Here is a 72,089-nt window from a genome sequence, read left to right on the forward strand (position 1 = left end):
CTAAGATATTATAAACATTCCATATAGAATAGTCAACATATTGTTAACATGGTTCTGTATTTAAATAAAAGTGGAAATGGGTGACATTTTGTCAATTTTAGAAATGTAGGGCCCATTTTAATACAGTAACCTCCCTTCTCTGATGTGCTGTTCTGGTCATCATGCATGTTAATGTATTAAAGAGGAAGGAAAGGACAGTTCTGTATCCGCTACTTGGGTCCTAACTATGTAACAACCACAGAACTGACACTTACTGTCTGTCTCCACACACTATCCTTCACTTCACTCTGTAAGTACTCTTGACAATATCTTGAAATACATTTTCTGGTTATTTGTTTTTAGTCATTTGTCATATACTTGAGGGTAATGTATCATTTAGTTGTCGTTGTGTTTTGGTTGTTACATCAGGGCCAGTATTCATAAAGTGTCTCAGTGTAGGAGTGTTGATCTACATAGGGATGAGATTATTAACCAGGGTAAAAAAGACAAGCAAACAAACATTTGAATCCCTGCTCAGTGTGTGGACTCCTGTGTGTGTGTGTGTGTGCGTGTGTGTGTGTGTGTGTGTGAATGACACAGTGGATTTATCTGAGGGCCCTTTAGGACCAGACTGACAGGGAGTAGGGTTGACATCTATACTGTGTAGGATGTGTGTTTGACCTTTTCTACATCCACATCAAACAGCTCTCTAGACTTTAATACAGACCCCATAGGCCTTATGAGCCTTCCCTGCAGATGCTTGTTGTATATTTGTAAGTGTGTGTGTACGTGCGTGCGTGTGTGTGTCTGTCTGTGTGCATACGTGTGTTTGTGTGCGAGTGTGTGTGTGCATGTGTGAGTTTGTGTGTGTGTGTGTGTGTGTGTGCATGTGTGAGTTTGTGTGTGTGTGTGTGTGTGTGTGTGTGTGTGTGTGTGTGTGTGTGTGTGTGTGTGTGTGTGTGTGTGTGAGTCACTTGCTATTCATTCTCACAGCTTGGGGATAGGAGCTGTTGAACCTGGACTGAAGTAAATAGTATTAACATGAGACACAGTGATGGTGGGTTGTGTTTAGGAGTAGTATTAACATGAGACACAGTGATGGTAGGTTGTGTTTAGGAGTAGTATTAACATGAGACACAGTGATGGTGGGTTGTGTTTAGGAGTAGTATAAACCTGAGACACAGTGATGGTGGGTTGTGTTTAGGAGTAGTATTAGCCTAAGACACAGTGATGGTGGGTTGTGTTTAGGAGTAGTATTAACATGAGCCACAGTGATGGTGGGTTGTGTTTAGGAGTAGTATTAACATGAGACACAATGTTGTTGGTTTAGATAAAATGCACATTCGACTTTATAGAATATGGTCCTCTGTACCTCAGTTGGCACGTAAAGGGATGCACATATAACTAACTGTAAGTCACTTTGGATAAAAGCATCTGCTAAAGGACATTATTTATGGACTGCAGACTACAACACACTACACAGTCCAATACAGCCGGCTATGGTGATGTTCATGGATGCCTCTGATAGATTAAGATACTACTAGTACTGTACATAGAGGAGGCTGGTGGGCAGCGCTATAGAGGAATGGCTGGAATTAATGGAACAGTATCCATTCATTCTATTCATATTACTGCACAAATGAATAAGGACATCAGGACTGGAGGCTGCAGTAATGTTGAGATGCCAGTAGGAGGAGCTCTAGTCTAGAACACTGGAACCTTCAGTACCACTTTGATGCAGCTGATGAGGAGTGTAAATTGAATGTGCTTGTTGAATCGAATGAATGACATCATTGAACTGACCAAATGTGAATGGAACTTTGACCTGTTCCATGTAGAACTCAGAGGGTCAAGGCAACACATTCTAAGATATTATAAACATTCCATAGAGAATAGTCAACATATTAAGATGGTTCTGTACTTTTAATGAAAAGTGGGAAATGGGGGACATTTTGTCCATTATAGAAATGTAGGGCCCACTCTAATACAGTAACTCCCTTTTCTGACACTCTGTTCTGGTCCCTCATGCATGTTAATGTCTTAAAGAGGAAGGAGAGGACAGTTCTGTATCACATACATGTGTCCTGACAACTTACATATTAGTCAATCACTGAACTGCCACTCACTACCAGTCAGTTAACGCACTGTACAAGACCTCTCCTCCTCTTCTCCCCTTCACTTCACTCTGTAAGTACTGTAATTACAATAAAATATATAGTTTTGGGTTATTTGTTGAATATATCTTGAAATACAGTTTTAGGTTATTTGTTTTTAGTAATAAGTCATATACTTGAGGGTAATGTATCATTTTACTTGTTGTTATGTTTTGAGCTGCGTTTTTGGTTGTTACATCAGGGCCGTATTCATAAAGTGTCTCAGTGTAGGAGTGTTGATCTACATAGAGATGAGATGATTAACCAGGGTAAAAAAGACATGTAAACAAACATTTGAATGCCTGCTCAGTGTAACACTGCACTGTTTGCGTGTGTGTGTGTGTGTGTGTGTGTGTGTGTGTGTGTGTGTGTGTGTGTGCGTGTGTGAGTCACTGGCTGTTTAGCCTCACAGCTTGAGGATAGGTGCTGTCATTGAACCTGGTGGTCAGTCTTTAGGCTGCTGTACAGCTTGACGGACTGTAGAGGATTGAACATTTATCCTTCTATAAATGGGGTTCTGAGAATAAAACAGCTTCAGAACAATCAATGTAGAAATATGTGTTTACAGTACTACAGATCTGTTTAAAAAGTGATTGGTGATGATGATGACTTTAATGTATCCATTAGGAAATTATTTTTGCATCATACTTCATGTCATCTTAAGTAGACAGACGTAGACAGACATGCAACACGTCACACACATTACATACATAGTGCAATAGACTTACAGACAGACAGTATTCACATAGACAACCATATAGCACAATACAACACAACACAATATGAGCCTGGTTCATTTTCAGTAATGAGGCCCTGTACCCCATTTACAGTTTCTACTTCAATGTATCAGGTGGAGTTATTCACCAGCTATAGAGTGAGTTGTTGTTTATGTTCTAAGACTGCAGGGTGGGAGATGCAACAATGTCCTTGAGAACAGCAGGAAGTGTGTTGGTGGTATTTCTCTGGTCTGTGGACAGGTATGGTCTCATTCATTACTTGATATGTTTGTCAATCTACAGACATTTGTAAATATTAAAATTACATTTGTGTTTTATTATTCTGTTGTGTTCTGTTAGGAGTCTCCAGTTCACTTCAGTAGTTATCTTTCACACCTCTCTTACCTTACTGATTGATGCTTATGTGTTTTCTCATCACACTCGACTCAACTCAGCAACTATGGCAACAAAGTATGGACAAACCCTACAGTCAGTGTGAGCCAATTGGCAATGGCTTAATGTAATACCCTTGTGTTCTGTGACTGTTCAGCGGTCCTGGGGCAGAATGGCTGGAGTGTGACTTACACCACTCAGAGAATCTGTGCCTTGAAGGGGTCAACAGTGGAAGCTGACCTGCTCTTTCAGATATCCCAGAGGTCATAAAGTCACATCAACCTTCTGGTTCACTAAAATGGAGGCTGGTATAGAACCTGAAGATATAGGTCAGAACCAAGAGTATGCAGGTCGTCTGGAGTATCATGGGGATAAGAAGAAAGACTGTACCCTGAAAATCACAGACCTGAGAGAGAGAGACTCAGCTACGTACACGTTCAGATTTATAACAGATCAGACAAGAGGGAGATATTATGGCGATCCTGGAGTCACTCTGACTGTCACAGGTACAGTTACATTCAATATAGTTAAACTGTTGATTTCCATTTAGATCGTGAAATTGTCTTGGTTTGTGTTTATGTCTGTGTAACATAGGATTTATTCCATCTTTGTATTAGAGTGATAAGTCAGTGATAAAGGGATTTACAGTGATATTGTTTTTTTCTCCAGGTCTTCAGGTGAAGGTGACTGGTGGACATCAGGATAAGACACTGACCTGTAGCACCACCTGTACTCTGACTGACAACCCCACCTACATCTGGTACAAGAACGGACACAAAGTAAAGGAGGACACCTCCAGCCTGGACTCAGACTCCTTTAGTGATACAGACAGTTACTCCTGTGCTGTAAAAGGCCACGAGGATCTCCACTCTCCTGCAGTGTGTAAGTGTGGACTTTTTTATACACATTTCATATAAATACAATTTGGTTCAGGTCGAGACTTTTGTCAATAAATCAATGAATATTGATCATTATTTAAAAACGATGGTTTTTCACTACTGTAAACTGGTTAACTAGTTGTATTCTACTTCATAAACAACATCAGTGTGTACTGGAAGGTATTGCAATAAAATATTTAGGAGATGTTATATTGTATTTTTGTATTTAAGGTCAGAACTGTTGGAGTGTGACTTACACCCATCAGAGTATCTGTACCTTGAAGGGGTCAAAAGGGAACATATCCTGCTCCTACACATATCCCAGTTATCATGAGATCAAACATGCTTTCTGGTTTACTAAATGGTCTGGTCTGAAGGCTGAAGATCTGAGCTCAGTGCCAGGTTATGAGGGTCATATAGAGTACCTTGGGGATAGTTTGGTATATTAACATTGGAGTGACAGATATTGGCTCCACATGATACTTGAATGGATCATCTTCAATAAGAGGTTGGTTCTAAAAGTCATTGTGTGGAAAATTACATTTGTGGAAAGTTTGTGTAATATTTTTACCTGATTTAATATGTACGATTTTTAAATCCACTGTCTTTTACATCAGATGGACCAAGGAACACCTCAGTGTCAGTCAGTCCTTCTGGTGAAATAGTGGAGGGCAGTTCAGTGACTCTGACCTGCAGCAGTGATGCCAACCCACCTGTGCAGAGTTACACCTGGTGGTACAAGAAGAATGGAGGTGAACATCAGAGTATGACAGGACCACAGCATGTCTTCAATCAAATCCAGTCATCTGACACTGGAGAGTACTACTGTGAGTCCCAGAATGAGATGGGGACAGACAGGTCTAGGACCATGAACATGGATGTGAAGTGTGAGTAAAGTACAGCTCAGTGTTTGAATGAGAAGGTAGCAAAACAATTATAACTAAATGAAGTAGTCCTGAAGTACAACATCTCCAAATGTGTATTTATTAATTTTATTAACGTTTTGTGTAAGTTAGAGTTTTAGATAGTTCTCTGACTTAACAGATCATTTATTTTTGACATGACATATCATTTGTAAATATACTACTGTCCTATCCGTCGGACAAATTCTCCTTTACTAGATAACCCAAAGAACACCTCAGTGTCAGTCAGTCCCTCTGGTGAAATAGTGGAGGGCAGTTCAGTGACTCTGACCTGCAGCAGTGATGCCAACCCACCTGTGGACAAATACACCTGGTACAAGAAGAACGTAACCTCACCAAAAGCATCAGGACAGAGTTACAGCATCACTAACATCATCTCTGAGGACAGAGGAGAATATTACTGTGAGGCCCAGAATAAATATGGACGTCTCAACTCTTCTTCTGTGTTTGTGGACGTTCAGTGTAAGTTCACCTCATCTTTTAATCAGAGGATCACATTTAAATGTATATTTCAATAACAAGTAAAACACTATTTAATACACTGTTGTTACATATTGTCCACCAGATGGCCCAAAGAACACTTCAGTGTCAGTCAGTCCCTCTGGTGAAATAGTGGAGGGCAGTTCAGTGACTCTGACCTGCAGCAGTGATGCCAACCCACCTGTGGACAAATACACCTGGTACTTTCAAAACGAGACTTTTCTAAATGGATGTGGACAGATCTACAACATAAGTAACTTCAAGTCTAAGGACAGTGGACATTACCACTGTGAGGCCTGGAATAGAAAAGGATCTAGGAACTCTACAGCTCTGATGATCATTATACCAGGTGAAGTTTCATCTTATATATTTCAATACAAATTACATTTCAAGCTATTATTAATAGTTATACATTGGCCTATTGTACTTTGTTTTATAATTATATATCGTTGAGATTAGATCAGTTAACAAATATTGTATTATTGTCCTGGACTATGTTTATGTTCAGTTTATTATATGCCAGGGCTCATATCATCCATATTTTAATTTAGGTAAACAAACAGTTCTGACTGCAGCTGTAGGAATCATAGTGGTTGTTCTGGTTCTCATCCTCTGTCTCTCTGGACTCATGTGGTTCAGGTGAGAGATTCTTTAAAGATTATTTCACTCCAACTCTTTTTTATGAAATTACTTTGTTCATTGATTGATTGATTCAGGTGAGTGAAGAAGGGAACATTGATGTTTGTATTATTATTTTATCATATCACTGATTTGTTATTAACTTCATTCATTCATTCATTCATTTATTTATTGTCCCAACGCCCTTAACTGAAGGTTAGAGCGTTGGACTAGTAACCGGAAGGTTGCAAGTTCAAACCCCCGAGCTGACAAGGTACAAATCTGTCGTTCTGCCCCTGAACAGGCAGTTAACCCACTGTTCCTAGGCCGTCATTGAAAATAAGAATTTGTTCTTAACTGACTTGCTTAGTAAAAAGAAACTGTTAAACTGTATTAGTAACAAATCAACTTCCAGTAGAGAGCAGAACTCACTCTGTTCCTCATTACAGGAGATCCACAGGAGGAAGTGATGCCACAGCAGACACACAGGTAAATCAGTTACACCAGGACCCCCACCCACAACTCATCAGGCTTTGATTCAGCTGTGTAGTGCTAGGGCAAATAACAAAACGTGCACCCAGGGGGGTCCAGCTCTGAGTTTAGGAAACCCTGAGTTACAACCAATTCACTGTGTCACTACAGTCTCTTTCATACTATTTTCATTGTTCTCTCCCTCCCTCTATCTCCCCCCCCCCCCCCCCTCTCTCTCTCTCTCCCCCCCCCCCTCTCTCTCTCTCTACAGAGTGTCCGTCCTGACTGTAACAGTGACACGTACACAGCTCTGAACATGAGGACCATGTCCTCTGACTATGACACTTTGGCAGTAAGTCTCTTATCATTCATTTAGATTTTTGTTAGTGTGTTTGTGTTTTATACAGTACTTAAATGGGTATAGAGAAAATTATGGAAAGACTAGTGTCTCAATGAACTCATGCCTCTCTGTCTCTCTCTCCAGAGTGTCCATGCTGACCCTACCAGGGACCCCAACAGTGACACATACACAGCTCTGAACATGAAGACCAGGTCACCAGAGTATGACACCCTGGCAGTGAGTTTGCGTGTGTGTGTGTGTGGCTGGTATGTGTGTGGCTGGGTGTCCATAAAAATGATGTAAAGTGCTCAATCAGTGTGTCTTCTTTCAGAATGTGAGACTCTCCCAGTGACACATCCCCTCAGATAGATGCTGAGCCCTCCGATTATGAGAACGTAAGAGAACTACCATGGACCCTGGACTGAAGAGAACCACCACAGAACCTGGACTGAAGAGAACCACCACAGAACCTGAATTGAAGAGAACCACCACAAAACCTGGACTAAAGACAGCCCCCGCAGAACCTGGACTGAAGAGAGCCCCTGCAAAACCTGGACTGAAGAGAGCCCCCGCAGAACCTGGACTGAAGAGAGCCCACCGCAGAACCTGGACTGAGGAGAGCCACTGCAGAGCCTGGACTAAAGAGAGCCACTGCAGAACATAGAGTGAAGAGAGCCACCACAGAACCTGGACTAAAGAGAACCACCACAGAACCTAGACTGAAGAGAGCCACCACAGAACCTGGACTGTAGATCTTCGGCACTAAACCAAAGAAAGGCCTTACATCTCTATTATCCTGCTGTCATATCTAGAAGTGTGAGGACAGACACCGAGAGATGAGAAGAAAGTACAGGGAGTGAACATTTAATAAATAACAGACATGAAACAAAACACGGACAGTGTCTGGACAAGGGAAACAAAACACGGACAGTGTCTGGACAAGGGAAACAAAACACGGACAGTGTCTGGACAAGGGAAACAAAACACGGACAGTGTCTGGACAAGGGAAACAAAACATGGACAGTGTCTGGACAAGGGAAACAAAACAACATCAATGCTGACAGGGGCATCAAACTGAGGAATAGACAGATTTAAGGGAGGCAATCAATAAAGTGATGGAGTCCAGGTGAGTCCAATGAAGCGCTGATGCGCATAACGATGGTGACAGCTGTGTGTAATGATGGGCAGCCAGGGAGGGGGAACGGGAGCAGGCATGACAAGTAGGTTTTCCAGACCATTAGTAATTATGTAAATGCTGGAGTTGATTTCTCAGTCCTTGACATTATAATGATGTAGATTGATAATTAATGGGATAGATTATGCTTCTGCTATTTTCTATGGGATTTTGCCTTTTCCAGATTTTTTATAACATAAATATCTGTCTTTCTCGTGTACATATTTGTTTACTATCTATAGTTTAGACTTTTCGATGTTTTTATTACCTAATGTTCTTTTCTCAGTGTCTAATACGGATAATATTGATAACAGTTTTTGTAATGTGTATCTCTCTTGGACCAAGGTGCTCTTGAAATGTACAAATGATCTACTTTGTATTGTTGTCAGACATTATTGTGCAACAGCATTCATGAACGTGAATATTAATAACATAATCACACTTGTTTTCTTGTGACATTATTCATTATTACCTCCTTTAGATAAAGTGTGATTCAGTGTAATGTATGCATCATGTTGTAAATTAGCTCACAATAAATACAAAATATTGTGTGAAATATTACAGTGGTCTTTATTGTCTGTTGAAAATCTTAAAGATGAATTTATTCATGTTTTCCACAGTACAGTAGACAGTTATTATAATATTGAATGACATCATTGGTTTTCAAGCTTTGAAGGCGAGTCGAGATTGACTCATCTTCAAATCACCTTGTATGATAAATAACTACTCAAGATTAATTGCAGATCAGTCAGTCACAATTTACCCAGGATACATCAGGGTTTTGAAGCTCTCGAACGCGGCCTGTGATAGCGAGATGTGAGAGCAAAATTGCAAGATTATGTTATAATACTTTTATTGCATCAAATGGTTGTTTTCTGCAACATAATAGAGGAGTGTGTTTTCTACTGAGGATGGGCCTCTGGGAGAAAACACTGACAGGAGATGTATGATGTCTTTTGGGTGATTAAACCTAAAGAGACCTCATTCCAGAGCATGAGTTAATGTTTCTGTTCTACAGTTGAGAATGGAAGTTTACATACACCTTAGCCAAATACATTTAAACTCAGTTTTTCACAATTCCTGACGTTTAATCCTCCTAAAAATTCCCAGCTGTAGGTCAGTTAAGATCACCACTTTATTTTTAGAATGTGAAATGTCAGAATAATAGTAGAGACATTATTTAAGCTTTTATCTCATTCACCGTTGGTCAGAAGTTCACATACATTCAATTAGTATTTTTTTATGTAACTAGACAAGTCGGTTAAGAACAAATTCTTATTTTCAATGACTGCCTATGGACAGTGGGTTAACTGCCTTGTTCTGGGGCAGAACGGCAGATTTTTACCTTGTCAGCTCAGCGATTCGATCTTGCAACCTTTCGGTTACTACTCCAACGCTCTAACCTGCCGCCTTCCACAAGCTTCCCACAATAAGTTGGGTGAATTTTGGCCCATTCCTCCTGACAGAGCTGGTGTAACTGAGTCAAGTTTGTAAGCCTCCTTGCTCGCACACACTTTCAGTTCTGCCCACAAATTTTCTATAGGATTGAGGTCAGGGCTTTGTGATGGCCACTCCAATACCTTCACTTTGTTGTCCTTAAGCCATTTTGCCACAACTTTGGAAGTATGCTTGGGGTCATGGTCCATTTGGAAGACTAATTTGCGACCAAGCTTTAACTTCCTGACTGAGATGTCTTGAGATGTTGCTTCAATATGTCCACATAATTTTCCTCCTAATGATGCCATCTATTTTGTGAAGTGCACCAGTTCCTCCTGCAGCAAAGCACCCCAACAACATGATGCTGCCACCCCCGTGCTTCACGGTTGGGATGGTGTTCTTCGGCTTGCAAGCCTCCCACTTTTTCCTACTCATCTCACATATATTACTGTAAATACCTTATTAAGGGCAGTGATACAGACACAGTAGTGGTATGTGATGGAAAAATTTAAAATCTAGTTTTTCACATCAGAGGACATACACTACGACAAAAAGTATGTGGACACCTGTTCGTTGATTATCTTATTCCAAAATCATGGCCATTAATATGGAGTGGGAGTTGTCTCCCCTTTTGCTGCTATAACAGCATCCATTATTCTGGGAAGGCTTTGCACTCGATGTTGGAACATTGCTCCCATTCAGCCACAACAGCATTAGTGAGGTCGGGCACTGTTGTTGGGCGATTAGGCCTGGCTCGCAGTCTGCGTTCCAATTCATCCCAAAGTTGTTAGATGGGGTTGAGGTCAGGGCTCTGTGCAATCCAGTCAAATTCTTCCACACCGATCTCAACAAACCATTTCTGTATGACCTTACTTTGTGCTGAGGAGCATTGTCAGGCGGAAACAGGAAAGGGCCTTCCCCAAACTGTTGCCAAAGTTGGAAGCATAGAATCATCTAGAATGTCATTGTGCGCTGAGGCATTAAGATTTCCCTTCACCCGAACCATGAAAAATCGATCAAGACCATTATTCCTCCTCCACCAAACTTTACATTCGGGCAGGTAGTGTTCACCTAGCATCCTCCAAACCCAGATTCATCCTTCGGACTGCCAGATGATGACGCATGATTCATCACTTCAGAGACCGCGTTTCCACTGCTCCGGTCCAATGGCAGCGAGCTTTACACCACTCCAGCCAACGCTTGGCATTGCACATGGTGAATCTTAGGCTTGTGTGCGGCTGATCTGCCATTGGAACCCATCCACTCTTCCCATCAGGGAGACTCTAGTCCAGTGTATGATAACGTCGCAATCATGGCCATGAGCCCTACAGACAACCCCACAGACAACCAGGATGACATTCACTACGCCAGCGTCCACTTCTCTCATTCCAAAAACCAGGAAGTGCCTCTGTACTCCACCGTCCAACTGCCTCAATCCCAGAAACAGGAAGAAGATGTCCAGTACTCTGCTCTGAAGATCAACAGCTCCACTGCTGACACCTGGTGAGCATATTCTGCATTAATGTCATTCATATGCTGCTGCTTATTGTAGGAGATGTCATCAATATGCAAAACAGTTGACCCCTAGTGACCACTAGTGATATCCTTTCCTAAAACTACCAACCCAACAATGGACATCTCAATACAATTACTATGACATGTCTATAACAAGGTAGTGATGTGATGATGATTTTCTGTCTGTGTTCCAAATGGCACCTTATTCCCTATTTAGTGAGCCCTATAGGCCCTGGTCAAAGCTAGTGCACTATAAAGGGTATAGGGTGCCACCATTTGGGACGCAATTATTATTACATTTCTGTTTCTCTCTCCTCATACCCACAGCAGCACAATCAGCTGAGGAGGACTCCTCTGTTCTCTACAGTACAGTCAACAAACCCAGAACCAAGAAGACCTGAACACAACAAACCCAGAAACAAGAAGACCTGAACACAACAAACCCAGAACCAAGAAGACCTGAACACAACAAGTTAAACCAAAACATTGTACACTATATATTAAAATGTATGTGGACACTCCTTCAAAGTAGTGGATTTGGCTATTTCAGCCACACCGGTTGCTGACTGGTGTATGAAATCGAACACACAGCCATTCAATCTCCATAGGGAAAAACATTGGCAGTAGAATGGCCTTAATTAAGAGCTCAGTGACTGCACGTCAACTGTAAGTGCTGTTATTGTGAAGTCTAAACGACTACGAGCAACAACGGCTCAGCCGCGATCTGTCCTCGGTTGCTACACTCAGCACAATAACTGTTCTTCGGGAGCTTCATGAAGTGGGTTTCAATGGCAGGGCAGCCCCACACAAACCTAAAATCACCATGCGTAACGCCAAGCGTCAGCTGGAGTGGCTTAAAGCTAGTTGCCATTGGACTCTGGAGCAGTGGAAACGCATTCTCTGTAGTGATGAATCACTCTTCACCATCTGACAGTCCCACGGACAAATCTGGATTTGGTGGATGCCAGGAGAACGCTACCTGCCCCAACGCATAGTGCCAATTCTAAATTATGGTGTGGGTATGTTTTTCATGGTTCGGGCTAGGCCCTTTCATTCCAGTGAAGGGAAATCTTTACAACGACATCTTTACAATGACAATTCTGTGCTTCCAACTTTGTGGCAACAGTTTGGAGAAGGCCCTTTCCTGTTTCAGCATGACAACGCCCCTGTGCACAAAGCGAGGTCCATACAGAAATGGTGTGTCGAGATCGATGTGGAAGAACTTGACTGGCCTGCACAGAGCCCAAAACGCTCACACCATTTTGTAGTTGGGGTACGCCCACACCATTCTATAGTTGGGGTACGCCCACACCATTCTTTTGTTTGGGTACACACACACCATTCTGTAGTTGGGGTACGCCCACACCATTCTTTTGTTTGGGTACGCCCACACCATTCTGTAGTTGGGGTACGCCCACACCATTCTGTAGTTGGGGTACGCCCACACCATTCTGTAGTTGGGGTACGCCCACACCATTCTGTAGTTGGGGTACGCCCACACCATTCTGTAGTTGGGGTACGCCCACACCATTCTGTAGTTGGGGTACGCCCACACCATTCTGTAGTTGGGGTACGCCCACACCATTCTGTAGTTGGGGTACGCCCACACCATTCTGTAGTTGGGGTACGCCCACACCATTCTGTAGTTGGGGTACTCCCACACCATTCTGTAGTTGGGGTACTCCCACACCATTCTGTAGTTGGGGTACTCCCACACCATTCTGTAGTTGGGGTACGCCCACACCATTCTGTAGTTGGGGTACTCCCACACCATTCTGTAGTTGGGGGACTCCCACACCATTCTGTAGTTGGGGGACTCCCACACCATTCTGTAGTTGGGGTACGCCCACACCATTCTGTAGTTGGGGTACTCCCACACCATTCTGTAGTTGGGGTACTCCCACACCATTCTGTAGTTGGGGTACTCCCACACCATTCTGTAGTTGGGGTACGCCCACACCATTCTGTAGTTGGGGTACGCCCACACCATTCTGTAGTTGGGGTACGCCCACACCATTCTGTAGTTGGGGTACTCCCACACCATTCTGTAGTTGGGGTACGCCCACACCATTCTGTAGTTGGGGTACTCCCACACCATTCTGTAGTTGGGGTACGCCCACACCATTCTGTAGTTGGGGTACGCCCACACCATTCTGTAGTTGGGGTACGCCCACACCATTCTGTAGTTGGGGTACTCCCACACCATTCTGTAGTTGGGGTACTCCCACACCATTCTGTAGTTGGGGTACGCCCACACCATTCTGTAGTTGGGGTACGCCCACACCATTCTGTAGTTGGGGTACTCCCACACCATTCTGTAGTTGGGGTACTCCCACACCCTTCTGTAGTTGGGGTACTCCCACACCATTCTGTAGTTGGGGTACGCCCACACCATTCTGTAGTTGGGGTACTCCCACACCATTCTGTAGTTGGGGTACTCCCACACCATTCTGTAGTTGGGGTACGCCCACACCATTCTGTAGTTGGGGTACGCCCACACCATTCTGTAGTTGGGGTACTCCCACACCATTCTGTAGTTGGGGTACTCCCACACCATTCTGTAGTTGGGGTACTCCCACACCATTCTGTAGTTGGGGTACTCCCACACCATTCTGTAGTTGGGGTACTCCCACACCATTCTGTAGTTGGGGTACTCCCACACCATTCTGTAGTTGGGGTACGCCCACACCATTCTGTAGTTGGGGTACTCCCACACCATTCTGTAGTTGGGGTACGCCCACACCATTCTGTAGTTGGGGTACTCCCACACCATTCTGTAGTTGGGGTACTCCCACACCATTCTGTAGTTGGGGTACGCCCACACCATTCTGTAGTTGGGGTACTCCCACACCATTCTGTAGTTGGGGTACGCCCACACCATTCTGTAGTTGGGGTACGCCCACACCATTCTGTAGTTGGGGTACTCCCACACCATTCTGTAGTTGGGGTACTCCCACACCATTCTGTAGTTGGGGTACTCCCACACCATTCTGTAGTTGGGGTACTCCCACACCATTCTGTAGTTGGGGTACTCCCACACCATTCTGTAGTTGGGGTACTCCCACACCATTCTGTAGTTGGGGTACTCCCACACCATTCTGTAGTTGGGGTACGCCCACACCATTCTGTAGTTGGGGTACGCCCACACCATTCTGTAGTTGGGGTACTCCCACACCATTCTGTAGTTGGGGTACTCCCACACCATTCTGTAGTTGGGGTACTCCCACACCATTCTGTAGTTGGGGTACTCCCACACCATTCTGTAGTTGGGGTACTCCCACACCATTCTGTAGTTGGGGTACGCCCACACCATTCTGTAGTTGGGGTACGCCCACACCATTCTGTAGTTGGGGTACTCCCACACCATTCTGTAGTTGGGGTATTCCCACACCATTCTGTAGTTGGGGTACTCCCACACCATTCTGTAGTTGGGGTACGCCCACACCATTCTGTAGTTGGGGTACTCCCACACCATTCTGTAGTTGGGGTACTCCCACACCATTCTGTAGTTGGGGTACGCCCACACCATTCTGTAGTTGGGGTACTCCCACACCATTCTGTAGTTGGGGTACTCCCACACCATTCTGTAGTTGGGGTACGCCCACACCATTCTGTAGTTGGGGTACTCCCACACCATTCTGTAGTTGGGGTACGCCCACACCATTCTGTAGTTGGGGTACTCCCACACCATTCTGTAGTTGGGGTACTCCCACACCATTCTGTAGTTGGGGTACGCCCACACCATTCTGTAGTTGGGGTACGCCCACACCATTCTGTAGTTGGGGTACTCCCACACCATTCTGTAGTTGGGGTACTCCCACACCATTCTGTAGTTGGGGTACGCCCACACCATTCTGTAGTTGGGGTACGCCCACACCATTCTGTAGTTGGGGTACGCCCACACCATTCTGTAGTTGGGGTACTCCCACACCATTCTGTAGTTGGGGTACTCCCACACCATTCTGTAGTTGGGGTACTCCCACACCATTCTGTAGTTGGGGTACTCCCACACCATTCTGTAGTTGGGGTACTCCCACACCATTCTGTAGTTGGGGTACTCCCACACCATTCTGTAGTTGGGGTACTCCCACACCATTCTGTAGTTGGGGTACTCCCACACCATTCTGTAGTTGGGGTACTCCCACACCATTCTGTAGTTGGGGTACTCCCACACCATTCTGTAGTTGGGGTACTCCCACACCATTCTGTAGTTGGGGTACTCCCACACCATTCTGTAGTTGGGGTACTCCCACACCATTCTGTAGTTGGGGTACTCCCACACCATTCTGTAGTTGGGGTACTCCCACACCATTCTGTAGTTGGGGTACTCCCACACCATTCTGTAGTTGGGGTACTCCCACACCATTCTGTAGTTGGGGTACGCCCACACCATTCTGTAGTTGGGGTACGCCCACACCATTCTGTAGTTGGGGTACGCCCACACCATTCTGTAGTTGGGGTACTCCCACACCATTCTGTAGTTGGGGTACGCCCACACCATTCTGTAGTTGGGGTACGCCCACACCATTCTGTAGTTGGGGTACGCCCACACCATTCTGTAGTTGGGGTACTCCCACACCATTCTGTAGTTGGGGTACTCCCACACCATTCTGTAGTTGGGGTACTCCCACACCATTCTGTAGTTGGGGTACTCCCACACCATTCTGTAGTTGGGGTACGCCCACACCATTCTGTAGTTGGGGTACGCCCACACCATTCTGTAGTTGGGGTGCTCCCACACCATTCTGTAGTTGGGGTGCTCCCACACCATTCTGTAGTTGGGGTACTCCCACACCATTCTGTAGTTGGGGTACTCCCACACCATTCTGTAGTTGGGGTACTCCCACACCATTCTGTAGTTGGGGTACTCCCACACCATTCTGTAGTTGGGGTACGCCCACACCATTCTGTAGTTGGGGTACGCCCACACCATTCTGTAGTTGGGGTACGCCCACACCATTCTGTAGTTGGGGTACTCCCACACCATTCTGTAGTTGGGGTACGCCCACACCATTCTGTAGTTGGGGTACGCCCACACCATTCTGTAGTTGGGGTACGCCCACACCATTCTGTAGTTGGGGTACTCCCACACCATTCTGTAGTTGGGGTACTCCCACACCATTCTGTAGTTGGGGTACTCCCACACCATTCTGTAGTTGGGGTACTCCCACACCATTCTGTAGTTGGGGTACGCCCACACCATTCTGTAGTTGGGGTACGCCCACACCATTCTGTAGTTGGGGTGCTCCCACACCATTCTGTAGTTGGGGTGCTCCCACACCATTCTGTAGTTGGGGTACTCCCACACCATTCTGTAGTTGGGGTACTCCCACACCATTCTGTAGTTGGGGTACTCCCACACCATTCTGTAGTTGGGGTACTCCCACACCATTCTGTAGTTGGGGTACTCCCACACCATTCTGTAGTTGGGGTACTCCCACACCATTCTGTAGTTGGGGTACTCCCACACCATTCTGTAGTTGGGGTACTCCCACACCATTCTGTAGTTGGGGTACTCCCACACCATTCTGTAGTTGGGGTACTCCCACACCATTCTGTAGTTGGGGTACTCCCACACCATTCTGTAGTTGGGGTACTCCCACACCATTCTGTAGTTGGGGTACGCCCACACCATTCTCTAGTTGGGGTACGCCCACACCATTCTGTAGTTGGGGTACGCCCACACCATTCTGTAGTTGGGGTACGCCCACACCATTCTGTAGTTGGGGTACGCCCACACCATTCTGTAGTTGGGGTACGCCCACACCATTCTGTAGTTGGGGTACGCCCACACCATTCTGTAGTTGGGGTACGCCCACACCATTCTGTAGTTGGGGTACGCCCACACCATTCTGTAGTTGGGGTACGCCCACACCATTCTGTAGTTGGGGTACTCCCACACCATTCTGTAGTTGGGGTACTCCCACACCATTCTGTAGTTGGGGTACTCCCACACCATTCTGTAGTTGGGGTACTCCCACACCATTCTGTAGTTGGGGTACTCCCACACCATTCTGTAGTTGGGGTACTCCCACACCATTCTGTAGTTGGGGTACTCCCACACCATTCTGTAGTTGGGGTACTCCCACACCATTCTGTAGTTGGGGTACTCCCACACCATTCTGTAGTTGGGGTACTCCCACACCATTCTGTAGTTGGGGTACTCCCACACCATTCTGTAGTTGGGGTACTCCCACACCATTCTGTAGTTGGGGTACGCCCACACCATTCTGTAGTTGGGGTACTCCCACACCATTCTGTAGTTGGGGTACTCCCACACCATTCTGTAGTTGGGGTACTCCCACACCATTCTGTAGTTGGGGTACTCCCACACCATTCTGTAGTTGGGGTACTCCCACACCATTCTGTAGTTGGGGTACTCCCACACCATTCTGTAGTTGGGGTACTCCCACACCATTCCTGTAGTTGGGGTACTCCCACACCATTCTGTAGTTGGGGTACTCCCACACCATTCTGTAGTTGGGGTACTCCCACACCATTCTGTAGTTGGGGTACTCCCACACCATTCTGTAGTTGGGGTACTCCCACACCATTCTGTAGTTGGGGTACTCCCACACCATTCTGTAGTTGGGGTACGCCCACACCATTCTGTAGTTGGGGTACTCCCACACCATTCTGTAGTTGGGGTACGCCCACACCATTCTGTAGTTGGGGTACGCCCACACCATTCTGTAGTTGGGGTACGCCCACACCATTCTGTAGTTGGGGTACTCCCACACCATTCTGTAGTTGGGGTACTCCCACACCATTCTGTAGTTGGGGTACTCCCACACCATTCTGTAGTTGGGGTACTCCCACACCATTCTGTAGTTGGGGTACTCCCACACCATTCTGTAGTTGGGGTACGCCCACACCATTCTGTAGTTGGGGTACTCCCACACCATTCTGTAGTTGGGGTACTCCCACACCATTCTGTAGTTGGGGTACGCCCACACCATTCTGTAGTTGGGGTACTCCCACACCATTCTGTAGTTGGGGTACTCCCACACCATTCTGTAGTTGGGGTACTCCCACACCATTCTGTAGTTGGGGTACTCCCACACCATTCTGTAGTTGGGGTACTCCCACACCATTCTGTAGTTGGGGTACTCCCACACCATTCTGTAGTTGGGGTACTCCCACACCATTCTGTAGTTGGGGTACTCCCACACCATTCTGTAGTTGGGGTACGCCCACACCATTCTGTAGTTGGGGTACTCCCACACCATTCTGTAGTTGGGGTACTCCCACACCATTCTGTAGTTGGGGTACTCCCACACCATTCTGTAGTTGGGGTACTCCCACACCATTCTGTAGTTGGGGTACTCCCACACCATTCTGTAGTTGGGGTACTCCCACACCATTCCAACACAGAAAAGCTGCTTTTTTAACTCGTTTAATTTTCATTTTTTGGAAGGACAACTGTTTTACCTATATTGTAAGTAATTATAGGTCATATTTCATAGAAATCTGGAAATACTGGACAGTTATTTTAAATTGTGATGATTTAGATGTCAGTCAAATCATGTCATACATAATCATATCTTATATGATGAAATATCACACTCACGATTTCACGCTCACACACAAACACACCTTTTGACAGGACTCCAGGACCTCTTCAATGGTGACCACTCCTTAATTGTTCTTGTCCATTTTCTGACAGAGTGAGACACAGAGTAAAGGATTAAAGGTATTGGCACTCTATTGCCTACAAAGTGCATGAATGTGGCACCCTATTCCCTATATAGTGCACTACTTTAGCTATATAATTGTGGAGATAGTCATAGTTAGTTTCTTACCAAATAGCTTAGTGAAGAAATTATTTAGAAATCTGATCCTAGATCTGTGGTTATTTGTTACTTAGAAGAAGTTGTCGACGTGTCGTTCTGCATACAGGGGTACGTACACGTTCCCATCTTATCATGGAGCGCATGATATCAGTCATCTCCTGGAACGCACACACTCACACCTCAGGAAGAACAGGCTTGTGGTACTGACTGGAGCTTAATCAGTGGAATGATATCAAATACATCAAACACATGGTCTCTAGGTGTTTGATGCCATTCTATTTCCTCCGCTCCGGCCATTATGATGAGCATGCACATGAACACACAGCCGTACACATGCACGCACATAGACACGCATGTTGATATGTGCCTTTGCAGATCATTTGTTAGCATGACCTGGCTAGCCTGCTAAATGTTTGTAGCCCACTGCTAATGATAATGCTAAGACATCAATGTTCATTGATATGTGATGCAGGCACTGCAAAATAATATTAAGTTTAGTTTTTTGAATGTTTAGCTTTATAATGTTTAATTGAGAACATTATTTATTGTATTTGTGATGCAGTAGTTTGCAAATATGTATAGGCCTAATAGCATTCTATAGCCTTGTGTGTGTAACTTTACATGGTTAATTCTATTTCCATGTATCTCTTTCCTCCTAGACACCCTGTTGTATAAGAACCCAAAGTGAACCGGAGGGCCTTGTTGTGTCACTATAAAACCCTTTGTCAGACATCCTTTGCCGGACATCCCTGTGGTCCTTGTAGTCCGTCACACATTCCTGAATCAGTACCTAGTGTTTAGTAGAGGTCATCTAGAGGTCTTTCAGATCCTTGCAGCTTTTTACATGTACAAACCGCTAGCTGGAGCTTGTCTGAGCGGTTAGCTGACAATGCCGAGACCCGTTGAGTGGTTTAGGTTCTGTCCACTATAGTGCTGTCTGGTCAGAACATGGTGTTGAGGCCCGTCTCTCTACTCGTGATGGTCACCACCACCACATACATGCAGACACATCTGTTTCCATTTGAAGATGTTTTATACTATTGTGTGGTTATATTCGCTGGACTCACACTGCAGTAAGGAACTGCATGTCAAAAGCAGCGCATTAACTGAAGATGAAGGGAGGCGGTGTGCTGCAGCGCATCCAAGCGCCCTGATTGGTTGGATCAACAGTGGTGCGAAGGGTGATTGACATGGCTGGAGGCCAATCACGTACTCCCTGTTCACTAATGACTGAATGGCCATGCACGACTCAATTAAGTTTGCCGATGACACAACAGTGGTAGGCCTGATCACTGACAACGACAAGACAACCCTGTGTTTGGTCTAATCAAAGTTGATTTGTCACATGTACCGAATACAACAGGTGTAAACCTTAGTGAAACACTTACTTACAAGCCCTTAACCAACAATGCAGTTTTAAGAAAAATACCTCAAAAAGCAATAAATAAAAGTAACAAATAATTTAAGAGCAGCAGTAAAATAACAATTCCCAGGCTATACAGGGGTACCAGTACGGAGGCAAGGTAATATGTACATGTAGGTAGAGTTACTGTGACTGTGCATAGTGACTGTGCATAGATTATAAACAGAGAACAGCAGCAGCGTAAAAGAGGGGTCTGGTGGCCATTTGATTAGCTGTTCAGGAGTCTTATGGCTTGGGGGTAGAAGCTGTTCAGAAGCATCTTGGACCTAAATTTGGTGCTCCGGTACTGCTTGCCACGGTAGCAGAGAGAACAGTCTATGACTGGAGTGGCTGGAGTCTTTGACAATTTTGAGGGCCTTCCTCTGACACCACCTGGTATAGAGGTCCTAAATGGCAGGAGGCTTGGCCCCAGGGATGTACTGGGCCGTACGCACTACCATCTGTAGAACGTTGCGGTCGGAGGCCGAGCGGTTGCCATACCAGGCAGTGATGCAACCAGTCATGCTCTCAATGGTGTAGCTGTAGAACCTTTTGACGATCTGAGGACCCATGCCAAATATTTTAAGTCTCCTGAGGCGGAATAGATTTTGTCGTGTCCATTTCATGACTGTCTTGGTTTACTTGAACCATGTTAGTTTGTTAGTTATGTGGACACCAAGGAACTTGAAGCTCTCAACTTGCTCCACTAACAGCTCCATCATTGAGAATGGGGGCGTGCTCGGTCCTCCTTCTTCTGTAGTCCACAATCATCTCCATTGTCTTGATCACGTTGAGGGAAAGGTTGTCGTCCTTTTACCACATGGTCAGGTCTGAACTGCTCCCTATAGGCTGTCGCGTCGTTGTTGGTGATCAGGCCTACCACTGTTGTCTCATCGGCAAACTTAATGATGGTGTTGGAGTCGTGCCCGGCTGTACAGTCATGAGTGAACAGGGATCACAGGAGGGGACTGAGCACACACCCATGAGGGGCCCCCGTGTTGAGGATCAGCGTGGCGGATGTATTGTTACCTACCCTTACCACCTGGGGGCAGCCCATCAGTAAGTCCAGGATCCCGTTACAGAAGGAGGTGTTTAGCCCCAGGGTCCTTAGCTTAGTGATGAGCTTCGTGGGCATTATGGTGTTGAACGCTGAGCTGTAGTCAATGAATAGCATTCTCACATAGGTGTTGCTTTTGTTCCGGTGTAAAAGGGTAGTGTGGAGTGCAATCGAGATTGCATCATCTGTGGATCTGTTGTGGCGGTATGCAAATTGGAGTGGTCTAGGGTTTCTGTGACAATTGTGTTGATGTGAACCATGACCAGACTTTAGGGTTATTCGGCACAGGAACTATGGTGGTCTGCTTGAAACATATTGGTATTACAGACTCAGACATGGAGAGGTTGAAAATGTCAGTGAAGACACTTGCCAGTTGGTCATTGCATGCTCGGTGTACACGTTCTGGTAATCCATCTGGCACTGCGACCTTGTGAATGTTGACCTATTTAAACGTCTTACCCATCGGCTACGGAGAGCGTGATCACACAATCGTCCGGATCAGCTGATGCTCTCATGCATGTTTCAGTATTACTTGCCTCGAAGCGAGCATAGAAGTTATTTAGCTCTCTGGTAGGCTCGTGTCACTGGGCAGCTCTCGGCTATGCTTCCCTTTGTAGTCTGTAATAGTTTGCATGCCCTGCCACATCCGGCGAGTATCGGAGCCGGTGTAGTATGATTCAATCTTAGTCCTGTATTGATGCTTTGCCTGTTTGATGGTCCATTGGAGGGCATAGCAGGATTTCTTATAAGCTTTGGAGTTAGAGTCCCGCTCCTCGAAAGTGGCAGCCCTACCCTTTAGCTCAGTTTGAATGTTGCCTGTAATCAAAGGCTTCTGGTTGGGGTGTGTACGTACAGTCACTGTGTTGACGACGTCCTCTATGCACTTATTGATAAAGTCAGTGGCTGATGTGGTGTACTCGTCAATGCCATCGGAATCATTCCGGGAACATATTCCAGTCTGTGCGAGCAAAACAGCCCTGTAGCATGAAGCATCTGAAGCATCTGCTTCATCTGACCACTTTTTTATAGACCGAGTCACTGGTGTTTCCTTCTTAAAGTTTTGCTTGTAAATAGGAATCAGGTGGACAGAATTATCGTCAAATTTTCCAAATGGAGTGAGAGTTAGGGCTTTGCGCGTTGTCGTGGAAATATTGGTTCAATAATATCTCTCAGATACCAGAGCCTGTGAATTCAAATATACTTTATTACAACGTAACAAGCCAAGTTGGTTATTTGAGTAACTGCCGGACTCAGTCTCAGTCCACTCCTTTTATACAGTTTCATGTTTATACAAGTTTCATAGTCCCTCCACTTTATGCTAATAACCAGAGCCCCTCAGCTTTACTCCACCATTGTTTCCAAGTCTAAGTTCTTTCCTCTAGGTGTGTTTCCTCTCCCCTCTAGTTCCATGGATCAATTATATTGGTGGCGCACTTACAATTGGAAGTTTACATACACTTAGTTTGGAGTCGTTAACTTGTTTTTCAACCACTCCACAAATTTATTTTGAACAAACTATAGTTTTGGCAAGTCGGTTAGGACATCTACTTTGTGCATGACGAAAGTAATTTTCACAACAATTTTTTACAGACAGATTATTTCACTTATAGTTCACGGTATCACAATTCCAGTGGGTCAGAAGTTTACAAACAATAAGTTGACTGTGCCTTTAAACAGCTTGGAAAATTCCAGAAAATGATGTTGTGGCTTTAGAAGCTTCTGATAGGCTAATTGACATAATTTCAGTCATTTAGAGGTGTACCTGTGGAAGTATTTCAAGGCCTACCTTCAAACTCCCTCTTTGCTTGACATCATGGAAAAATCAAATGAAATCAGCCAAGACCTCAGAAAAAAATTGTAGACCTCCACAAGTCTGGTTCATTCTTGGGAGCAATTTCCAAACACCTGAAGGTACCACGTTCATCTGTACAAACAATAGTACGCAAGTAGAAACACCATGGGACCACGCAGCCTTCATACCGCTCAGGAAGGAGACGCGTTCTGCCTCCTAGAGATGAACGTGTTTTGGTGCAAAAAGTGCAAATTAATCCCAGAACAAAAGCAAAAGACCTTGTGAAGATGCTGGAGGAAAAAGGTACAAACGTATCGATATCCACAGTAAAACGAGTCCTATATCAACATAACCTGAAAGGCCATTCAGCAAGGAAGATGCCACTGCTCCAAAACCGCCATAAAAAAGCCAGACTACAGTTTCCAACTGCACATGGGGACAAAGATTGTACTTTTTTGAGAAATGTCCTCTGGACTGATGAAACAAAAATAGAACTGTTTGGCCATAATGACCATCGTTATGTTTGGAGGAAAAATCAAATCAAATCATATTTTATTTGTCACATACACATGGTTAGCAGATGTTAATGCGAGTGTAGCGAAATGCTTGTGCTTCTAGTTTCGACAATGCAGTAATAACGAACAAGTAATCTAACTAACAATTCCCCCCAAAAAACTACTGTCTTATACACAGTGTAAGGGGATAAAGAATATGTACATAAGGATATATGAATGAGTGATGGTACAGAGCAGCATAGGCAAGATACAGTAGATGATATCGAGTACAGTATATACATATGAGATGAGTATGTAAACCAAGTGGCATAGTTAAAGTGGCTAGTGATACATGTATTACATAAGGATGCAGTCGATGATATAGAGTACAGTATCTACGTATGCATATGAGATGAATAATGTAGGGTAAGTAACATTATATAAGGTAGCATTGTTTAAAGTGGCTAGTGATATATTTACATCATTTCCCATCAATTCCCATTATTAAAGTGGCTGGAGTAGAGTCAGTGTCATTGACAGTGTGTTGGCAGTAGCCACTCAATGTTAGTGGTGGCTGTTTAACAGTCTGATGGCCTTGAGATAGAAGCTGTTTTTCAGTCTCTCGGTCCCAGCTTTGATGCACCTGTACTGACCTCGCCTTCTGGATGACAGCGGGGTGAACAGGCAGTGGCTCGGGTGGTTGATGTCCTTGATGATCTTTATGGCCTTCCTGTAGCATCGGGTGGTGTAGGTGTCCTGGAGGGCAGGTAGTTTGCCCCCGGTGATGCGTTGTGCAGACCTCACTACCCTCTGGAGAGCCTTACGGTTGAGGGCGGTGCAGTTGCCATACCAGGCGGTGATATAGCCCACCAGGATGCTCTCGATTGTGCATCTGTAGAAGTTTGTGAGTGCTTTTGGTGACAAGCCGAATTTCTTCAGCCTCCTGAGGTTGAATAGGCGCTGCTGCGCCTTCCTCACGATGCTGTCTGTGTGAGTGGACCAATTCAGTTTGTCTGATGTGTATGCCGAGGAACTTAAAACTTGCTACCCTCTGCACTACTGTTCCATCGATGTGGATGGGGGGGGGGGGGGGGGGTGTTCCCTCTGCTGTTTCCTGAAGTCCACAATCATCTCCTTAGTTTTGTTGACGTTGAGTGTGAGGTTATTTTCCTGACACCCCACTCCGAGGGCCCTCACGTCCTCCCTGTAGGCCGTCTCGTCGTTGTTGGTAATCAAGCCTACCACTGTTGTGTCGTCCGTGTTGTGGGGATGCTTTGCTTCTGGAGGGACTGATACATTTCACAAAATAGATGGCATCATGAGGAGGAAAATTATGTGTATATATTGAAGCAACATCGCAAGACAGGAAGGTCAGGAAGTTAAAGCTTGTTCGCAAATCGGTCTTCCAAATGGACAATGACCCCAAGCATACTTCCAGAGTGTTGGCAAAATGGCTTAAATGTATTTGGCTAAAGTGTATGTAAACTTCCGATTTCAACTGTATACATAATTTCCAAAAGATAACAAGTACAGATTACTGTAGGCAATTATAAGATTCCTACATGCCATTATCGGACTAGAATATTACTGCGGGCCATTATAGGATTAAGTACAGATCACTATAGGCCATTATAGAATTATACCAATTAGTACACTCATTCCCAGGATTACACATACTGCCTTTTGCTTACTCCCTTTAGTGTTATTCTGCCTTTTAACAAGAAACTGTCACGCCTTGGTCTTAGTATTTTGTGTTTTCTTTAATTATTTGGTCAGGCCAGGGTGTGAAATGGGTTTATTTTGTGGTGTGTTTTTGTATTGGGGTTTTAGTAGGTATTGGGATTGTGGTTGAGTAGGGTTGTCTAGCATAGTCTATGGCTGCCTGAGGCGGTTCTCAATCAGAGTCAGGTGATTCTCGTTGTCTCTGATTGGGAACCATATTTAGGTAGCCTGGGTTTCACTGTGTGTTTGTGGGTGATTGTTCCTGTCTCTGTGTTAGTTGACACAAGATAGTCACTTTGGTTTTTCTTTTTTCATTGTTTTGGAAGAGAAGAGAACGAGCGCCATTCTCCTTGCGGAGATGGTGCTAAATCCATCAACACGGTCGGTCCCTGGGATTGGGCTGGCCAACACGATTCGGTTTGCATGGAAGGAAAAGGAGTTGGAGCCTTTAGGACGGGAAACTTTTGGAAGGATAATATTGATGGGGATTCTAAAGCTGACGGTGAAGGACGTGTTTTGTTTCCAAGGCAACTCGTTGGAGGGAGCATACGACGTGGCACTATATACAGAGGAGAAACACGATGATATCCTGAGAAGGGCAAGAGCAGTGGGAGGTGAGAGGCCGATGAGCCACTATGAAATAACAAGCCTGGCGAAGAACAACTTTAGGGTTGTAACTGTCAACATTTACAACCCATACGTTAAGGACGAAGAGGTGAGGGCCTTTCTGGGGAGATACATGGATAACGTCTCCTCAGCAAGGCACCTCAAAGACTCCCTTGGGTTTTGGAATGGGAGGAGAGGCTTCCAGGCCCTCCTCAGGGAGGACCCAAAGGGACATGGTGGCTACCTCCATCCTCCTGCTATGTTCTCCCTAGGGGCTGACAGGGGGACGTTGTTTTATGCACGTCAGCCCCCATTTTGCAGGCGCTGTATGGCCTACGGCCACACATTCGCCTCGTGCAGCACAAGAAAATGCAGATTTTGTGGATCTGAGGAACACGAGGCGAGGGATTGTGACAAGCCTAAGGCGTGCCACGGGTGTGGATCGTCAGCACACCTGTGGTGGGGGTGCCCGGCTCGTCAGAGGTCATACGCGTCTGCGGCTGGGGGGGGGGGGAGCAGGAGCGGGGGATGGGGGAGGAAGAGGAGGGGAAGGAAGCACGCCTCATGACCAGAGTACAGGTCCAGAGGGGAAGGCCGCAAGGAAGGAGGAGGAGCAAGAAGAGGCGGATGGAAGAGAGAAGGAAACGGAAGGGAGGAGCATGAGAGAGAAGAAAGCGAGGGACGAGTGGTGGAGAAGGAGACAGTGGAAGAGCAAGTGGAGTGGGGGGGAAAGTGCCCTGGTGGAAGAGATGAGAGGTATGGTGGAGGAGCTGGAGGGGGGGAAGGGGGGTCTCTCTCCACTGCCGCCATCACCAAAGAAGAGAATGAAGAGGAGGGTGCGATTGGCCGACAGTGAGAGGGAGGGGATGGTCAAGAGAGTGATGGGGGTGGGAGAAACCTCTGGGTTGCTGCTGGTTTCCCCAGGCCTTCAACTTCTGTTGGGTGGGGACATACCTAACAAGACTCAGGACTGGGTACAGGAGGAGGTGGGGAGTTTTTTGTTTGGGGACTTTTTTCCAAACCAGCTGCAGCACTGGGGAGGGGGAGGAGTGTGGGGGTAGACCCAGGGTGCAGGGCACCCCGGAGCCAAACACTATTCCTGCATCCTGGGTTGGTGAGATGGAGGAAGAGGGGGGGATGTCGGGAGTACGGATGGTGTTTTCACCGGTAGATATGGAGCAGGGGAGCATCGGGTGAGTCTCCTGTTTTTTTTTCTGTCTGGGTTTAGAATTTGAGTGTATTACATGTTTTTATTTTATTCTTTCATGGGGTCTAATTTTAAGGGGTTTAAGGGATTTTGTGAAGAGGAGGGCGGTTTTTAATTATTTGGAAGGTGTGGGGTTTGATTTTAGTTTTTTTTACAGGAGGTTCACCTGAGGGATGGAGGGGATGTTAGTAGGTTTAAGAGGGAGTGGGACAAGGGGGAGTCGGTTTGGGGTATTGGGGGGGTGCACTCATCGGGGGTAGGGATTTTGTGTGGGCACAGGGAGGTAAAAGTGGAGGATTCTTTTGTGGTAATGCAGGGGAGGGTTATAGGGGTGGATGTCACGATAAGGGATTGTAAATTTAGATTAGTAGTGGTGTTTGGGCCACAGGTCGTGGCAGACAGGAGGGAGATGGTGGACTGTCTGACGCCCCTGTGTGTCACAAATAGGAAATTAGTGATAGGGGGGGATTTTAATACAGATTTAGGAATAGGGGGGGATAGCAGTGCAGGCGCCATTACCGGGCTAATGGCTTGCCATGGTCTGGTTGATGGTGGTCTGCACACTACTCGGAAAATGGCCGGTCCTACATGGCGCAACTCCAGGGGGGTTGAGCGGAGGCTCGACTATATTTTTGTACCCAGGTGTTTGGGTAAGTTGTCTGGGCGGCTGTTGCCTGTTTTCTTTTCGGATCACGACGGGGTGCTCCTGCAGGTGGGGTCGCCAGTCTGCCTCTTTGGTAGGGGGTACTGGAAGTTAGATCGGGATGTGCTGGAGGAGCAGGCTTTTGTTGACGGGTTTTATGGTTTCTTTTGGAGGCTTGAAGGCCTCCGGTCCATGTGCGAGGGGGTGTTAGAGTGGTGGGAATTAGTTAAGGTGAGGATTAGGGCTTTTATAATAGGGTATTGCAAGAGGAAAAAAAGGGAGGAGAGGAGGGAGGTGGATCGTATCCAAAGGTTAATTGAACTCGAGTACGAGGCAGGCAACCTCGGCGGGTCGTTTGACTGGGAGAGATCCGCAACCCTAAAGGCGCAGCTCAGGGAGTTGCAGGAGCGGAAGGCTCGAGCTTTCCTGGAGCGTGCGCATAGTGGCTTTCTAGAACACAATGAGACTTGTTCTGCTATGTTCTTTAAGTCGGTTAGGGCCAGACAGAGTAGGAAGGTAATGCATGGCGTTAGGGAAGAAAATGGTAGTATAGTTAGAGAACCAGAGGATATGGTCAGGGTGACAACTGATCATTTCCAAGGTTTATTTAAGGAAAGGGATATAGATGTAGAGCAGGGAAATGTGTTTTTAGAACACTTGTCCAGGCGGTTGCCGGAGGACATTAGAGAAGTGATGGAGGCCCAGATTTCACTAGCGCTCTTAGGAGGATGGGAAAAGGGAAGGTGCCTGGAATGGATGGGCTGCCGGCTGAGTTTTATCTCAAGTTTTGGGGTATACTTGGACCAGTGGTCCTCGAAGTCTTGAAGGCCATCCTTGAGACGCGGGTCCCGGGGGGATCAATGGCTGTTGGTGTGCTGTCACTTTTATATAAGAAGGGGGAAGTAACAGACCTTGGCAACTGGCGGCCGTTGACCATGCTGTGTGTAGATTACAAGCTACTTGCAAAGGTTTTAGCAGACCGGTTGCGCACAGCCCTTCCCTACGTCGTCTATGAGGATCAGACGTGCGGGGTAGAGGGCCGCTCTATTAGATGGAACCTACAGTTAAATCAGGGACTCCATCGCTTGGGTTGAAGATAGAGGACTGCCTTTAATGGTAGCAGCGCTAGATCAGGCGAAAGCCTTTGATCGCGTGAATAGATCCTTTTTATTCAGAGTGTTAGGATTTGGGGAGAAGTTCATAGGATGGATTCGTACATTAAATGTCGGAGCGGGGTGCCGAGTTAGTGTAAATAGTCACTTGGGTGATGTTTTTGACCTCTCGTCTGGGGTCAGGCAGGGGTGCCCACTCTCGGCTCTCCTCTTCGTTCTGTACATGGAGCCTCTGGGGGCTGCCATTAGGGCAGACACAGGGGTGGAAGGCTTGTTGATCCCTGGAAGTGGTGGGCTGCGTGTTAAGATGACGCAGTACGCCAACGACACTTCCTTGCTGCTGTGCAAGGACTCGTGCCTGACAAGGTCCCTTGCCATCTTTGGGGATTTCACCCGAGCGTCGGGAGCGGTTCTGAACCATGCAAAGTCTTCCGTCAAGTTTTTCGGAAGATGGCGCGGTAGAACAGATGTGCCCGGGGGGGTTCTCTCTCTGTGAGGGGGCCCTGAGGATTCTTGTGGTCCATTTTGAGACCTCCGGCTCAGCGACGCTAAACTGGAACATGCGTATCGCAGTGGTACAGAGGAAGCTAGCAATGTGGAAGGCTAGGTATTTGTCTTTTATGGGCAAAGTCCTGGTCCTAAAGGTGGATGTGTTGCCGTCTTTTTTGTATTTGGCGTACATCTACCCATTGCCGGCTTGTCTGAGGAGGCCTCTAGTGAGGCTTGTGTTTCAGTTCATGTGGAGTGGCAGGTGCGAGTGGGTTGCCAGGGCACGCATGATCTGTCCCATCGGGGAGGGAGGTAGGGGGGTACCACATTTCCCCCTCAAGCTGGACACAATTTGTTTCTTTCTTGTTAACGGAGCTTGCTCATCCAGTGATACACCCGTCCGGTTACCTCCTGCGGGTGTTCTTCTCGTATCAGGCGAGAAGCGTAATGGTGTGGTCTAACACGGGTCCTCGGGCGGAACAGCTGCCGTGGCACTTTGGTCATGCGGCCAAGTGGCTGCGTGCGCACCCTGAGGTTGAAGTTGCCCGATTAGGTTTAGATCACAGGCACCTGTACGAGGAGGTCAGAAAGGCAGGGAGTCCGGCGCCTGTAGTGGGCATCTCAGAAGTGGTCTGGGAGGGAGTGCAGGCGCGGGGTCTGGACAACAGGCTCAAGGACCTGAATTGGTTGAGCCTCCATAAGTGCTTGCCGGTACGTTCCATCATGTACAGGTATAGTTTGGTGCAATCCCCCACCTGTCCAAGATCCTCTTGTGGCAGGGAGGAGACTGTGCGCCATGTCTTTTGGGACTGTGCCTTTGCCGGAGTAGTATGGGCTAGGGCACGGGTGTTGTTAGGTTTGGTAAGGGGGGATTTTATATTGACGTGGGCCAGGTTAGAGAGAGGTGTAGGGAGAGCGAGAGGGACGGATAGGGACAGGTTTCTGCTCTGGCTTCTCATGAGTCTCTTTAAACGGGGGCTGTGGGAAGCCAGGCAGAACATGGTGAAGACAGGGAGAGATTGGGGGGTGGAAGGGATAGTGAGGAGGGTGGAAGGAGATTTGAGGGGGAGGATGAAGAGGGAGGAGAGGAAGTGGGGGCAGCATGCTGCTCGGGAGAGGTGGAAGGGAGCTTTAGGGCTGGGTGTCATTTAGATTTGTAAGGGGATAGATTAGGGACGGGGAGATAAGGAAAGGTATGTTGTAGGGTGACGGGGAGGGAAGATGCTCCCCTGAGGTTTTGTTTGGGGTTTATGTTTAGTTGGCCAATCAGCGGTCTACTTGTGTGAATATTTGTATTTTTATTAACACACTCAGCATTCTGTTGTTGAGGTACACCAACACCATTCCAACACAGAAAAGCTGCTTTTTAACATACATCATTTTTAATATACATACATCCACATCACAGTGAATGTCCTTGTTCAAATTGGTCTGCATTGATGTCGTCGCATGCTTCATCCATGACCAGGAGGAGGGTAGCATGCTCATGGGAATGGTGATCATACACCTTCCACCTCCATGCTGAAAAATTCCAATTTCAACATGGTTGAGGAAAGGAGAGTATGGGGGCAGGTATAGGGTCACGAATCAGGGATTGTCCCGAAACCATGCCTCAACCACGTCTGCTTAATGGAACCTGACATTATCCCGTAAAATGAAATAGTTCACCACTTCACCTTGACAGGCCTGCTCAATTTCAATGAGAAACACAATGAGGTGTGCAGCGATGTAGGATCCAAGTCATGGCTTACGTCCTACCACACCCTCTTCAGAGATAGCTGCGCACATGGAGAAGTTTCCCCCACGTTGTCCAGGCACTTGGGCGGCCACCCGTTGGTCGATGAGATTCCGCCCACGGCGCAGAGTTTTGGCCAGGTTGAAGCCACTTCATCAACAAAGATATAGTTGTGATGGTTCACAGCAGCATCAAGCACCATCACCCTCTAAAATATATATTTTGGTTAGTCATTTTTACAGTATAGTTCAAATATGATATTGAGGTAGCATGTGCATCCTCTGATGGGTAGTGCGTACGGCCCAGTACATCACTGGCGCCAAGCTTCCTGCCATCCAGGACCTGTATACCAGGCGGTGTCAGAGGAAGGCCCTAAGAATTGTCAAAGACTCCAGCTACCCCAGTCATAGACTGTTCTCTCTGCTACCGCATGGCAAAAACCACAGTGTCAGTCAGTCCCTCTGGTGAAATAGTCGAGGGCAGTTCAGTGACTCTGACCTGCAGCAGTGATGCCAACCCACCTGTCCAGAGTTACACCTGGTGGTGCAAGAAGAATGGAGGTGACTATCAGAGTATGACAGGACCACAGCTTGTCTTCAATCAAATCTAGTCATCTGACACTGGAGAGTACTACTGTGTGTCCCAGAATGAGATGGGGACAGACAAGTCTAGGACCATCAACATGGATGTGAAGTGTGAGTAAAGTACAGCTCAGTGTTTGAATGGGAAGATAGCAAAACAATTGTAATGAAGAAGTCCTAAAGTACAACATCTCCAAATGTGTATTTGTTAATACAGATAGTTCTCCGATATTAACAGATAATTCATTTTGAACATGTCATTTGTAAAGTTACATCTTCAATACTTCAAAACAAAATGATGTTCAATAAGAATGAATGTTTTATTAAGGTAATCTTCTAGTTTGCCTCATTACACTTTGGTTTATAACTATACATAGGCTTCTACATACAAGAATTGCATTATTGTCCTGCATTGCTGTATATTCATTTTCACTTCATAATAACATGTTCTCATGTCATCTATATTATCTTTTTGGGAAACAACCCTCACTTATAACTGCAGCTGTAGGAATCACAGTTGTTGTTCTGGTTCTCAGCCTGTCTCTCTGGCTTCATGTGGTTCAGGTGAGTGAAGAAGGAAAACTGATATTTGTATTATTCTTTACCTTAGCACTCTGATTTTTTACGAACTTAATTCATTCATAAATGTATTTACAGTTTTTCTCAATTGCTAAAACACTAAAACCCATTGGCTGAACAAAGTTCTCAGTTGCCTGGACTCATTTAGCTAATTATGCAGCCATTTCACATGGTAAAACACAATTTGCAGATCTCACTTAGACTTTTCAGCAAAACTCTAAACACATTCTCATTCTCAAAACACATTCTGCACATGTCGTCCATACTGGTAAACACAAGTGGCAACAATCAAATACAAATAGAGAACATGTCATTGATTGAACACATCCACTCAAAATTGATTTAACCTGTTTCAAATGATGCAACACAACCAATATAAGCCAGTTCAGAGAGCAAACAGGTTGTTGAAGGTGGGAAGGAGAAAGTCTGAGAATGGATAGAAGAAACAATGTGAGAGGACGAGGACGTATGCGAGGTGGGCGACGAGGAGGAAGAGGAGGGCAAGAAAGAGGAAGACAAAGAGGAAGACAAAGAGTGGAAATATCTGATGTAATTCGAGTAACAGTTAAAGACCATGTTCTTGTCCATGGACTGACAATGAGGGAAGCAGGACTTAGAGTGCAAACCAATTTGAGACGATTTCATGTGTCCACCATAGTAAGGACATTCAGAGAAGAGAACAGGTACAGTATACTACTGTATTTTTGTAATTGCAAATTTACTGTACTACACTATATGCAGTTGTTTCAATAGAAATGTTTAAAGTTAATCACTGTATGTATTGTACTGCATGAATATGTTTTGGAACTGCACAACTACTTTTTGTAGAATTGCAAGGCTGCCACATGCAGGTGGACACAGTTATAGAGAGTAGTTTTCATGGAGACAAAGGAAATCCTTCCACCTCACAGAACTTTAGGTACGAACAAATTTCATGTTCCAGACAAAGTGTAAAAGATTGGTGAAGAATCCAGCTACGAACTGGTGTGTTTGTCACAACTTGGGAAGCTCAAGAGAGACGGTGTGGCCACATTACCATAACGCTGTTTATATAATAGCCTCAGATATGAGGTTTACATCTAATTGTTGTATAAGATGAATGAGTGAGGATGATGCTGTTTGAATAATGGTGTAATATGATTGTGGACTGTTTAATGAATAAAAATACAATTCCCTTTTGATTTGAACTAAATCAGAGGACCGGCCCTGAGCCCTTTTCTGCCATTCCGAATAAAGCCCAACTTTGAGAAATTATCAGTGGACCATGTTTTTCTGCATTAGGAGGGGGACTAAAGGTTGTAGACCATTGCTGAATCTTTTAACCATACCACGTGGTTAAAACTCTTAGACTATCGATACCGACAGAATAAGAACAAGACTTTGATACTAATTACTAGTCTGCCGCTAGGAATTCGACATCATTGAACGTGAAGAACGACAATCGCCGAAACAACCAGTCTATAACGAATGTCACTTTGAACTATCCCCTCTAACCAAGACAGAGAGAGAGGGAGAGAGAGGCTAAATACATTTTTGAAACTTTTGATCGCTGGATCAAGACGACACACTGAGCGTAAATATATATTGATTGTGTTACAAATCCCTTTTGGCCCGACAGTCTAGGTGGATGGTAATGAGACCCGTAACATAACTCATGCAAATTATAATTGTGACAAAGTAAAAGTGTGAACGAAATAACCACGATACCTGAAATTATACCGTCAAACTCAGGGTTTATTGTAAAACACACGGTAATGGGGGGAGCAGGAAAAGGGGCTGAGCTGGACCCAAGGAAAGAAACAATAAGCATCCAAAACACCCCTAAGCTAGACTAGCCTATTTTAACAACAGCTAACTAACTTACCAAAAATACAGTGGGTGGTCCGCCCAGTTCTAACTAGTGTTTTTAACAAAGTCTACTTACGGGTAGTGTATACCCATGGGCGACTTGTCTTGGTTTCCCCTTTTCCCACCAGCAATCAAACACAAACACCATAACCAAAACCAATACTCACAGGAGATGACAAAGTGATTTGGAGGTGCTCAAACAAAAGAGAGGTTAAGACACAGAGAGAGAGTGAAACAGAGATCTACATGCATGGCATTTACAGAGAGATTGAGCTCTAGAGCAAACAACTGATGGGGTTTTTAAACCAAGGGAAAGGAACTGTGATAGGGTAGGAAAGAAGATGTGGTGTGTCTGATTGATGATTGATTGTTGACTGATTGGGGAGTGATGATTTTCACCTGTGAGGGGAGAAGGAGAGGAAAGAAACACACACAGGATATACACACACAGGATACTTGTATCCGTAACAGATTGCAATTGTTCCAGACTGAGTGAGCGTTCATGTGTAAGGATTAGCATTTCAATTGTTATAATTATTAACTCTTTAATGACTTCTCAGTCGAGACAGTATAGCACTGTCTCTGTACGACTTACACAATCCTACATACAGTATATTGTACTTCTACACAGACAATATTTGACTTGGAATCCTTGGACAAAGACCCCATGAGTTAATCTTTGTCGATGAAGCAGGCTTCAATCTAACAAAGAGGAGAAGGAGAGGCCGAAACATGATTGGACAGCTGGCCATTGTTGAAGTCCCTGGTCAACAAGGTGCCAATGTCACAATCTGTGCTGCTATCAGCAACCATGGTGTTCTACATCACCATGTTACACTCGAGCCATGTAACACCGAGCACCTTCTAAGATTTATTGCCAATCTAAGAGATGTTTTATTTGAGCAGCAGGTTCAAGAGCAGCAGGGTCAAGAGCTAAATGAGAATCCCATTCCCACCTATGAGAAGGTGTGGAACAATGTCAGTTTCCACCGAGCTGCTCAGGTAAGGGAATGGTTTAACATCAATGGGCAGTTTATGAACTTGTACCTCCCTCCATACTCGCCTTTCCTGAATCCGATTGAGGAGTTTTTCTCCTCTTGGAGATGGACAGTGTATGATAGACAACCCTACACCAGAGTAAATCTGCTGCAAGCAATGGATTTAGCCTGTGGTGATATAGGTGAGGAATCATGTCAGGGCTGGATACGGCACACAAGAGGCTTCTTCCCCTGTTGCCTCAGGAGGGACAATATTGCTGGTGATGTCGACGAAGTGCTCTGGCCTGACCCAGCCCAAAGACAAGAAGAAGCACATTGATCACATGTTTCCTCCTTTGATTTTTGTCCCTTTTAGTATGGTATACTGTAGTACAGTGCATTGTAGGCTGTATACTGTACAATGGACAAATTGTATGGCCCTGAACACTGTGCTTTCCATTTATTAACAGTACTGACTGCTCAATAGATTTTGACTGGTTGCAGGTTCATATCAACAAAGAACAAGAATTACAGTATCACAGAGACAAAGGACAAGTTTGTGAGATGCAGGGTACAGTACTGTAAAAATAGGGGTACAAGGAGGAGGAAGAACAAAAAACTAAATTGCAAAGAGCAAAGCAAAGTAGTAATTTCTGATCAATTTTGAGTTACTATGATAGAACACGTTTTCGTTCATCAAAAGACAATGACGGAAAAATATGAATATTTTTTTAGATTAAAAATGTACTTCTCCCTGAGGATTGTATGTTTTGAACAATGTGTTTTTCTATTTTTCGGTGTATTGTTCACTGACTGCTTGAGAGTGTATATTATTTTGATCACTTTGTTTATGATTTGAGAGCAGTGTTTGATTTTGAACACAGGTAAAACTGTTTTGAGGCGAATGTTTCATTTTGCGAGAGGAGTCAGAGGTTATGTAAATAGTGCTTGAAGATGAGGTTTTGTGTTTAATGTTTTCAGGAAATGGAGCAAGGTTTCAGAAATTGTGTTTTAGCAATTGAGAAAAACTGTAATACATTGATGCATAACTATTTCCACTCAGCTCTTGTTTCTTGTATTTCTGCCTATTGGACACATGATGGCTGCATTGAATCATTTAACCATGAGTGGCGAGGCCAGCGTTTCCTAAACTCAGTCCTGGGGACCTCAAGGGGTGAACGTTTTGGTTTTCGCTCAAGTGCTACACAGCTGATTCAAATAATCAAATCTTGATCTCGATTTGATTACTCAAACACAGAGGCAGTGTTACTTAGTTGTCTTATTAACCTCAGAAATATGATTTCTAGTCACTGAAATGACCCTAGTTTAACCCTTTGTGTTCCTCCAGTGAAGGGTATTCAGCTGTATAAGCACAGACAGTATTTATTTTCACTAAAACAGCTGTTTTGCAATGAAGGTCTAGAGTAGCCTCAACAGCACTCTGCAGGGTAGCACCATGGTGTAGCCGGTGGACAGCTAATTTTCGTCCTCCTCTGGGTGCAATGACTTCAATACAAAACCTCGGAAGCTCATGGTTCTCAACCCCTTCCATAGACTTATACAGTAATTATGACAACTTCCGGAGGACGTCCTCCAACCTATCAGAGCTCTTGCAGCACTGACATGTTATCCGACTAATCAAAGTATCAGATATTTAATCTAGTTCTGAAAGCATAAGCTACAGCCAGCAAGCACTGCAGTGCATAGAATGTGGTGAATAGTTGACTCAGAGAGAGAGACAATAGTTGAACAGTTTTGAACAATTAATTTCTTTAAAAATGAAGAGCAAGAGAGGGGGAGAGAGCTAGCAAACTATTTAGTTGTATTTTCTTCGCTTTCACTTTCACTTACTTAGCCAGCATCTAATGCAGCTAGCTAGTTTAGCCTACTCAAACAACTGTCTCAAACAGAGGGGATGGTATGTTCGTCAGTTGGCTACGGCTATCCAACACTGGAACTCTTCTAAGTCAAGGAAAGCTTTTGGTTTTATTCATTTATTGCCACGTGGGCCCACCAATGTAACTGCTAAACTGCTTGCTGACTATTCACTGTACTGCATGAGTGTAGCGTGTTTACTAACACATTAGTTCTAGTAGCTATGTTGACAATACGTTAGCTAATATGGTGACAATATTAATATTATATTTTCTATTTAGATACAGTAACATCCCTTATGTGACATGTTGTTCCTGCATGTTAATGCCCTGACTAGGCTACTTTTAAAATGTGTCAACCACAGAACTCTCAACTTAGGCTATGCCTGCTTCTAATAATACTTACAGTAGACTGCGTCTTGTTTCCACGCAGTTGACTAACTGTCCAAGACCTCTCCTCTTCACTTCACTTCACTCTGTATGTACACTTGATGATATCTTGAAATATAGTTTTAGTTTTGATGTTTTTAGCCAAACATCCCATGACTTACTGTATATTTGTACCTGTTGGTTTATATTGAACTGTGTTTTGGTTGTTACATCAGGGCCTGTATTCATAAAGTGTCTCAGATGGTCCATATAATTATGATCTAAAAGGCTAAACTGATCCCAGATCAGCTCTCCTACTCTGATACACTTGGTGAATACTGACCCTGGACTGTGTTTTCATGTGTTTAGTTTAGATCAGTTTATTAATGTACATGTTTAAAACATGATCAGTAGAGTAGAGTATACCAGTAATACCCAGATCTCCATTCAATAGGGTCATGCTCACTGTCATAGTATAACAGGGTCAATGATAACTGTGTGTGTGTGTACGCGTGTGTGTGTGTGTATAAATGTATTTTTACATATTCATCTGATTGTTGGATATACAGTCATGACCAACATGATTGGCACCCTTGACAAATACTGAGCTATATATTGTGTGCTACAAATGAAGGGATGTAAATTGTACATGTTACACAAAAACTTGTGCTTGCTGAGACTTTATAGATGAGAACGGAGTATCCCATAGCCTGGTCCTCCATCCTCAGGGTCTGGTGGGCAGTATGGCACCTTCCTGCAGAGGCTGGCATGGATCCAAGTAGACCTATCAGCTACGCAAACAGCAGTGGGGGTAATCAGCATCACCTGGTATGGTCGAGCCAACCTCTGCTGGTTCCAATGCTTTCGTCTCAGGTCTTTCACCACCACTCAGTCACCTGGTTGCAGTTTTTGCAGGATCCCCACTAGAGGCTGGGGTAGAGCCGCTTTCACCCTTGGGAAAATAGCATTCAGAACATTGTCTAGAGCTGTACGATAACTTACCATGTCATCGTCACAGCCCATCAGTGTCAGCTTGTTCTGTGGGAAGGGAGAATTGATCGTCCTCATTGGTCTACCTGTCAGAACCTCATGAGGAGCCAATCCAGTGGTTCTGTGGGGCCTCCCTCGCATGTATATCAGAGCCAGGGGCATCACAGTGACCCAGGAAAGCCCTTTCTCTGCCATAAGCTTCACCATCTTAGATTTTAGCGTGTGAGTGATTAGCGCGTTCAACTAAACTGCCTGATTGAGGCCTATAGCTATTATGGGTCCTGAGGTCTATCCGCAAACTCTCAGACAGGTTCTGTTTCACCAGGTTCACAAAGTGGGAGCCATTGTCGCTGATTAATTTAGATGGTAACCCCCTCCTTGGGATGATCTCCCGAAGGAGATTCTTGGCTACTGCCATAGCAGTGGAATGTCGACAGGGGAAAGCTTCTACCCACTTGGAGAAGGCATCCACTATCACCAGACAATATTTGTAACCCTGACAAGAAGAGCGCTCAGTAAAATCCATAATTATGTGTTCAAATGGTCCTTCAGGGGTTGGATGAGCCGACAATGGCATGGGAATCCCTCTTCCCATGTTGTTTGTCATACAAATCACACATTTTGCACAAAATTGTTGAGCAAACACAGAAACCCGAGTTGCAAACCAAAATGTATTTACAAAACCAACAACTCCCCATTTGACACATGATCCCTACAATGTGACAACTTAGCTAAGCAGGGGAAACATGAACGTGGTGAGACTGGTAGCCCAGCCGGGCACAGCCAGAGTTTCTGCACCTGGTCATATGTACATAGTCGTTTCCACTTCCTCAACTCAACTGGACCTATAGAGGATTGCAAGTCAGAGATATCAGTGGGAGAGAAGAGGTTATGATCAGGAAGTAAAACCATCTGTAACACAGGGGCCTCCAAGGAGACAGCTGCTGCCTTAACTGCCAAGTCAGCCATAGCATTACCTTTGGAGACGGGGTCAGAAGAGTTAGCATGAGCAAGGCACTTACAAAGAGCACCTTCAGAAGGGAGCAAAATAGCCTTTAGCAAGTTATCAACAAGTTTTGAATGAGAGATTGTCTTACCAGAGGAGGTCAGGAAGCCGCGCCGTTTCCACAGAATACCAAAATCTTGTACCACACCAAAGGCATATCTACTATCTGTATAGATAGTAGCAGACTGGCCCGGTTCTCCTTTCTGGCCTGGTTCTCCTTTCTCAGAATGCTGAGCAAAGCCATCACAAACAGTTCCAAATGTGCATTTTGCAAAGGGACATCAGTTAAATCCGACCTTGGTTTAGAGACAAGCTCCACCAGGGCAGCACAGTTGTGCGGCTCTCCATCATCCTCGGTTGGCAACAAAGTAGCAGGATTTAACACAGTGCACCTCTTCAGGGTCACATTGTCAGAAGAACATACAAGCATTTCGCTACAGCATTTGGCTAACACCCGCAATAACATCTGCTAAACACGTGTATTTGACAAATACAATTTGATTTGATTGCGGTGGGGACTTGCTTCCATTCAGCCAGAAGAGCATTGGTGAGCTTGGGGAGTGATGTTCGGCGATTAGGCCTGGCTTGCAGTCGGTGTTCCAAAGATCCCAAAGGTTTTCAATGGGGTTGAGGTCTGGGCTCTGTGCAGGCCAATTAAGATCTTCCACCCCGATCTCGACAAACCATTTCTATATGGACCTTGCTTTGTACACTGGGGCGTTGTCATGCTGAAACAGGAAAGTGGCTTTCCAAACTGTTTCCACAAACTTGGAAGCACAGAATCATAAAGAATATAATTGTTTGCTGTCGCGTTAAGGTCTCTATTTTCCTTCACTGGAATTAAGGGATCTAGCCTAAACCAAGAAAAACAGCCCCAGACCATTATTCCTCCTCCACCAAACTTGACAGTTGTCACTGTGCATTGGGGCAGGTAGCATTCTCCTGGCATCCGCCAAACCCAGAATCGTCCGTATGACTGCCAGATGGTGAAGCGTGATTCATAACTCCAGAGAACGCGTTTCCACTGCTCCAGAGTCCAATGGTGGCGAGCTTTACACTACTCCAGCCGACGCTTGGCATTGCGCACGGTGATCTTAAGAAATGGAAACCCATTTCATGAAGCTCCCAACGAACAGTTCTTGTGCTGAAGTTGCTTCTTGCCGCAGTTCGGAGCTCGGTAGTGAGTGTTGCAGCCGAGGACAGATGATTTCTACACGCTACGCGCTTCAGCACTCAGCGGACCCCATTCTGTGAGCTTGTGTGGCCTACCACTTCACGGCTGAGCCGTTGTTGCTCCTAGACGTTACCACTTCATAATAACAGCATTTACAGTTGACCAGGGCAGCTCTAGCAGGGCAGAATTTTGACAAACTGACTTGTTGTAAAGGTGGCATCCTATGAAGGTGCAATGTTGAAAGTCACTGAGCTCTTCAGTAAGGCCATTCTACTGCCAATGTTATGGAGATTGCATGGCTGTGTGCTCGATTTTATACACCTGTCAGCAACAGGTGTGGCTGAAATAACCTAATCCACTAATTTGAAGGGATGTTCACATACTTTTGTATAAAAAACAAACACATTTTGTTATATCCCCTAGATATTGGACAGTCATTTCAAAACATTAGTCCTTATGATACATTTTTTCACTGTCTTTTTTAAACCATTTATGGTAGTGTTACTCAATGCGTTTGTATTGTCAATAGCAGTAAAGGACTAATTCAATATTTTATCAAATCATTTTTATGTATTTTTTTTTTTACCTAAAGGGATACTATAATTCAAAATCAAATAGCTAAATGATCCAGCTAAATGATCCAGCTAAATGATCCAGCTAAATGATCCATGGTACGACCACCTTAAAACAATTCCAATGTCCAGCAGCTAAACACACAAATCAAATCTAATTGTATTTGTCACATGCGCTGAATTCAACAGGTGTAGACCTTACTGTAAAATGGTTACTGACAAGCCCTTAACTTCTTGATCCTACCGATACCAGATCCGGGAGCGTGACTACACCCTCAGGCTCATTACCATAACGATTTCTAAAAATCGCAAATGAAATGAAATAAATATGCCTGCTCTCAAGCTTAGCCTTTTCTTAACAACACTGTCATCTCAGATTTTCAAAATATGCTTTTGAACCATAGAAAATCAATCATTTGTGTAAGAGTGTTGATGGCTAGCTTAGCATTTAGCGTAGCGTTTAGCACATAACATTTTCACAAAAACCAGCAAAGGAATCAAATAAAATAATTTACCTTTGAAGAACTTCAGATGTTTCAATGAGGAGACTCTCAGTTACATAGCAGATGTCCAGTTTTTCCTGAAAGATTCTTTGTGTAGGACAAATCGCTCCGTTTTGTTACTACACATTTGGCTACCGAAACGAACCGAAAATTCAGTCACCAAAATGTCGAACTTTTTTCCGAATTAACTCCATAATATCGACCGAAACATGGCAAACGTTGTTTGAATCAATCCTCAAGGTGTTTTTTCACATATCTCTTCATTGATATGCCGTTCGTGGAAGCATGGTTTTTCCCAGCAGCTGAGTTTTGCGCACCAATTTCCACGCAGGACACCGTGCAGACACTTGGAAAATGTAGTCTCTTATGGTCAATCTTCCAATGATATGCCTGCAAATACGTCACAATGCTCCAGACCCCTTGGGGAAACGATAGAAAGGGTAGGCTCATTCCTGTCGCATTCACAGCCATATAAGGAGATAATGCAAATCGGAGCCTCAGAAATCCTGTTCATTTCCTGGTTGCAGAAACATCTTGGTTTTGCCTGAAGCTTCTGTTCTAGGGCACTCACAGTGAAAATCTTTGCAGTTTTGGAAACGTCAGAGTGTTTTCTTTCCAAAGCTATCAATTCCATGCATAGTCGAGCATCTTTTTGTGACAAAATATTGCGCTTAAAAAGGGAACGTCTTTTTATCCAAAAATGAAATAGAGCCCCCCTAAGCTCAAAGCAACAATGCAGTTGTTGTTATGTAAGAAAATATTAGATTATTTAAATTATAAAAATGATTAAAAAATGAATTACACAATAAAATAACAATAACGAAGCAGAAATAAACAATTACATGAAAGATTATTCATTGTAATTTTCAAAAAAGACGCATCATGCAGATTCAGTAGGACACAATAATCCGAGACAGACAGACAGATTTAGCTATATGGATGTCAAGGTTCACTTTGAGTCCGTTGTTCTGAAGTTCAGTGAGCTGAACACATCTCTTTCACACAAAAACACACTGGAAACTCAGAGCAGCTTGCCTTGGCCTTGGCATAATGACAGCTCACTGTTGTCTGTTGTTTCTAGCTAGCTAATGTTGATAGCAAAATGTTAGCTAACTAGTTAGCTCACTAGCTAATTAACTAGCTCACTAGCTAACTGTAGGGTCTTGATGTAGTTCAACGGCAGCATATCGTATTGTTCACAATCCAGTACATTCAGAGTAGCTGTGAAATGCTTGTTTATCACTGAATAACAGCAGCTTCATGTAGCTAACAAGCTAGCTGAGATCACAAGTTCACTCAATTCAAACGCCAGTTCAACATAAGTCCCAATAACACAGTATTTTTACGTGCATGCCTGGTTTATTCTATATATATATATATTTGACATTTTCTACCTTCTATTTTGTATATTTTCATCGGACTAGTAGGGACATATGAAGCCTGGAAGCTGCAGTAATGTTGAGATGTCAGTAGGGAGAGCTCTAGTCTAGAACACTGGAACCAAAGATAATCCCCTTTCATCTGTTCTGGAACCTTCAGTACCAGCTGATGAGGAGTGATGGGAATGGGTCACATGTTGTCTCTTGTAAAACATGTAGGTCCACTCCTCAAATAAAGAAATGTAACTACAGTATTCTGACTTTAGACCATTTTCTATTTAGATACAGTAACATCCCTTATGTGACATGCTGTTCCTGCATGTTAATGGCCTGACTAGACTACTTTAAAATGTGTCAACCACAGAACTCACACTTAGGCTATGTCTGCTTCTACTAACACTTACAGTAGACTTCTTCTTGTTCCCACGCAGTGACAGTACGTTGACTAACTGTTCAAGACCTCTCCCATTCACTTCACTCTGTAAGTACACTTGACAATATCTTGAAATATAGTTTTAGTTTTGATGTTTTTAGCCAAACATCACATGACTTCCTGTATCTTTGTACTTGTTGGTTTATTTTGAACTGTGTTCTGGTTGTAACATCAGGGCCTGTATTCATAAAGTGTCTCAGATGGTCCATATAATTATGATCTAAAAGGCTAAACTGATCCCAGATCAGCTCTCCTACTCTGATACACTTGGTGAATACTGACCCTGGACTGTGGTTTCATGTGTTTAGTTTAGTTCAGTTTATTCATTTACATGTTTAAAACATGATCAGTAGAGTATGCCAGTAATACCCAGATCTCCATTCAATAGGGTCATGTTCACTGTCAAATTATAACTGTGTAAGTGTGCATGTGTGTGTGTGTGTGTGTGTGTGTGTGTGTGTGTGTGTGCGTGTGTGTACGCATGCGTGTCTGTGTGTATAAATGTATTTTTACATATTCATCTGATTGTTGGATATACAGTCACGACCAAAATGATTGGCACCCTTGACAAATACTGAGCTATATATTGTCTACTACAAAAGATGGGATTGTACATGTTACACAAAAACTTGTGCATGCTATTTTAAGAGCTCTGAGTGCAATAGATTGTTGTGGAGACATTTTGAAAATGGCCTAAAGTAAGAGTGATTGAGCTTATGTTTCAAAAAAGCTTTAGGAGTAGTATTAACATGAGACACAGTGATGGTGGGTTGTGTTTAGGAGTAGTATTAACATGAGACACAGTGATGGTGGGTTGTGTTTAGGAGTAGTATTAACATGAGACACAGTGATGGTGGGTTGTGTTTAGGAGTAGTATTAACATGAGACACAGTGATGGTGGGTTGTGTTTAGGAGTAGTATTAACATGAGACACAGTGATGGTGGGTTGTGTTTAGGAGTAGTATTAACATGAGACACAGTGATGGTGGGTTGTGTTTAGGAGTAGTATTAACATGAGACACAGTGATGGTGGGTTGTGTTTAGGAGTAGTATTAACATGAGACACAGTGATGGTGGGTTGTGTTTAGGAGTAGTATAAACCTAAGACACAGTGATGGTGAGTTGTGTTTAGGAGTAGTATTAACATGAGACACAGTGATGGTGGGTTGTGTAGGAGTACTATTAACATGAGACACAGTGATGGTGGGTTGTGTTTAGGAGTAGTATTAACATGAGACACAGTGATGGTGGGTTGTGTTTAGGAGTAGTATTAACATGAGACACAGTGATGGTGGGTTGTGTTTAGGAGTAGTATTAACATGAGACACAGTGTTGTGGGTTTGTCGGTTTAGATAAACACAATCAATTTCCTGTTCTCCATTTCTGTCTTCAGCTCTAGTCTAGAACACTGGAACCTTCAGTACCACTTTGATGCAGCCGATGAGGAGAGTAAATTGAATGTGTTTGTAGAATAGAATGAATGACATCATGGAACTGACCAAATGTAAATGGAACTTTGACCTGTTCCATGTAGAACTCAGAGGGACAAGGCAACACATCCTAATATATTATAAACATTCCATATAGAATAGTCAACATATTGTTAACATGATTCTGCACTTTTAATGAAAAGTGGAAATGGGGGACATTTTGTCCATTATAGAAATGTAGGGCCCACTCTAATACAGTAACCTCCCTTTTCTGACACTCTGTTCTGGTCCTCATGCATGTTTGTGTCTTAAAGAGGAAGGAGAGGACAGTTCTGTATCAGATACATGTGTCCTGACAACTTTACATATTACTCAATCACTGAACTGCCACTCACTACCAGTAAGTTGACTCACTGTACAAGACCTCTCCTCCTCTTCTCCCCTTCACTTCACTCTGTAAGTACTGTAATTACAATAAAAAATATAGTTTTGGGTTATTTGTTTTTAGCAATAAGTCATATACCTGAGGGTAATGTATCATTTTACTTGTTGTTATGTTTTGAGCTGTGTTCTGGTTGTTACATCGGGGCCAGTATTCATAAAGTGTCTCAGTGTAGGAGTGTTGATCTACATAGAGATGAGATGATTAACCAGGGTAAAATAGACAAGCAAACAAACATTTGAATCTCTGCTCAGTGTGTGTGTGTGAATGAAACAGTAGGATGTGTGTAACACTGCACTGTTTGCCTGTGTGTGTGTGTGTGTGTGTGTGTGTGTGTGTGTGTGTGTGCGTGTGTGAGTCACTTGCTGTTTAGCCTCACAGCTTGGGGATAGGTGCTGTCATTGAACCTGGTGGTCAGTCTTTAGGCTGCTGTACAGCTTGATGGACCGTAGAGGATTGAACATTTATCCTCCTATATTTGGGGTTCTGAGAATAAAACAGCTTCAGAACAATCAATATAGAAATATGTGTTTACAGTTCTACAGACCTGTTTAAAAAGTGATTGGTGATGATGATGATGATGACTTTATTGTATCCATTAGGAAATTATTTTTGTATCATACATCATGTCATCTTAAGTAGACAGACGTAGACAGACATGCAACAGGTCACACACATTACATACATAGTGCAATAGACTTACAGACAGACAGTATTCACATAGACAACCATATAGCACAATTTATTTATTTTTATTTCACCTTTATTTAACCAGGTAGGCTAGTTGAGAACAAGTTCTCATTTGCAACTGCGACCTGGCCAAGATAAAGCATAGCAGTGTGAACAGACAACACAGAGTTACACATGGAGTAAACCAATAAACAAGTCAATAACACAGTAGAAAAAAAGAGTCTATGTACATTGTGTGCAAAAGGCATGAGGTAGGCGAATAATTACAATTTTGCAGATTAACACTGGAGTGATAAATGATCAAATGGTCATGTACAGGTAGAGATATCGGTGTGCAAAAGAGCAGAAAAGTAAATAAATAAAAACAGTATGGGGATGAGGTATGTAAAAATGGGTGGGCTATTTACCGATAGACTATGTACAGCTGCAGCGATCGATTAGCTGCTCAGATAGCAGATGTTTGAAGTTGGTGAGGGAGATAAAAGTCTCCAACTTCAGCGATTTTTGCAATTCGTTCCAGTCACAGGCAGCAGAGAACTGGAACGAAAGGCGGCCAAATGAGGTGTTGGCTTTAGGGATGATCAGTGAGATACACCTGCTGGAGCGCGTGCTACGGATGGGTGTTGCCATCGTGACCAGTGAACTGAGATAAGGCGGAGCTTTACCTAGCATGGACTTGTAGATGACCTGGAGCCAGTGGGTCTGGGGACGAATATGTAGCGAGGGCCAGCCGACTAGAGCATACAAGTCGCAGTGGTGGGTGGTATAAGGTGCTTTAGTGACAAAACGGATGGCACTGTGATAAACTGCATCCAGTTTGCTGAGTAGAGTGTTGGAAGCAATTTTGTAGATGACATCGCCGAAGTCGAGGATCGGTAGGATAGTCAGTTTTACTAGGGTAAGTTTGGCGGCGTGAGTGAAGGAGGCTTTATTGCGGAATAGAAAGCCGACTCTTGATTTGATTGGAGATTGGAGATGTTTGATATGAGTCTGGAAGGAGAGTAAACAGTCTAGCCAGACACCTAGGTACTTATAGATGTCCACATATTCTAGGTCGGAACCATCCAGGGTGGAGGCAGCGAACGGTTGAAAAGCATGCATTTGGTTTTACTAGCGTTTAAGAGCAGTTGGAGGCCACGGAAGGAGTGTTGTATGGCATTGAAGCTCGTTTGGAGGTTAGATAGCACAGTGTCCAAGGACGGGCCGGAAGTATATACAATACAACACAACACAATATGAGCCTGGTTCATTTTCAGTAATGAGGCCCTGGACCCCATTTACAGTTTCTACTTCAATGTATCAGGTGGAGTTAATCACCAGTTATAGAGTGAGTTGTTGTTTATGTTTCTAAGACTGCAGGGTGGGAGATGCAACAATGTCCTTGAGAACAGCAGGAAGTGTGTTGGTGGTATTTCTCTGGTCTGTGACAGGTATGGTCTCATTCATAACTTATATGTTTGTCAATCTACAGACATTTGTAAAATATAAAAATTACATTTGTGTTTTATTATTCTGTTGTGTTCTGTTAGGAGTCTCCAGTTCACTTCAGTATTTATATTCACACCTCTCTTACCTTACTGATTGATGCTTATGTGTTTTCTCATCACACTCGACTCAACAACTATGGCAACAAAGTATGGACAAACCCTACAGTCAGTGTGAGCCAATTGGCAATGGCTTAATGTAATACCCTTGTGTTCTGTGACTGTTCAGCGGTCCTGGGGCAGAATGGCTGGAGTGTGACTTACACCACTCAGAGAATCTGTGCCTTGAAGGGGTCAACAGTGAAGCTGACCTGCTCTTTCAGATATCCCAGAGGTCATAAAGTCACATCAACCTTCTGGTTCACTAAAATGGAGGCTGGTATAGAACCTGAAGATATAGGTCAGAACCCAGAGTATGCAGGTCGTCTGGAGTATCATGGGGATAAGAAGAAAGACTGTACCCTGAAAATCACAGACCTGAGAGAGAGAGACTCAGCTACGTACAAGTTCAGATTTATAACAGATCAGACAAGAGGGAGATATTATGGCGATCCTGGAGTCACTCTGTCTGTCACAGGTACAGTTACATTCAATATAGTTAAACTGTTGATTTCCATTTAGATCGTGAAATTGTCTTGGTTTGTGTTTATGTCTGTGTAACATAGGATTTCTTCCATCTTTGTATTAGAGTGATAAGTCAGTGATAAAGGGATTTACAGTGATATTGTTTTTTCTCCAGGTCTTCAGGTGAAGGTGACTGGTGGACATCAGGATAAGACACTGACCTGTAGCACCACCTGTACTCTGACTGACAACCCCACCTACATCTGGTACAAGAACGGACACAAAGTAAAGGAGGACACCTCCAGCCTGGACTCAGACTCCTTTAGTGATACAGACAGTTACTCCTGTGCTGTAAAAGGCCATGAGGATCTCCACTCTCCTGCAGTGTGTAAGTGTGGACTTTTTTATACACATTTCATATAAATACAATTTGGTTCAGGTCGAGACTTTTGTCAATAAATCAATGAATATTGATCATTATTTAAAAACGATGGTTTTCACTACTGTAAACTGGTTAACTAGTTGTATTCTACTTCATAAACAACATCAGTGTGTACTGGAAGGTATTGCAATAAAATATTTAGGAGATGTTATATTGTATTTTTGTATTTAAGGTCAGAACTGTTGGAGTGTGACTTACACCCATCAGAGTATCTGTACCTTGAAGGGGTCAAAAGGGAACATATCCTGCTCTTACACATATCCCAGTTATCATGAGATCAAACATGCTTTCTGGTTTACTAAATGGTCTGGTCTGAAGGCTGAAGATCTGAGCTCAGTGCCAGGTTATGAGGGTCATATAGAGTACCTTGGGGATAGTTTGGTATATTAACATTGGAGTGACAGATATTGGCTCCACATGATACTTGAATGGATCATCTTCAATAAGAGGATGGAGCTAAAAATCATTGTGTGGAAAATTACATTTGTGGAAAGTTTGTGTAATATTTTTACCTGATTTAATATGTACGATTTTTAAATCCACTGTCTTTTACATCAGATGGACCAAGGAACACCTCAGTGTCAGTCAGTCCCTCTGGTGAAATAGTGGAGGGCAGTTCAGTGACTCTGACCTGCAGCAGTGATGCCAACCCACCTGTGCAGAGTTACACCTGGTGGTACAAGAAGAATGGAGGTGAACATCAGAGTATGACAGGACCACAGCATGTCTTCAATCAAATCCAGTCATCTGACACTGGAGAGTACTACTGTGTGTCCCAGAATGAGATGGGGACAGACAGGTCTAGGACCATGAACATGGATGTGAAGTGTGAGTAAAGTACAGCTCAGTGTTTGAATGAGAAGGTAGCAAAACAATTATAACTAAATGAAGTAGTCCTGAAGTACAACATCTCCAAATGTGTATTTATTAATTTTATTAACGTTTTGTGTAAGTTAGAGTTTTAGATAGTTCTCTGACTTAACAGATCATTTATTTTTGACATGACATATCATTTGTAAATATACTACTGTCCTATCCGTCGGACAAATTCTCCTTTACTAGATAACCCAAAGAACACCTCAGTGTCAGTCAGTCCCTCTGGTGAAATAGTGGAGGGCAGTTCAGTGACTCTGACCTGCAGCAGTGATGCCAACCCACCTGTGGACAAATACACCTGGTACAAGAAGAACGTAACCTCACCAAAAGCATCAGGACAGAGTTACAGCATCACTAACATCAGCTCTGAGGACAGAGGAGAATATTACTGTGAGGCCCAGAATAAATATGGACGTCTCAACTCTTCTTCTGTGTTTGTGGACGTTCAGTGTAAGTTCACCTCATCTTTTAATCAGAGGATCACATTTAAATGTATATTTCAATAACAAGTAAAACACTATTTAATACACTGTTGTTACATATTGTCCACCAGATGGGCCAAAGAACACTTCAGTGTCAGTCAGTCCCTCTGGTGAAATAGTGGAGGGCAGTTCAGTGACTCTGACCTGCAGCAGTGATGCCAACCCACCTGTGGACAAATACACCTGGTACTTTCAAAACGAGACTTTTCTAAATGGATGTGGACAGATCTACAACATAAGTAACTTCAAGTCTAAGGACAGTGGACATTACCACTGTGAGGCCTGGAATGGAAGGGGATCTAGGAACTCTACAGCTCTGATGATCATTATACCAGGTGAAGTTTCATCTTATATATTTCAATACAAAATTACATTTCAAGCTATTATTAATAGTTATACATTGGCCTATTGTACTTTGTTTTATAATTATATATCGTTGAGATTAGATCAGTTAACAAATATTGTATTATTGTCCTGGACTATGTTTATGTTCAGTTTATTATATGCCAGGGCTCATATCATCCATATTTTAATTTAGGTAAACAAACAGTTCTGACTGCAGCTGTAGGAATCATAGTGGTTGTTCTGGTTCTCATCCTCTGTCTCTCTGGCTTCATGTGGTTCAGGTGAGTGATTATTTTAAAGATTATTTCACTCTAACACTTTTTGTTAACTTAATTTGTTTCAAGAATACATTAATTCATTTATATAACAGGAAGAAGGCCTCTAATTCCCCCTCTGACACAAGAGACACAGCAGACGATGGACAGGTGAGTCTGTTGGAATCAGAAGATGACTGTGATGACTGTGTATGCGTAGTGGGACACTCCACTCCTCATGTTGTCTGTCCTCTCTCTCCATCAGGGAGACACTAGTCCAGTGTATGACAACATCTCAGGCATGGCCTTCACCCCTACTGCAGCACAGACAGCTGACACAGACAACCAGGATGATGTTCACTACTCCAGCGTCCACTTCTCTCACTCCAAAAACCAGGAAGTGCCTCTGTACTCCACCGTCCAGCTGCCTCAACCACAGATACAAGACGAAGATGTCCAATACGCTGCTGTGAAATTCAACCTCCCCGGTGCTGCCACCCAGTGAGCATATTATGCCATTATAACAACAGGGTCAATACTATAACATTGTGAACACACAGTATTAAAGGAGACGTTGGATTGTTTACAACCAAATCTGGGTGTCCAGTATGCTGCTGCTGGAAGGTTGGGGGTGAAGGGGGAGGCATTATCACCTTGGCTACTGTAGGTTATTTCACCTCAGTCTATCTACAATCACATAGCCTATTAGTTATAATGTTGTAATGTTATACACCTGAAAGGGAGGAAATATGGGAAATGATTCACACTGACACACTAATCACAGAAGACACAAAAACCTGTGACAATTTTAGAACTGTGTTGTTTGCATGTTGATAGTATTATAATGTAGAACTATAGGGAAGATAGGTCCTGTGGTAATGTTTTTTTCTGTTCCTAAATTGTTTGATTAGATTAGTACAGACTTTCTCAGGGGACCCCATACGTGTCCCCGACCCGAAGTTTGGGAACTACTGTAAAAACCTCTCCCTCTGCTTCATTCCTCTCTCTCTCTGTCTCCTCTACTTCTGCCTGCATTGCAGCCTGCCTCAGCCTCTCCACTGATCGCCACATCACTGTCTGTCTCAGTAGCCTGTTCTCTGTAAAGGACTTAGCAGCGGATTTGTTTCTCCTGCTGAGGTCTGCTCTGATTAACGTTAGCCAGCTAGAAGGATGAAGTAAGACGCTAAGTAACACTAACTAGACCCCTTCAATGTTACTGCAATAGAAGTGTCTGCCGGAGCTATCCTCCAACCTGACTGACTGACATACAGTATGTATCTATAAGAGACTATTTACCAGCTGTGATCTCATTCTCTGAGAGTGATGTTTTGATTGGTTGATGTCTTTAGACACGGTGGGATGGTTTTAAAAATGGCCTTTTGTCCGGCATCTGGCAAACACACTGTTAGCAGAGCAACCTGCAGCCTGGTGGAGTGCGTTTCACGTCGCCCTCGGCCTGTGCCGCGAGAAGGGGAATTATTATCCTTCTGAGAAAATGGTGAATGTGCTGCTGAAAATCAGGGAGGCAAATCCAGGGGACGCAGGAGAACATAACAATCAAACCATTGTTCATAATTACACTCGTTGACAAAGAGGCGCGATTAGTCAGATCAAGAATAGAAGAGTTCTGAGCTTTGACCATCACTGGGAGCAATATTTAGACGTTGATCCGTAATTCATTTTCTTTATTATGTACATTATTTGTATTAGAATGTGATTATATTTAAATGAGAAAATAATTACTTGGTCCGAACCTCAGTGTTCTCATATGTAGTTATGGCCATATGCTCATTGGAGGAGTAGACAATGATGATGCCATCAATAATGCATATTCTGCATTAAGGTAATTCATGCCTCAACACCAGAAACAGGATGAGGATCTGCAATAAGCTCACTGCTGTCACCCGGGTGACCATATTCTGCATTAAGGTCATTCATATGCTGCTGCTTATTGTAGGAGATGTCATCAATAAGCAAAACAGTTGACCCCTAGTGGCCACTTTTGATGTTATATCCTTAAACAATGAACCCAACAATGGACATCTCAAGACAATTACTATGACAATAGTGAGGGAGTGATGTCATGATGATTTTTTAGAATGTGTTCTCTCTTTGCGTTCCAAATGGCACACTGTTCCCTATTTAGTGCGCTCCTTTTGACCTGTGTTGGGATGCGGATTTTGTTTAATTTCTGTTTCTCTCTCTTTAGACCCGTGGCGGCACAAACAGCTGAGAAGGACCCCTCTGAGATCTACAGTAGAATCAACAAACCCAGAACCAAGAAGTCCTGAACACAACAAACCCAGATCCAAGAAGACCTGAACTCAACAAACCAAGAACCAAGAAGACCTGAACACAACAAACCCAGAACCAAGAAGACCTGAACACAACAAACCAAGAACCAAGAAGACCTGAACACAACAAACCCAGAACCAAGAAGACCTGAACTCAACATACCCAGAACCAAGAAGACCTGAACTCAACAAACCAAGAAGACCTGGACTCAACATACCCAGAACCAAGAAGACCTGAACTCAACAAACCCAGAACAAAGAAGACCTGAACACAACAAACCCAGAACCAAGAAGACCTGAACACAACAAACCCAGAACCAAGAAGACCTGAACTCAACAAACCAAGAAGACATGAACACAACAAACCCAGAACCAAGAAGACCTGAACACAACAAACCCAGAACCAAGAAGACCTGAACTCAACAAACCCAGAACCAAGAAGACCTGAACTCAACAAACCAAGAAGACCTGACCTCAACAAACCCAGAACCAAGAACGCCTGAACATTACAAACCCAGAAGACCTGAACTCAACAAACCAAGAAGACCTGAACACAACAAACCCAGAACCAAGAAGACCTGAACACCACAACTTCAGAACCAAGAAGACCTGAACACAACAAACCCAGATCCAAGAAGACCTGAACTCAACAAACCAAGAACCAAGAAGACCTGAACACAACAAACCCAGAACCAAGAAGACCTGAACACAACAAACCCAGAACCAAGAAGACCTGAACACAACAAACCCAGAACCAAGAAGACCTGAACACAACAAACCCAGAACCAAGAAGACCTGAACTCAACAAACCAAGAAGACCTGACCTCAACAAACCCAGAACCAAGAACGCCTGAAAACAAAAAGTTTAACAAAAACATTGTACTCTATATATACGAAAGTGGACACCCCTTCAAATGAGTGGATTTGGCTATTTCAGCCACACCCGTTGCTGACATATGTATAAAATCGAGCGCACAGTCATTCAATCTCCATAAACAAACATCGGTCCTTAGCCCTGGATACAGCCCTTAGCCGTGGTATATTGCTATTATAAACTGGTTACCAACATAAATAGAAAAGTAAACACGTACACTAACTGGTTTACAATAATATATACCATCTAGCAGACACTTTTATCCAAAGTCATTCACTCATTCATTACAGTCATGGGAGCATAAATCTTTCATATGGGTAGTCCCAACAGGAATGGAACCTCCGAGCCACACTCTACCAACCGAGTCACACAGAACTACTCTATTCACACTCAGAGTACGAGTGCTGATCTAGGGTCAGTTTTGACTTTTAGACTACGATTAATAAGAAAGGGGCATTGTAAATATTTAGAAAAGTATATATGTATTTTTTAAAATATTTTTTTAAGTAACAGTAAACTCAGAATCTAACGACAAGAACTTTTGAGAAAAAATGTAGATATCTGAATTAGGCAGCCTCGATGTCCAGTTATAGTTTATATAACTATATTTTGTTATATGTTATCTGTCAGAAAGAATCATCAAACATATGAGACTATTGCGTTTCAGGTAAGACCAAAATGCAGACTGTGTTGACGTAACAATGTTTACTACAGCAACAGGGGCAGGCAAACGTCAGGTCAAGACAGGCAGAGGTCGATAATCCAGAGTAGTGGGGCAAGGGTACAGGACGGCAGGCAGGCTCAGGTTCAGGTCAGGCAGGCTCAGGGTCAGGTCAGGTAAGGGTCAAAACCAGAAAGGCGAGAAAAAGAGACTGGGAAAAAGCAGGAGCCGAGACAAAACGCTTTTTGACTTAACAAACAAGACGAACTGGCAACAGACAAACAGAGAACACAGGTATAAATACACAGGGGATAATGGGGAAGAAGAGCGACACCTGGAGGAGGGTGGAGACAAGCACAAGGACAGGTGAAACAAATCAGGGAGTGACAGAGACTATATATGAAGTCTAACAACAATAGTTATTCTGTTCTATTATATTGTAATAGTTTATATGGTATTGTTAGATGATACAAAAAATGCTAATTGATATGACAAAGTTATGGCACAAATGTTCCTCAATGTCCAGGAAAAAGTTATGCTTGATGCAACATTCCTTATTGCTTTAAAAATAATAATGTGTGAAGTGTGATATTTTATGAAATAAACGTATAAGATTCATCTTAATTGTCACTGTTTTTACCTTGTTACAACAGTGTATTTAGTGGAAATAAAATTAAAAGCTTTCAACATCTCATCTCTTGTACTGTGCAGTACATACAGTAACTACAAATGAGACATTTACATTGGTTTCTAGAGCAATAATGGTTTATTCACCTTCATCATCATCATCATCCGTACAAAATATACACAGACACTTTCAGAAGGGCCAATGTCCAGCACCTAGACACACAACCAGTTACATGAAATATTATTAACCTCTCTGAACCACCCATCCCGGATCCGGTATAATTGTCATCAGCAACGCTGAATAGCATAGCGCAACAGTCAAATAATATTACTAGAAAATATTCATATGCATGAAATCACAAGTGCAATATTGCAAAACACAGCTTAGCCTTTTGTTAATCCACCAGTCGCCTCAGATTTTGAAATGATGCTTTACACCGAAAGCAATACAAGCGTTTGTGTAAGTTTATCGATCGCTCGACAAAACAATAAGTACACTTAGCATCAGGTAACTCGGTCACGAAAATCAGAAAAGCAATCAAATTAATAGTTTATTCTTGATCTTCGGATGTTTTCACTCACGAGACTCCCAGTTAGACAAATGTTCCTTTTGTTCCATAAAGATATTTTTTATATCTAAATACCTCCGTTAGTTTGGTGCGTTATGCCCAGGAATCCACCGGAAAGAGCGGTCACGACAACGCAGACAAAAATGCCAAATTTTATCCATAATGTCCACAGAAACATGTCAAACGTTTTTTATAATCAATCCTCAGGGTGTTTTTCAAATATCTATTCAATAATATATCAACCGGGACAGTTGGCTTTTCACTAGGACCGGGAGTAACAATGGCAGCCTTTCTCTTTTGCGCACAACTCACTCAGAGCCCCCACCTATTCACTTACGCAATGTGGTGGATTAACGCAAATTCTTCAAAATAAAAGCCTGAAACTATGTCTGAAGACTATTAGGAAAAGGAATCTGGTTGATATCCCTTTAAATGGAGCAATGGGAGGCTATGGAACATGGAGTTTTCAAAATAGAGGCCACTTCCTGGTTTGATTTTTCATAGGGTTTCGCCTGCAATATCAGTTCTGCTGAACTCACAGACAAAATTTTGTCAGTTTTGGAAATTTTGGAAACTTATATGCATATTCTAGCATCTGGTCCTGAGAAATAGGCCGTTTACTTTGGGAACGTTTTTTTCCCAAACATAAAAATAGTGCCCCCTAGCTTCAAGAGGTTTTAACACATATTTTCCTTAAAAGTAAATGGTTGGTTAAGGGCTTGTAAGTCAGAATTCCACTGTAAGGTCTACATATGTAGAATTCTGCGCATGTGACAAATACTATTTCATTGGTTTCACATGAAAACATGTTGTGAAACTGGTGTGACATTATTGAAACTGTGCTGACACCTAGTGGAAATCAAGAGAAACTACACCATACACACACACTATAACCTTAACACAGATGGGATGCTTTAGATACATTGCTCTTTCTTTATTAGACACTAATATATATGTCCAATAAACAGACGTTCAAAAGTCGGAATGTAAAACACAAACGACTGAAGATATTCAAAAGCAGTTGTAGTGAATCAAGAATCTTGGGGTTACCTGAAATAGGTCAAAGTATATATTTTAAATGTTATATTTAATTGTATCTTTATTTAACTAGGCAAGATGAACTCAACGCAGACACAGTTTACCTGCTATATCTGGGAAACAGGATTAACACCGAAAGAACTTGGCAAAATACAATGCATGTTTCTGTAGTACGAGTAGGTATATACAGTATTATCGGTAACAATTGTGTACAAGACACCTAGCTAATAAAAATACTGGGGCTTGCGGTCATTAGTTACATTTCAAACACAGCGATTCCCCAATTGAGGCGCAACAGAGTTCACCGGGAAATACAGGAACACCGGAAATAATAAATAAACCAACGAACGAGAAATGGTGGAGGCTACCAGAACGAAGAGAGACATTTTTTCCGAATAAACGTGGTGCGTGAAAAACGTGATTACATAGCTCACTCCCTACCCGGTATCTCATTCTACTGTTATACGACTCTGTATGCGTTGTTTGTTGGCAACCTTGATATTTACGACGTTTTTGGAACGGATTCCTGTTGGAACGTTCCAGAAAGTATACCCACCCCTCCAGAGAAGGCATTGCGCGCAGTGTTGTTGTTCCTAGACGTTACCACTTCACAATAACAACATTTACAGTTGACCAGGGCAGCTCTAGCAGTGCAGAAATTTGACAAACTGACTTGTTGTAAAGGTGGCATCCTATGAAGGTGCCATGTTGAACGTCACTGAGCTCTTGAGTAAGGCCATTCTACTGCCAATGTTATGGAGTTTGCATGGCTGTGTGCTCGATTTTATACATCTGTCAGCAACAGGTGTGGCTGAAATAACCAAATCCACTAATTTGAAGGGATGTTCATGTAGTTTTGTATAGTGTATGTGTCCAAAAAAACACATTTTGTTATATCCCCTAGATATTGGACAGTCACTTCAAAACTTTTGTCCTTATGATACATTTTTTTCACTCTTTAAAAAAACGAACATTAATGAATGTGTTGTTCAATGCGTTTGTATTGTCTATAGCAGTAAAGGCCAAATTCAATATTTTATCAAATCATTTTTCAGTATTACATTTTTTTTACCTAAAGGGATACTATAATTCAAAATCAAATAGCTAAATGATCCATGGTATGACCACCTTAAAACAATTCCATATGTCAGCTAGTAGAACCCCCCCCCCCCCCCCCAAACGGCTTAGACTTTTTGATGTTCAGAAACCCAGTGTCAGAGGGAGAGATGTCCAGTACCTAAACACACAAATCAAATCTAATTGTATTTGTCACATGCGCTGAATACAACAGGTGTAGACCTTACTGTGAAATGGTTACTGACAAGCCCTTAATCAACAATGCATTTGTTTTTATTTAAGAAAATATTCTATTTTTTTAATTATGAAAATGCACAAAAAAAGGACCGACTTAGTTATATGGATGTCAGGGTTCACTTTGCGTCTGTTGTTCTGAAGGTCAGTGAGCTGAAGACATCTCTTTTACACAAGCACACACTGGAAATTCAGAGCAGCTTGCTGTTGTCTGTTGCTTCTAGCTAGCTAACGTTGATAGATAAAAGTTAGCTAGCTCACTAGCTAACTGTAGGGTCTTGCTGTAATTCAGCGGCAGCACATCATATTGTTCACAATCCAGGACATTCAGAGTAGCTGTGTGATGCAGAGAAATGCTTGTTTATTACTGAATAACAGCCTCTTCATGCCTGGTTTATTCTATATATATTTAACATTTTTTTATGTTATTTTACCTTCTATTTTGTATATTTTCATCAGACTAGTAGTAACATATGAAGCCTGGAAGCTGCAGTAATGTTGAGATGTCAGTAGGGAGAGCTCTAGTCTAGAACACTGGAACCAAAGACACTCCCCTTTCATCTGTTCTGGAACCTTCAGTACCAGCAGATGAAGAGTGATAGGAACGCGTCACATTTTGTTTCTTGTAAAACATGTAGGTCCACTCCTCAAATAAATAAATGGAACTACAGTATTCTGACTTTAGACCATTTTCTATTTAGATACAGTAACATCCCTTATGTGACATGCTGTTCCAACTTTTAACATGTCAATCACAGAACTCGCACTTAGGCTACGCCTGCTTCTACTAATACTTACAGTAGACTACTTCTTGTTTCCATGCAGACAGTAAGTTGACCACTTCTTGATTCCACGCAGTGACAGTAAGTTGACTAACTGTTCAAGACCTCTCCCCTTCACTTCACTCTGTAAGTACACTTGACAATATCTTGAAATATAGTTTTAGTTTTGATGTTTTTATCCAAACATCACATGACTTCCTGTATCTTTGTACTTGTTGGTTTATTTTGAACTGTGTTCTGGTTGTAACATCAGGGCCTGTATTCATAAAGTGTCTCAGACGGTCCATATAATTATGATCTAAAATGCTAAACTGATCCCAGATCAGCTCTCCTACTCTGATACACTTTGTGAATACTGACCCTGGACTGTGTTTTGATGTGTTTAGTTTAGATCAGTTTATTCAGTTGCATGTTTAAAACATGATCAGTAGAGTATACCAGTAATACCCAGATCTCCATTCAATAGGGTCAAGTTCACTGTCAAAGTATATCAGGGTCAAGTGTGTGTGTATGTGTGTGTATAAATTTATTTGTACATATTTACCTGATTGTGGGATATACAGTCACGACCAAAATTATTGGCACCCTTGACAAATACTGTCCTATATATTGTGTGCGACAAAAGATGGGATGTAAATTGTACATGTTTCACATAAAGACTTGTGCTTGCTATTTTAAGAGCTCTGACAGTAATAGATTGTGGAGACATTTTGAAAATGGCCTAAAGTAAGAGTGACCGTAAGAGTAAGAGTGATTGAGTTGATGTTTCAAAAGAGCTTTAGAAGTAGCATTAACATAAAACACAGTGATGGTGGGTTGTGTTTAGGAGTAGTATTAACATGAGACACAGTGATGGTGGGTTGTGTTTAGGAGCAGTATTAGCATGAGACACAGTGATGGTGGATTGTGTTTAAGAGTAGTATTAAATCAAATCAAATAACATTTTATTTGTCACATGCACTGAATACAACAGGTGTAGACCTTACAGTGAAATGCTTACTTAAAAGCCCTTAATAAAATCAACAACGCAGTTTTAATGAAATACCCACCAAAAAGCAAGCGATACGAATAACAAATAATCAAACCCACAAATACTGATGCTCCAGATACTCAACTAGTCTAAAGAAGGTGTGGTGGTTAATTTCTTTTCTATCAAATAAGGAGACAGACTTATCACACCTGTAATGCTCCGGGTGTCGTGGGTGTGGACTCAAACGCAGGAGACAGAGAGTGCAATGCTGTGCTTCTTTAATAGCACCAACGCACCACAGGGTGCTCACAATAGTAACAGCCCCAAACACAGGGAATGAAAATGTACAACGGAAAAATGCACGACCAGGCACTAACACGTACCTCTACAACAGAGCCGAAGGTTACACTGAATAATCCCCCACAACAACCAGGCGGGCCGGCTGTCTAATAAAGACAAACTAATCATTCATAAACAGGTGCTACTAATAAACATACAAGGAGGGGGAGGAAAGACAATCAGTGGCAGCTAATAGGCCGGTGACGATGACCGCTGAGCGCCACCCGCCCGGGAAGGGAAACCACCCTCGGTCGGACTCGTGACAGTACCCCCCCCCCCCCCCCCCCCCCCTGACGCACGGCTCCCGCAGCGCGCCGACACCGGCCTCGAGGTCACCCCGGAGGACGAGGTGCAGGGCGATCCGGATGGAGGCGATGGAAATCCCTCAACATGGATGGATCCAAGATGTCCCCCACCGGTACCCACACCAGTCCGAGTTATACTTAAACTACATCTTTAATAATAAGAGCTTTGCAATAGCAATGACTTTCAACGATTCACCATTTCTCATGAACTGTTGAGTGACAACACTATGGCTACTGAGATCTTTAATAGCAAAGTTCCACCCCCCTAGTCGACATAACAAACCACAGATATTAGGAACAGTTCACAAAGTGAGACTTCATAATGAGAAAGGAGTATCCCGTAGCCAGATAGCATTCACTATAAATTATCGTTCAGTTTGGCCCCTAAGACGAGGTTCTAATCTCGTTCCTGGTACTTTATAGCACAAAAACACCAACTCATCCAATGGCATAACTCAATTGTCAACTCTAGATACTCCCATCTCAAGTAAAACCCTTTCTTGACACCACTCCTGGACAAGCTCACTGAGGGGAGTGAGCCTCTAGGTCATATACTATCCCAGGATAAGTGCAACATCAGAGAGGACATCCAATGGTTCCAGACACTGCCATACACCTCCCCCCAATGCCAAAGGAGTAATTGGTTCCCCATTAATCACGCCACATTGTTTAAGAATAGGTAAAGACACATTCACATATGAAGACAACGTTCCATCCTGTCCTCTTCTCTTTCTGATATTCTGCATAGCACCAGAGATATCTGAAAGACAACTCTGACCTCTCCCCTCTCTGGGCCCCAAGTGACGGAGCCCCAGCTGAAGGAAGAAGTGCAACAAGTATATCACATAAGCATATTATGCAGATAAGACATCTGAATTATCTATGTTACCCAACTAATTCTGATTCATCTGCCACAAAGGCCAGTTTTATTGCTTCTTTAATCAGACAACAGTTTTCAGCTGTGCTAACATAATTGCAAAAGGGTTTTATAAATTATCAAATAGCCTTTTAAATTTATATACTTGGATTAGCTAACACAACGTGCCACTGGAAAACAGGAATGATGGTTGCTGATAATGCGCCTCTGTACTCCTATGTAGATATTCCACAAAAAATCAGCCATTTCCAGCTACAATAGACATTTACAACATTAACAATGCCTACATTGTATTTCTGATCAATTTGATGTTATTTTAAAAAGTTGCTTTTCTTCAAAAACAAGGCCATTTTATGTGACCCCAAACTTTTTCAACAGTAGTGTAATAGCAGGCTACATTATATTATGTACAGTTCAGAAGTTTACATACACTTAGGTTGGAGTCAGTAACTTGTTTTTCAACCACTCCACAAATTTCTTCTTAACAAACAATAGGTTTGGCAAATCGGTTAGGACATCTACTTTGTGCATGACACAAGTAATATTTCCAACAATTGTTTACAGACATATTTTTTCACTTATAGTTCACTGTATCACAATTCCAGTGGGTCAGAGGTTTACATACATTAAGTTGACTGTGCCGTTAAACTTCTTGGAAAATTCCAGAAAATGATGTGATGGCTTTAGAAGCTTCTGATAGACTAATTAACATAATTTGAGTCAATTTGAGGTGTATCTGTGGAAGTATTTCAAGGCCTACCTATAACATCAGTGTCTCTTAGCTTGACATTATGGGAAAAACGAAAAAACTCAGCCAAGACCTGGGGAAAAAATGGTAGACCTCCACAAATCTGATTCATCCTTGGGAGCAATTTCCAAACGCCAAATGGTACCACGTTCATTTGTACAACCAATAGTACGCAAGTATAAACACCAACGGACCACGCAGCCGTCATACCGCTCAGGAAGGAGATACATTCTGTCTCCTAGAGATGAACGTATTTTGGTGCACTTCACAAAGTAGATTGCATCATGAGGAGGAAAATGATGTGGATATATTGAAGCAACATCTCAAGACATCAGTCAGGAAGTTAAAGCTTGGTCGCAAATGGGTCTTCCAAATTGACAATGACCACAAGCATACTTCCAAAGTTGTGGCAAAATGGCTTAAGGACAACAAAGTCAAGGTATTGGAGTCGCCATCACAAAGCCCTGACCTTAAACCAACAGAAAAGTTGTTGGCAGAAATGAAAAAGCGTGTGCGAGCAAGGAGGCCTAAAAACCTGACTCGGTTACACCAACTCTATCAGGAGGAATGGGCGAAAATTCACCCAACTTATTGTGGGAAGCTTGTGAAAGGCTACCCGAAACTTTTGACCCAAGTTAAACAATTTAAAAGCTACCAAATACTAATTTAGTGTATGTTAACTTCTGACCCACTGGAAATTTGATGAAAGGAATTAAAACTGAAATAAATAATTCTCTCCACTATTATTCTGACATTTCACATACTTAAAATGAAGTGGTTATCCTAACTAACCTAAGACAGAGAATCTTTACAAGGATTAAATGTCAGGAATTGTGAAAAGCTGAGTTTAAATGTATTTGGCTAAGGTGTATGTAAACTTCCGACTTCAACTGTATATGGATAACAGGCTACATTAGACTATTGGCAGGGTTGTGCGCTACTGGTGCGAAGTCAGGTGCAGGAGAACAGTAAGTTGTGATCAGGCACACTTTTATTTGGCAAAAGCACAAAATTCACCAGCCACAGGTACAGTACACCCCCCCCCCCCCCCCCCCCCCCCCCTTGACGCGTGGCTCCAGCGGCGCGCCGACACTGGCCTTGGGGTCGACCCGGAGGGCGAGGCACAGGGCAATCCGGCCCGCGACAAGGGGTTAATGTGGTAATCGGGGGGAAGCTGTAACCTGTAACACACCTCGTTCACTCTCCTCAGGACTTGAATGGCCCCACAAACCGCGGGCCCAGCTTCCGGCAGGGCAGGCGGAGGGGCAGGTTTCGGGTCGAGAGCTAGACCTGGTCTCCCGGTGCAAACACCGGGGCCTCACTGTGGTGACAGTCTGCGCCCACTTTCTGGTGCAGCAAGGCACGCTGAAGGTGGACATTGCCGGCTTCCCATGTTTCCTCTGTGCGCAGGAACCAGTTGTCCACCTCAGGAGCCTCGTTCTGGCTCTGATGCCAAGGTGCCAGAACCGGTTGATAGCCCAGTATGCACTGGAAGCGGGAGACGTTAGTGGAGGAGTGTCGGAGCGAGTTCTGGGCCATCTCTGCCCAGGGCACGAATGCTGCCCACTCCCCCGGCCGGTCCTGGCAATAGGACCTCAGAAACCTACTAGCATCATGGTTTACTCTCTCCACCTGCCCGTTACTCTTGGGATGAAAACTTGAGGTAAGGCTGACCGAGACCCCCAGACATTCCATGAACACCTTCCAGACCCTCGACGTGAACTGGGGATCCCAATCAGATAATATGACAATATATCCTCAGGCACCCCGTAGTGCCGGAAGACGTGTGTAAACAAGGCCTCCGCAGTCTGTAGGGCCTTAGGGAGACTGGGCAAAGGGAGGAGACGACAGGACTTAGAAAAACGATCCACAACAACCAGGATCACGGTGTTACCCTGTGAGGGAGGAAGATCGGTAATCAGGAAATCTACCGACAGGTGCAACCACAGCCATTGTGGAACGAGTAAGGGTTGTAACCCTCACGTCCTTAACCAAGGTGGGCCACCAGTACTTCCCAGTCAGACAGCGCACCGTCCAACCGATCCCCAGATGACCCGAGGTGGGTACCGTGTGGGACCAATAGATCAACTGTTCATGGACAGCAGACGGGACGTACAGATGCCCGACCGGACACTGGAGGGGAGCGGGCTCTGTACGCAATGCCTGCTCAATATCCGCGTCCAGCTCCCACACGACTGGCGCTACCAGTCAGGAGGCCGGAAGTATGGGAGCCTGATCCATGGGCCGCTCCTCTGTGTCAAACAGCCGGTACAGTGCTACAGTGCGTCTGCCTTCATATTCTGGGAACCTGGTCTGTAGGACAGGGTAAACAGAAAATGGGTAAAGAACATGGCCCACCTTGCCTGACGAGGATTCAGTCTCCTCGCTGCCCGAATGTACTCCAGGTTACGGTGGTCAGTCCAGATGAGAAAAGGGTGTTTAGCCCCCACAAGCCAATGTCTCCACGCCCTCAAAGCTTTAACCACAGCCAACAGCTCCTGGTCCCCCACATCATAGTTCCGCTTCGCCGGACTGAGCTTCTTCGAGAAGCTTTGCTGGCGTGCCTGAGCGCTGAGAGAACACAGCTCCTATCCCAGCCTCAGACGTGTCCACCTCCACTATGAACGCCAAAGAGGGATCCGGATGGGACAGCACGGGAGCCGAGGTAAACAGAGCTCTTAGGTGCACAAAATCCCTGTCTGCCTCAACCGACCACTGAAGACGTACAGAACCCCCCTTCAACAGTGAGGTAATGGGAGCAGCCACCTGGTCAAAACCCTGGATAAATCTCCGGTAGTAATGGGCAAACCCTAAAAACCGCTGCACCTCCTTTACCGTGGTGGGAGTCGGCCAATTACGCACGGCTGAAATGTGGTCACTCCATCTCCACCCCTGATGTGGAAATGCGATACCCTAGGAAGGAGACGGCCTGCTGAAAGAACAGGAATTTCTCAGCCTTGATGTACATTTCATGCTCCAACAGTCGTTCAAGTACCCTGCCCACCAAGTACACATACTCTCTGCGTGTAGCGGAGTATATCAGAATATCATTGATATACACCACTACACCCTGCCCAAGCAGGTCCCTGAAAATCTCATCTGCAAAGGATTGAAAGACTGATGGCGCATTCATCAACCCGTACAGCATGACGAGGTACTCATAATGCCCTGAGGTGGTATTATTTGCGGTCTTCCACTCGTCTCCCCCCCCCCCCGGATACAAGGAGGTGGGTGAAGTGGAAGACCGAATGTACTTCTGATGCAGGGATTCAGAGACATATGTCTCCATAGCTGCCGTCTCCGCTTGCGACAGGGGATACACGTGACTCCTGGGAAGTGCAGCGTCTACCAGGAGATTTATCGCAAAACCCCTCCCGTCGATGTGGTGGTAATTGAACAGGTCGATTGAAGCGGTAGTCGTTTTGATGGCGACGTGCTTTACAGTTATTTCGACCAAGGAGGATATTGGAATCATGGTTTCGTGGTAGAAACTTTTGTTGTGCGTCATCTCATAACACTCCAATACCTGATAATGCACCCTCTGACTGGAGTGAGTGCTCCTCGTCAAACTTCGAAACCGAGTGGTCAGGGCTCTTAGCGTTGCAAGCTTTTGATGCCTCAAAAGCTGTGCTTGCAAGCTCTCTGAGTTGTAAGATAGGCAAGCCAACATGGGCTGCAGGGCCCAGGTAATGAAGGTAGGATACATGTTCGACAGGAACATTTGTTTAAATGGTAACAGGTCTTCCATGCCTGTTTCAGTGAGTAGGCCAAAGAAAGCTGAACGAAGCCTATAATAGTAAGCTTGTGGGTGTTCATTCCGAGCTTGTTTGACTGTGTTAGCCAGTGAGCTATCATGTTTGCAAGTCGCAGAACCACTGAATTCTAATTTCAAAGCTGTGGCAAGTTTAGAGTAGTCATTTAGCACGTGTTGCTGTTGTAGGCGAATGAACCTTGTCACGTGTCTATTCGGCGTTCGCTTCAACACGTAAACCCTGTCAGAACCCGTAGCGTTCGGGTAGCCATCCAACGCGTCCTCTATGTCAGCTAGTAACGTCTCAGTATCGTTTGGCTGACCTGGAACGGGGTCAAAGGTGGGGAAATTATTGACGAGTTTGTCGAAGTATTCCGCGTCAAGCGGGCGGAGAGGGTTGGCTTCATCCTGTGGGGAAAGTGGGGCCGAAAGAACAAGAGGAGAAGCCAAGCTTTGGTTTTGTTGGCCAAGAGGCGCCATATTACTCAGTGCCGAATGGCCGAGAGGAGAAGACTGAGGGACACATGATGGAGTCAATGTCTGAAACCTATCATCTTCACTCCTTTGAGTGCAGGGCTCCGGTTGCTTGGATGGGTAGTCATGCTGTGGAGCGTGTCCATTCTGGATTTCCTCCAGATGGTACCTCAGGGTGGTATTTTGCTGCATTGCAGAGTCCACTTGAGCGCTTAGAGTACTGATTTTGGACACGTGAGTGTCGCACTTGCTCCTTTCGGTCTCAAACTTATCTGTCATGGTTTGCAGATAGAGGTCTTGAGTACGGAGCGAGAGATTCAGTGATAAGATTTCTTCCGCTTATTTAGAAATCAAGGTTTCCATCTTCATCACCCGAGTTCTCTCATCATTCATTTGGTCACCGACTTCAATGAGTTCTGCTGATTTGGCATCCAACTTAGTCATTGTGTTCATCAATTGATTGTCTTTGGTCTGCAGAATTTTGAGTAGAACTCTGAGTAACATTCAACAAAACTGCCTGCATGTTATCAAATTGCGCGCTCCTGTTTGTAGATAACTCAACAGATTCATCTAGTTCGGAGTGGACAACATTGTATTTAGTTTTGGCTAAATCGAGTTTGTTGAAGAGTTTGTGCTCGTTCATCGTCATAAGTATTTGCAATTACTTTTAATTGTTCAGATTTCAAACGCAGTTTCTCGACTAGCAGAATGTTTTCATTTCCTGCTTTTGTCAATAGTTGCTCAGTTCTCTCCACCTGTCCCCTCATGTTAGCCATGTCTGGCACATGCTTCAGCTGTGCACTGTGGTATTGGACCGATGTCACATTTTTATAGCGATACATCAGTGCAAGAGTGGGGAGAACCGTCACAAAGCCTGTTGATTTCGATGGGTTGATGGTTGATTTTGGAGAGCATTCACAATTTCACAGTTTTTTTCGCTATTGGCATAATTAGGGTTGGTATCGTTGCTGAGGTCAGAGATCAATCCTTTTATGGGTGGAGGTTCACTAATTAGCGGAGGAGTGGTGACCACCTTTGATAGCTTGCACATTATTCTAAAAATTTAGAAGAAAAATGTTCCTACTTTTTTTTAAAGTTTGGGTTTGGAATTCATCGGAAGCTGCCAAGACAAGTTCAATCTATTTATAGATGTTGACGAACCATCAGTACTGTACTAGTAATGTGGAAGTTGGGCGTAGATTAATTTGCAAAAGCAAATTTAATTGATTAACCAATGCCAATGATTAATCCTACCTGGGTAGGCTATCTGGGTATTAAACTTTAATTAACCTGAGAAGTTGCTTCATCTAGGTTAATATGATACGTTTAAAAGTGTCTCATTTGATTGGAAGAACATTAAGTTATGTTCAACAATTTAACTTATTAAATTGAATGAGACAATAATCCATACAATCTCCATTGATTGGATATCATAAGTGTAAACAGTAGATCAAATGTTGGGCACATTCAACACTGTGGCACTTCTCCCTAAGGCCAAAACCACATGGGATTCCCGCTGGGCGGGGCTTCTGTCAGTACTGGATTACTGAATGGTTTTGCAAAAACAAATTTGACGGATTCATCAATTTAATGATAAATCAGACCTGTATAGGCTATTTGGGAATTAAACTTTAATTAAACTTAAAAAGTTTACAATGTCTTATTTAGAAAACTCATCAATTTGGATATTATTTAAAATATCTATTTCAGAATGTAAATTGCCAGATTTACACGTATTAGTTCAATTGGATAAGACATTGATATCCGTTTGGATATCAAAAGTAATGACTTGAGTGTGACCTGAATAATTCTTCATGAACGAATATACTGGGAACACGTCAGCGGTCAATGATTTCACACGCTGAAATCAAACGGAACTATCCGGGGCGGGACTTCTGTTCCGCAAGGCGGAGGGAGTTCAACGTAGCACAAGAAAACAAAATAGATATTTTCTCTTGTTAGCTTTAGCATGCAAGCTAAACCCTCCTTAGTGCCTGAAAATGCAGCACATATGATTCCCTTGGCAAGGGAAAGGTTTCACTTATAACGTATTATGTTAAAACCCTTTACAGCGTTTTTTGACAATGTTTTAACCGGAACAGGCGGCAAACAATGAAATGCACCTTGGTCTACTCGTGAGAGAGACAGAGATATATATATATATATCTCCTGAATTTCAATTGGCTGGCCCTTCGTCCTCGCTCGAGAAATTAATAATGACCGGGCCTACCCGCGCCTGAAACGGGCGAGGCAGAAATAGCCCTGCATTTGGCTAAATGCTCTATTTCTCAGATTTCTATAATTAGCTATATCAGCCCTCCTACAGAAAGGTATTCGCTTACGTTACCCACTGACTACGTCAGAGCATAACACGGAGGCTGGGAATATTCAGCACACACACACACACAATAATGCTTGTCTATAACACTCCAATAATGTGTACAATAACTTGACATAATATACCATCTGTTTTTCAATTTTATACAGGCTGAATCAAAATGAAAGCCTCATTCTATCTTAGATTCCTCACAGGGGGCACCAAATATGTTGTGTCTTTGGCTATGCCGGATTATTATCTAAGACATGCTATTCTATAAAATAATTTATCCGTAATTAATATCACCTGATTGAGCTAATCATGTAAATGTAATTAACTAGAGTCGGGCACCACAAAATAATATTTATAGAGCTGTTATCTTCTCTTAGAACTCTTAGAATCACACATATACATAATTAAATCATAACTTGATTACAAATTGCCGTCATAAAGGAAAACATCCCTAGCGAGCAGAACAGATATGACAGCTTGTTACACAAAGGAAAAGGGTCTGGGTTGAGTGAAAGAGCGGGAGACTGGAACAAAGGCGAAGCTGTGCTATCGTAAATACAGTATCTTATGCATTCTAAATTACCGCCCATTTGGAAAAGGAAAATGCAATAAATATTTACTCTGAGCTGCGCTTCAGTAGGTTGGTGGTAGATGGAAGACCGTGTTGCCAAACCGAGTCCTCTGTCCTTTGAAGAATGTCTCTGGTGGTCACTTGGATACGTTGTAGTAACGTCATTGTGTGGTAGATGAGATACTCTGTCTGTTCCTTCCTAACCTGCAATTGCAGCTGCGGTCGCTAACTCAACGGCTAGGAGGTATCACTTCTGTCGTGAATAAGAGTTCAAAGTTCATACCATTCGCAACCAAAGCTCATGCTGATGTTGGCTTCGTTCTGTAGTTATCTGAACCATTCTGACATAGGACCGTTATCCTACCTCATTTGAACAGGAAGTTATGTTGTCGTCAAGGCTTTATATAGGAAGGAAGAAAAGGGGTGTGTGTAATAGTTTACAATCTCTGTCTCTTCATGTGGGCGGGCCACTGAGTGAACAGTAATATCTTATGAAAACCCACATCTCACATTTTAGAAGCTAAAATCACATTTCATCCCATCACAAATAATTTCATATTCAAACATTTAAATTGAACAACAATTCCATGTCAATCTAATAACTCTGATGTGTAGACATTCCACTGTAGAGTTTGTCATCTTATCATTGACAAGAATGTCACAGATGACAACCGAACTGACATCATATACATATATATAAGTACCAACGCATATGTTCAATTGTTCGGATTACCAGAATATAGTTCATTTTCCCCGACCTACTGATGTTCCCAGAATCTCTATGTTAACCAAGTTTTTTTTTATGTAACCTCAGTAGGTTAGAGAGAGGAAAAAGGGGGGGGAGAGGTATTTATGACTGTCATAAACCTATCCCCAAGGCCAACGTCATGACACCTGAAAGATTAGTGGAATCTGTGTGGGTAGCTGGACAGGTAGGATGACTGACAGTGAAGGTGAACAGGTGGTCACGTGTCAGGTGACAGAGGAATGGATGAGACTGAGACAGGAATTCCTTTAACCATAAAGTGGTATATTTACTGAGTAGTCTGTGCTGCATAAGAAAGGAAACAAAATAACATGTATCCAATCGAATTCATAATCAAAGATCAAATCATATCATTCATTATTAACATAATTTAGGGAATTCAACAGTCCAGTTCAGAAGTCAATAGTAATCATCCGTGAGTCATTTAGGCTCGTAACTATTTTTCATAAATCATAAAAGAATACAAACAGTGAATGGTTATTCAATCTATATTCCGCATTAGTTTGATATCAAAGTCGACCAGTTTAGCAAACAATGACGTTTCTCATTTCACCCTTTCATGTGTACATATAATTAATTTCATTACATATTAACCATATCGATTGCATAATTGGCCTATGAGGATCCGTAGGGCCATGATCATTGACAATTCACAATACACAATATGTTTGAAGCGTGCGCACCAAGCCGCACACCGCGGTAATAACGATAAGCAATAACTGATTGGCCCACTCTCCCGATCGCCACAGATAATTCAGATGAAAAGGTAACAGAGTCGGTGGACTTACGTGGATTCACGGACGCACAGAACTTCTGGATCAGACGGAGATAAGGAAGAGAAAGCAGCTAGATCAGGCGATGCAATTTCCTCCTTTTATGGAGTTGAGATCTGACGGACATTTCCACCTGACCTAATTAAAGCGCCCCTGGCCCAGCTGAGTAAATGGCAATGAACTAAAGGATTATTCCACCAACTTCATGGGCCTTTTCTACAACACCTGTTATCTATATATAGTCTAATGTAGCCTGTAATCCATGTATAGTCTAATGTAGCATGTTATCCATATAGTCTATTGTAGCCTGTTATCCATATATAATCTAATGTAGACTGTTATCCATTATTAATCTAATGTAGCCTGTTATCTATATATAGTCTAATTTAGCCTGTTATCCATTTATAGTTGTCACAACTTCCGACGAATTTGGCTCCTCTCCTTGTTCTGGTGGCGTTCAGAGGTCGACGTCACCTGCTATCTAGCCAACGCCGCTCCATTTGTTCATTGTTCCATTTGTTTTGTCTTGTTCCCTGCACACCTGGGTTACATTCCCTAATCACACTACATGTATTTATTCCTCTGTTCCCCCCAATGTCTTTGTGTGAAATAGTTTTGTTATAGTTTTGTTATGTGTTTAGTGTGATGCGCCATATTGGTTTTTCTCAGCTAAATACTTTTTCGGGAAAAAGGAACATTTGCTATCTAACTGGGAGTCTCGTGAGTGAAAACATCTGAAGCTCATCAAAGGTAAACGATTTAATTTGATTGCTTTTCTGATTTTTGTGACCAGATTGCCTGCTGCTAGCTAGGCATAATGCTATGCTAGGCTATCGATAAACTTACACAAATGCTTGTCTTGCTTTGGCTGTAAAGCACATTTTCAAAATCTGAGATGACAGGGTGATTAACAAAAGGCTAAGCTGTGTTTGAATATATTTCACTTGTGATTTCATGAATATGAATATTTTCTAGTAAGATTTTTTTGTCCGTTGCGTTATGCTACTTAGTGTCAGTTGATGACAATTCTCCCGGATCCGGGATGGGTAGTTACAAGAAGTTAAGGAACTGGCTCAACCCCATCGCTGGAGCTTGGGACCACACTTCTTGTCCCAACCAGAGAACGAGTGGCCGACAGCCCCCAGGCGTGCGGGCCCTCCACAACCAACTGTAGCTCATGAGTTAAGGAAGTCCGCCCAATGCTACAGCATCTTTACGGAACCAATGACAGCTCTCCCTGACCTAGCACAATCCACAAACACTGCCGGATCTGATCACCGCCACAAACCAGACAGATGAGGTGGCTTCTATATCCACCTCCCTCGCGGCAGAGACACTACTCCTCCAGTAAGCACAAGCAGTTAGCTTCCCTGAAGTGTGAGATGTGGGTTTTTTTCTCTCTCGCCCCAGAATATGATCAAATCCCTGGAGTGATCAGAGTCGGAGGGAGGCTGCGCCAAGCAGAAGTTTGGACCCCGATGCTATCCACCCAATTATCCTTGACTCCAAGGAGACTTCTGGTCAATAGGAGTAGATTGCTTTGGCCCCTTGATGATCAAGCTAGGTCATCGTGTGGAAAAGCGCTGGGGCATTCTATTCAAGTGTTT

The 72,089-nt window shown here is 43.6% G+C and overlaps 3 protein-coding genes across 4 annotated transcripts in view; all 3 read left to right on the top strand.

Annotated features, from left to right (window-relative positions):
• The first annotated feature begins 3,225 nt into the window (after positions 1-3,225).
• LOC116359010 (B-cell receptor CD22-like) lies at positions 3,226-8,331 on the top strand. Of its 2 annotated transcripts, XM_031811618.1 has the most exons (10): positions 3,454-3,747; positions 3,911-4,123; positions 4,737-5,006; positions 5,241-5,504; positions 5,608-5,871; positions 6,074-6,161; positions 6,590-6,629; positions 6,883-6,963; positions 7,096-7,188; positions 7,283-8,331. In XM_031811618.1, exons 1-10 carry the CDS (start codon positions 3,540-3,542, stop codon positions 7,301-7,303), a joined length of 1,542 nt encoding a protein of 513 aa, XP_031667478.1. In that variant the 5' UTR covers positions 3,454-3,539; the 3' UTR covers positions 7,304-8,331. The 2 variants fall into 2 exon arrangements, 1 of the variants encoding a protein (XP_031667478.1); XR_004206585.1 differs by lacking the exons at positions 7,096-7,188; positions 7,283-8,331 and adding an exon at positions 6,239-6,414 and having other exon boundaries at positions 3,226-3,747; positions 6,883-6,953.
• A 35,072-nt stretch (positions 8,332-43,403) lies between these two features.
• LOC109878262 (B-cell receptor CD22-like) lies at positions 43,404-52,804 on the top strand. The gene is made up of 10 exons (XM_031811036.1): positions 43,404-43,462; positions 47,329-47,406; positions 47,690-48,037; positions 48,200-48,412; positions 49,025-49,294; positions 49,896-50,159; positions 50,363-50,450; positions 50,540-50,594; positions 50,689-50,924; positions 52,633-52,804. The coding sequence occupies exons 2-10, from the start codon at positions 47,352-47,354 to the stop codon at positions 52,712-52,714; spliced, it is 1,611 nt and encodes a 536-aa protein (XP_031666896.1). The 5' UTR covers positions 43,404-43,462; positions 47,329-47,351; the 3' UTR covers positions 52,715-52,804.
• A 5,586-nt stretch (positions 52,805-58,390) lies between these two features.
• The window catches only part of LOC109887433 (B-cell receptor CD22-like), a 58,626-nt gene continuing 44,927 nt past the window's right edge, over positions 58,391-72,089 (top strand). The window contains exons 1-2 of the mRNA XM_031811033.1: positions 58,391-58,431; positions 58,656-58,705. The gene's annotated coding sequence lies outside the window, so the exon portion shown is untranslated. The remainder of the gene's footprint in view (positions 58,432-58,655; positions 58,706-72,089) is intronic.

The sequence above is a fragment of the Oncorhynchus kisutch genome, unplaced genomic scaffold, assembly GCF_002021735.2.
Source record: "Oncorhynchus kisutch isolate 150728-3 unplaced genomic scaffold, Okis_V2 Okis01b-Okis20b_hom, whole genome shotgun sequence".
In the NCBI taxonomy this organism is placed as follows: Eukaryota; Metazoa; Chordata; class Actinopteri; order Salmoniformes; family Salmonidae; genus Oncorhynchus; species Oncorhynchus kisutch.

Coding starts and splice junctions, on each gene's coding strand:
- LOC116359010 (XM_031811618.1), top strand. CDS start 3,540: ATGGAGGCTGGTATAGAACCTGAAGATATAGGTCAGAACCAAGAGTAT. Junction 4,124..4,736: donor TCTCCACTCTCCTGCAGTGT/GTAAGTGTGGAC, acceptor CTTTTACATCAG/ATGGACCAAGGAACACCTCA. Junction 6,162..6,589: donor TCTGGACTCATGTGGTTCAG/GTGAGAGATTCT, acceptor TCCTCATTACAG/GAGATCCACAGGAGGAAGTG.
- LOC109878262 (XM_031811036.1), top strand. CDS start 47,352: ATGTCCTTGAGAACAGCAGGAAGTGTGTTGGTGGTATTTCTCTGGTCT. Junction 49,295..49,895: donor CATGAACATGGATGTGAAGT/GTGAGTAAAGTA, acceptor ATTGTCCACCAG/ATGGGCCAAAGAACACTTCA. Junction 50,160..50,362: donor TCTGATGATCATTATACCAG/GTGAAGTTTCAT, acceptor ATTTTAATTTAG/GTAAACAAACAGTTCTGACT.